The sequence below is a fragment of the Coptis chinensis genome, chromosome 6 (genome assembly GCF_015680905.1).
Source record: "Coptis chinensis isolate HL-2020 chromosome 6, ASM1568090v1, whole genome shotgun sequence".
Taxonomy (NCBI): Eukaryota; Viridiplantae; Streptophyta; class Magnoliopsida; order Ranunculales; family Ranunculaceae; genus Coptis; species Coptis chinensis.
The window spans coordinates 74760499-74832587 of record NC_141461.1 but is presented as its reverse complement, the minus strand read 5'-3'; the positions used below and the strand labels follow the sequence as shown (position 1 = coordinate 74832587).

General features: G+C 39.4%; 1 protein-coding gene and 3 pseudogenes across 3 annotated transcripts; all 4 read right to left on the bottom strand.

Moving 5' to 3' along the window:
- Positions 1-13187: 13187 nt before the first annotated feature.
- On the bottom strand, positions 13188-15986 carry LOC147494444 (uncharacterized; annotated as a pseudogene). Its single transcript, XR_015199993.1, has 3 exons — positions 15492-15986; positions 14900-15089; positions 13188-13645 (listed from the first exon to the last, which is right to left on the bottom strand). The product of XR_015199993.1 is annotated as an uncharacterized LOC147494444 (transcript).
- A 329-nt stretch (positions 15987-16315) lies between these two features.
- On the bottom strand, positions 16316-17396 carry LOC147494443 (uncharacterized; annotated as a pseudogene).
- A 1439-nt stretch (positions 17397-18835) lies between these two features.
- On the bottom strand, positions 18836-62377 carry LOC147494442 (uncharacterized; annotated as a pseudogene). The gene is made up of 9 exons (XR_015199527.1): positions 61893-62377; positions 61712-61772; positions 52148-52202; positions 51934-52051; positions 51648-51828; positions 20395-20475; positions 20195-20302; positions 19802-19867; positions 18836-19241 (listed from the first exon to the last, which is right to left on the bottom strand). The product of XR_015199527.1 is annotated as an uncharacterized LOC147494442 (transcript).
- Positions 62378-65117: 2740 nt separating this feature from the next.
- On the bottom strand, positions 65118-65777 carry LOC147494441 (uncharacterized). The gene has a single exon (XM_086568139.1). It carries the CDS (start codon positions 65775-65777, stop codon positions 65118-65120), a length of 660 nt encoding a protein of 219 aa, XP_086424265.1.
- Between the last annotated feature and the right edge of the window lie 6312 nt (positions 65778-72089).

The following is a 72089-nucleotide window of genomic DNA, read 5'->3' as shown; positions in this document are numbered from 1 at the left end:
TACGGAAAATCAGTTCTTCATTTCTTGCATTCTTCTTTTGGATCCCATTTTTCTTGTTGGCTTGATACGATCTCATATGTCAAGTTAACCCTCAATTGTTTCGCGGCTTCTAGCGTTATATCTTGGATATCTTTTCCACATATTATAGCCTTCACAAACAAAATGATGAAAAAACCACAATCTGAACTGAAAATGCAAAAAAAGAAGTTTAAGATAAGAGATAAGAGATTAAAAAGACATTTAAGTTTGGGAAGTTAAGTTCTTACGATTCTCCTTGTTGTGTGCATGCTCCAACTGTGATCTCTTTCATCAAATCCACATCTGGCAACCTTAGCTCCTGACGCCTACATCTAATAGCTTCCACCACCCTCTCTTGCTGCATTAAATTGAACAAAAAAATTACCAAAACTATGTAAATATATATACAAATCTATATTTACATAGTAACTGACCTATGTAAACTTAAATTATCCATTGAACATTTGACGTAAAGATAGACCAATATTTTCTCTCAAGCTTAGATTTTCTAAAATGAGTATCTACAGTTAAGGTACGAAATATGCCAGACAAGTAAAGTGTCTTTTTTGACATTTTTGTATTATTTCAGTACTATAGAAAAATTGACATTGTGATTTCTGAGGGGTCGATTTCCCCCTTGTCGTGTTAAATATGTAAACAACTCCGCTTTTCAAAGGTGCCCTCCGGTGATTAGAGGCTCTTAAACTCGATCTTAATACTAGAAACTAGAAAGAGTCAACAACAACAACTTGCGGCATGCACCTTAGTCAAACATCATGCATGTATGCAGTGACTTTATATATGGAACGTACAGAGCACTCTGTCTGAAACAAACGAGACCAACACTATGTAAATATAGATTTACATAGTAACTTAAAATAAAATTTCACTTACCAACATTTCAGCATCTTCTAATGGAATGTATTTCTTCTTCTCGTAGTTCCTTGGCCTTAAAGAGTCATAGTGCGTCCATTCCCAATTCAAAGTATCAACATGAAGCAAAGTCCAGTGATAACCAATTTTGAATTTTCTTAACTTGGGACTATTTATGATGAAAAATAGATGAGCGACCTTGTTGTCGAACTGTTTTAGGACATCTATGACATAGACTTTCATGCCTTGTTTCTGGTTATCTCTTAACGTCAGCTACAACAAATAAGAACAACAACATCTTCATGCCTTGTATGCATATTGGTTGAATTTACATATTCAACTTCATGAATTAAATTACATGGAAGATGCTTACCCATGCAAATGATGAGAATGGAGACACTTTGGTGGAGAAGATCTAATTAGCTTTTTCACTTCCTTAGAAAGTTGGAAGTGCACGTACCAATCAATGATCTACCATAAACAAGATGATCACGAAAAATTACTAAATTGCAAGTTTTTCATTTCAAAAGATTTGAGTAATCAAAAGATTTACCTTGTCACCGATAAAGAAGTTCAACATCAGGTGGTTCACGTGTGTCCCCCCTGTATTTTCAAGTGAATTTGAATGTCCATCCACGCGAATTGTCTTCGCAATATGCATACACGATCAAAACAATTTGTGCAATTACATAGACGATAAGAAAAACTTACAAATATTTATGAAAAGTAAATTTTACTTCTGGTTTGCTTTTCTGAAAAAACTTTTCACCAACGGCAACTTCTTTTTATCAAGTAGACTCCACAGCTTGGTTGAATGTGGTTTTGACATAGGCTTTCCTACGGGTGGGGGTGGTGGAGTCTCGAAATCATCTGCATCAATCACTGGTTCATCATCCAATTCAGCAACTTTAGTATTCCTTTTTTGCTTCTTAACCATCGAGTTAGGTTTTCCCTCACCTTTTTCCTCCTCCTCCTCATCTGACTTTGTCTCGCTGCTTTCCTCTTCTCCATCCAACTCGGATTCTTTCTTTTCAGCCAACTCTCCACATGTCTCTTTCTCAGACAACTCTTCCTTTTCAGCCAACTCTTTTTCGGACAACTCGGATTCTTCCTTTTCAGCCAACTCTCCACATGTCTCTTTCTCAGACAACTCTTCCTTTTCAGCCAACTCTTTCTCGAATAACTCGGACTCTCTTTTGCCCTCCTCTTTTTCGGATTCTTCCTTTTCAGCCAAATCCACATCTCTGTTATCTACCCCTTCAACCATATCTACATCTCTATGTTCGTGATTTTCAAACATATCTTCTAGACTCTCTTCACAAACTATTCTCGTCAGTCTACTAATTTCACCCCTTAAATCTTTACTAAGTTTCCTCAACTCTTCATTCTCCCTCTTCAACTCAGCATTTTCCCTCCTCAAGCTTTTCGGCTTCACTTTGGTGGTGTTGGGGTATAATGCCTTTTTTCTCTTCCTCGGCCAATTCCAATTTTACTTTGATGTTGCAATTAGGAACATTTTCTAGCTTGAAAGTTTTTGGTACTTCATCCGTTAGTCGTTCCATCGACCACTTTGCAATCCGTGGGAAGCAAGTCTCGCGGACTGGCTCACAAAGTTTCACATGCTCACACAAAAAGTATTGCACATAACATGTGAATTTGTATTAGCAACATTTTCATATAATTCTTTTTCCAACATATGACATATGACATCTGCATTGGATATGTAAATTTCAATTTTCATATGCAAATATAGATTTTCATATGTAAATTTCTATTTTCATATGTAAAATTGTATTTTCATATCTAATTTTCCGACTAACATGAATTCTGGCAAAAATAATGTTATGCTAAAAGTAAAACTAGATCTCCACCAAAAACAATGATTGACTGATCAATGATAAGTTTATAATTGGCGTTGTACAAACTAGATTTTCAGGAATATAGACCCAGTTAGGTGACAAAATTTTTAGATTTCATCTACAAATTTGAAGGACCAATCCAGAAAACATCCCTCTTAGTTTATATCAAAAATTACATAAACATGAAAACATGACTATGAAAACATCTTAGTTTAATTTCATCTAGATTTAGTTTAATTTCATCTAGATTTGTCGTGTCAAAAAGATTATCGGCTAAGGAGCTTTTGCAAGCTAGATCCATTTGTCGCATTCGATGAAGGAGAGTTGAAGCATGTTCCTAAGACTGGAATACAAAGACCAATGCTCAATGATAATGCACTCAAAAGTCTGATTCATGCCATCATTGCAAGTTGATGTAACAGGAAGTACATACATGAAAATTGCAGGAAAGATGAACCAAGAGGATGACACTATCTTTCTCAAAGTACAAATTGCTGATAAAGATGGTATGCTACTCTCTAATTTCTTGTTCTTCATTTGTATTTGTAAGCACTTTTTCAATTGTTTGTGGAGAACATAGAAAATCGTAACAGGTTCCAAAGTCTATAAATATATATGTACGATATAGCTTCTAAGAGTGCACTGTGCTTATATTACAGGCTCTGTCAGGAACATATATTTTCCATTTGACTATGAAAACATGACTATGCATATGTGAAAACAAAATTACATACGAAAACAGACATGTTATTATATTACCAACATATGACATATGACATCTGACACATGCATATGCAAATGCATATTCTCTTTTATCATGTGAGGTGATATATGCTATGAAAATATAACTACGCATATGTCAGAAAACAAACTAAACTTACCAAAAGTTGAATAATGCATCCTGAAATTTTAAATGGACTACTGCTATCCCACTTTTGAATTTTTTCAATCAGTTCTGAGTGAACTGAGGTAGCCCATGACACACTCCACATAGCTTCCAAAGTCTCAACATGCTTTGGGAAGGACCAAGCTATTCCACTCGCACCACTACTTACAAATACTGTCATCACCAGAAAAATGACGAGTAGTCTCACCACATCTTCAATGTCCGTAGGGTCTGTTGAATCTATAATCTGGTTCAAGATTTCTTTTACAACCGTTGTTGTTATCTTGTTAACTCCAGAGAAACGTCTCAACAGGAATGGTGATCCAAAAATAGCTTCGTCTATTCTCGTTCCTGACTGGAAAACAACAACTTTCCCTATCACCGGAAGCCCAAAAGTTACAGCCACATCAGATGGACATAAAGACACAAACTTACTTCCTATCTTAAACTTTTTCCTCTCCTTGCACCAAGTCGCTAACAACTTTATAATGATGTGGCTTGGTTTCTCTAACATTCTACTATCGACCTTTCCATCGACAAAAACCATAAACAGATGACCAAAAGGAGTTTCTTTCATCTTGGTTATATGAATATCCCTAATTCTTCCCTTCAAATCTTGTACAAGCTTTAGCATTAGCAATGCAGAAGAACAAAATACCTTGTTAGAACCAGTAAATTTTACGTCCTGCTGCAATACAAATTTCGAATATGTAAATACAAATTTCGTATATGTAAATACAAATTCAAATATGTAAATACAAATTTCAAAAGATGACCAAAATACAAATTTCAAAAGATGACCAAATACAAATTTCAAATATGCAAATACAAATTCACTTGTGAAAATATGAATTCATACACATATATATGAAAATGCATATTTATATCATAAATTAAGCATTTTCACCTTAGATTTCGTTTATTTACAAACAAAATTGAAAAAAAAAAAATATGATTTTTACCTTCGATTTGGTCTTTTTTTTTATTAGTAGTTGATTTCGATTTGGAAACTTTCGATTTTTTTGTTTTAGTGGGTGTTTCTCTTTTATTTTTTGGTTGTTTTTTCATTTTTGCAGGATAATTAGGGTTTACAGGAATAGAGAAAGCGGCGAGAAGAAAGAGATAAGGTAAGTTTGAGATCTAGGGTTTTATGTGTGGGGGTTTTATTTTGGTCTGTTTGGGTATTTTACATAGGGGGGTTTTTATGGGTTTGTACGAAATGAGGGGGTTTTTATGCTGGTCATGTATCAACCAGGGAGATTAAACCCAAAATCTGTTTTTTCAATTGGTAGGTATGAACATTAAATGTTCATAGTCCTTTGGGTATAAACATTGATTGGGTATGAACATTCAATGTTCATAGTCCTTTGGGTATGAACATTGATTGGGTATAAACATTCGATGTTCATAGTCCTTGGGTATGAACAATCAATGTTCATAGTCTTTTGGGTATGAACATTGATTGGGTATGAACATTTAATGTTCATAGTCCTTTAGGTATGAACATCCTTTGGGTATGAACATTCAATGTACATAGTCTTTTGGGTATGAACATTCAATGCTCATACATCAATATATTGTATAAGGTACATTCACCTATTTAGATATGAACAATCATTGTTCATACACCAGCAGAAGGTATGAACACTCATTGTTCATAGTAAAATAACAAAAAGGCTAAAATCATAAAATATTTATTTTAAATCCGAGCTATTTGTCCTTGAGGGTTATTTTCACAGAAGGGTATAACTGGCATTTAAAAAAATGTAAAAAGGTCGAGCCAACTTATTTTGTCCTTGAGGGTTCCTAATTTTGAAATAGTGGGTTCGTGAGTTACTTTTTCCCAAAATTTGTCTTTGTGAGTTACTTACAAAAATAGTGTCCTCTAGACTTCCTTTTCCCCGAAATTGGTCCTTTAATTAACTAGGTTGTGGCAACATCATGGTTCGAATCCATGCACCTCCATTTATTTATTATTATTATTTTTTTTAATAAGCTAGAGGTTATGGCTGACCTCAACCTGTATTAGAAGAAAAACGGGGATACATAGTGCCTATTCTATCTTTCTCTATTATATGATGTAACTTTTCATCTAGAGGAAGCAAAAATAAAACAACACCTTCTTCTGGCGATCTATACATTTTTGAAAGATAGTCGGCTGCCCGATTTCCTTCTCGAAAGATATGACTAAAAGAGCATTTAACAAATGAGCGAGTAATACTTCTAATATAGGCAGCCATATTAGAACAGTACCATGGACAACGCTCACTACCATTTAAAATGTTTATGGCTCCCAGAGAGTCAGGATTGACTTCCAGATTTCTGATACCCGACTCTTGGGACTGCTTAAGCCCAACTGCAATGGCTTGAATTTCTTGATATATGACAGAGTTCTTTGGCGAGCAACCTGCATAAGCGCGAACAGCATACCCCAAGCCATCTCGTATAGTCCCTCCATACCCACTTCCATTTTGTTGGACCGATCCATCAGTATTGAGCATGAAAGCTTCCGGTTCCGCTGACTTCCACCTACACCAAAGAACTTCCTGAGGTTTGAAGTTCATATGCTGCCCCAGCCTAGTAGCAAGAGCTCGAAGGGAGTAAGAGTCTTTGACATCTGACAGATTTTTCTGAATGTAAAGCTTCATTGTGGCCATAATCCTTGAGCTTAGCTGTTGGGTCGTCAACAAGATGTTCTTCTTCTTCCGTCTATTTCTTTCGCACCAAAGTTCGTGAACAGTGGCTCCAACAAAAGCTTTAAAGATATCGACACAGGTGGTGTTTTGTCGATATAACCTGAAAATACTATACCATTCCGAAGTAGAATCTTCAACCAGCTCCCCTAGTCCAAGATTGTCTTTCACAGAGGCCCAAACCTATTTATAGTAGTGACAATTGAAGAATAAATGCTTTGAGTGCTCAGAAGATATACCGCAGAGACTGCATTCAGAGAATTGCAAGGTCTTCTTCTATATCAAATCTTGGGTGGGAAGACAATTTGAGAACAATTTCCACAATGTAAATGAGAATTTTGGGATAGACAGTTTTCCCCAGACCACTTGGTACGATTTTACCTTTGGTCTCTCTTTTCACATAACTACATACGCTGATTTTACTGAGAATTCACCCGAGCTACTCGGTGACCAAATAACCTCGTCTTTGTCTAGATAACAATTCACTTCAGTACCCAAGATGAGATTTTTCAAGGAACTGTCCGAAATAGATGTCACCAGAGAGGACCAGTTACCTTGATTCAAAATATCACTCACCTTTGCTTCATTTGGTAGCGCGAATGAGTTCCTCGCAACTATTGATTCCCAAAGTGGCTGACTTGAACACCATGGGTCGTGCTAGAAGAGGGTGTTAGTCCCATCAGCTATAACATATCGGACATATTTTCGAGCAATGTTCCAATGCTTCAATATCCCCCTCCATACCCAAGAGCAGCTTGCCGGTGTTTTCATAGTCCAAAAGAAGGACTGCTTTATCTGTTGGCTCCATGTCCAGTTTGACCACAGTGATCTATCCTTCTCAGCTAATCTGAAAATCAGGCCGCAGTAAGCCGCCTTGTTCCAAGTTCTAGCATCTATCATACCCAGTCCACCTTGCTTTTTAGCATACCTCAATACTTCATGGCTGGCATGATGCATCTTCATTGTCATATTGGGACCAGACCATAAAAAGCGATCACAAATCTTAGATACATTGTCCAGGACTTTCTTTGGTAATACAAAGGTTTTTGACCAGTAGACTTGAAAGAATGAGAGAATTGACTGGATAAGTTCAAGTCTACCGGCCCTTGACAAGGATATATTCTTCCAATTTGAGATTCGTGAAGTCAATATCTCTACCATAGGTAGGCAATCTCGTATACCTAGCCTTGAAGAAGTAAGAGGTAGACCAAGATATATAAGAGGCGGAGATATAAGGGGTATACCCAAAGTATTAGCCAAGTCCAATCCTGCTTCATGAGACATACAACCAACCAACAGAGATGATTTTGTTGAATTGATATTCAAACTTGTGAAGAGCAAAAACTGTAGAAGAATTTCCTTTATTGCAAGAATAGAAGCCATATATATCTCCTTTGCAAAAAAGGATAGCATCATCTGCAAAAAATAAGTGAGAGATACTCAGCTTCTGGCATTTAGAATGCGGATGAATATGTCCAGCATAGAGAGCTTGATTTAGAAGGACAAAGAGCACCTCCATCACCAAGACAAATAGATACGGTGAAATAGGGTTGCCCTGCCGAAGTCCTTGTTCACCTTCAAAGAATCCTTTAGATGTTCCATTGATGATAATGGAATAAGAAAGGGTGGTGAAGCACATCGATAGCCATTCTATAAAGAGAGGAGGGAAACCAAATCTCTGCAAAATCATACCCATAGCTTCCCAATTGACTGAATCAAAAGCCTTCTTTATGTCTATCTTGATTGCACAATTCCTGGTGCCATATTTCCTGGTGTAACCTCAAATAAGCTCATGCGCAAGTATAATGTTATCTTGGATGTTCCTGCCTGGTACAAAGGCAGACTGAGCCGAAGAGATTAAGAGTGGCATATATTCCTTCATCCTACTTGTTAGAAGCATGGCCACACATTTGTAAATAGTGTAACAACAAGCAATGGGCCTGAATTCATCAACCTTTGAAGGTGCAAGATTTTTGGAATCAAGCAAAGGAGAGTGGAGTTTATACCTCTTGATATGAACTTTTGATTGAACATATGCTGAATTGCAAGAGAGAAGTCTTCACCAACAATATCCCAGGCTTTCTTAAAGAAGAAGGAATAAAAACCATCAGGCCCAGGCATTTTGTTATCATCCATAGAGAAGAGTGCTTCCTTGATTTCCAAGATATCTATATCCTTGATCAATCTAGCTGCACTCTCAGGGGGCAACACCTGAAGATTAAGCTGCTCCAGAATCCGAGGGTTACATGAGGATGAAGAAGAAGTACCCAACAAATTTCTATAGAAGGATATGAAAGCCTGAGCAACATTAGCCTGGCCCTCCTGCTGGTTTCCTTGAGTATCCAATATAAACCAAATGTTGTTCCTAGTCTTCTTTTCCTTTACAGCATTGTGGAAGAAAGCGTTACCTTTGTCACCAAAGGATAACCAGTCAGTGTTGGTCCTCTGCATGAGGTCATACTCCTCCATAAGCATAAGATCGCAAAGCTCAGTCTACGGATCCTTTCTAGATTAGAAAGATGAGAATCAAAAGGTCGCTTCTGCATATGCATTTGGATGTCGTCTAGATTGGCCCTGGCAGCTACCACTTGATTTTGAAGATCCGTGGAACTAAATCTAGGCCAGCCTTTGAGAGCTTCCTTGAACATCTTTAATTTCTTACAAAGCATGAAAGATGGATTTCCTTGTCTAGGGATAGACCAGCACTTTATAAAAGTGTCCTTGAAAGAAGGATTTACAACCCAATAATTACAGAACCTGAACGGTGCCTTGCATGTATAAGAGTTGGAGATCGAGATAACTATAGGCGTATGGTCAGAAAAACCTTGCGGTAAAAATTCCACTCCATAAGATGAAAAATGGGTAACCCACAAGGAATTGATAAGACACCTGTCTATCTTAGACCATCTCCGCATGGAACCAGAACCATTGTTAGTCCAAGTAAAGAACTCGCCACTGGATTTATGATCATAGAGACTTACAATGTTGAGACAATTGGCAAAGGGAGTAGTTTCCCTAAGATGCACCAAGTCAGTACCAATCCTCTCATGAGAATAGAGGACATTGTTAAAATCACCAACCACACACCAAAGACCCGAGAAGGATGTGTTAAGACTAATGAGATCTTTCCAGAGTATTAACCTTTCCGATCTATTATTACTTGCATAGATTGTTGTAAAATGAAACATTTGTGCTGAAGCAAGGATGGTGACCTGAGCATGTATAAATTGATCGCTCTCCAAAATCTTTTGAACCCCAAAAACTGAAGGTTCCCATGAGAACCAAATGCGTCCAACAACTGCACTGGAATAATTATGTTCAAACTTCCAAGAAGGGCAGCAGACATTGCTAATACTAAAAAATTTTGCTTGCCGAACTTTAGTTTCCAAAAGGCAAAAACAAGCTAATTTATTCTTGACTCTGAAAGCATTTAGAGCCTTCGCTTTATTCACATCATTTAAACCCCTAACATTATAAGTGCATATCTTCATGGGATCATCTTTTGTTTTTTCCTTTGTTACCCGAGCCTTTGGCCCTGCCTCTACCTCTTTTTCCTGAGTTTTGCAGTTGTTATTGCTGTAACTGGGCTCTAGTAACAACTTGAGACGGCATTTGCAATCTTGTGACTTGCGGAGAGTCCACAATATGATCGTCAAAAGGTTCATCATGCGTCTATGAGATGTCGTCATCTATACCATCCTCTTCAATGACTAAGGTTGCATATCCATTATTGTCAACATTAAACTAGAAAAGTTCTTCTACCGTTAAGATACCTTCCTCCTGTTGAAGGACTGATTGTGTTTGTTCATGAGTTGTATAGACCACAACTTCTTTTCCTCGGGAGTTTCCACTGGACAGTGTTGATACTCGAGAGAAGGTAAGGCTACCTGAATTTCTCAAAGAAAAGGGAGAATTTCCAGGCAGGCAGTTCAACGAAGAGCCATCAGAGGTTGTTCTAAGAAGTCGAGGAATATTAGGAGTGGCCAATAAAGGGCCTAGCGAACTAGCATTATCCTCGTTATAACGTGTAAGAGACTGGCTTGGCCGAGTTAGAGGTGGGGAGGAAGGAGATCCCACTGTCGTCATAGCAGTACTAGGAGATTCCCTAGAGACTACTGCTTCCATGAGAGAGGTAGGAGATCATGCTGATGTCCTTGCAGTACTAAGAGATTCCCTAGTGGCTACTACGCCATTGATAGTAGATATTACTTCAGAACCAACTGGGGCAGTATAATTCAGATTTGTGGTATCTTGCGTGCTTGGACAAGCGACTAGAGCTGCAGCAGGGAGATTAGCAGTACTAGGAGATTCCCTAGAGACTACTGCATCCATGAGAGATAGGAGATCGTGCTGGCGTCCTTGCAGTACTAGGAGATTCCCTAGTGACTACTGCATTATTGATTGTAGATATTACGTCAGAACCAACTGGGGCAGTATAGTTCAGATTTGTGGCATCTTGTGTGCTTGGACAAGCGGCTGGAGCTACAGCAGAGGGATTTTGTTCTCGGACAAGACTTGTTCTGGGAACCCACACTTGAGAAGGAGTTGCTGGGCATCTAGCTGTTGGGTGACCAAACCTAAAACATCTAGAACATGATGGGGGTTTCCAAAGGTACTACACGTCGACAAAAACATGTTTGCCATGTATCTTCAATTTAATCAATGTTGGAAAATCAAAGTCCAAATGTATTGTAACACAGACTTTCACAAAATCGAGCCTTTTCTTCATAGATGTTGCTCCATCCATACAGAGAGGACCCCCAATAAGATTAGCTAGGAAAGATAGTCCTTTCTTAGTCCATAGCTCTTTCGGAACTTTTTAAAGTTTTGCCCAGATTGGCACAGTTGAAACGTTGTTCCTTTGGCTTTCCGCTTCCAGCAACCATGGCATAACGACAAAGATCTTTCCAGCAATAAATATAGGACCACCTTCAAGGACAGCTTGCTTGTCTTCAGAAGCAGAGAAACTTATATAAAACAAGTCCCTGTATGTAGTAATATCCATAGACCCTTTTAACTTCCAGGCTTTCTCTAAAGCATTCTTAACAATGGGAAAACTCATCCTTTTATCCAGGAAGTATCTGATTAACACTTCTTCCCATTCAGCAATACCCTCATCAATAATATCCTGGGGTACTACTGCTGCCCCCTCATCAAAGGATGGAGTACAAGGTTCTAAAACAGAGTTAGAAGATGCCAAAGTTGATTTGCCATTTTGAAAAAGAGAGCTCCAGGGGAATGGTTGAGGAGGAGTGGATGCTGATGCCATTGACAGGAAAAACTTGAGAAAAGAGAGGGTGCGAATCAAGCCTTATGATCCAGTCCTAAAGAACTCACACAGACTGGAAGGAAAGAGACGCTCCAATTCAGAACATTCACTGTGACCAGTGATGGATTTTACCGATGTGGAAAGAAAAAAGAAGAAGAGGGGATAAGCTTATACACCAAACTAAATTTTTGACTAAAAGCGGCAAAAAGTGGGCACAAGATCATTTGAATGACTTAAATGACTTAAGTTATGTCACTCCCTATCGCCCATAAAAAGGTCCCCATTTTTCTAACTTCCTAAAGGTTAACTAAAATTAATTTTTTTCCTTTGGCAGTATTTTATTTTCTTTGCCTTTTCCTTTTTGGTCTCGACACTAGACGGTGTGCGGAAATCTCTTAAAAGCCCATAATATATGACTGAGTTACAACTTACACCATCTCTAATGAGCTTTGCTAATTGTATCAATATGTACAGGTGTTGGCATCGAGCACAGAATAACAGGTTTTGTTGAATGAATGAAGTTGACATGCAATGTTACAAATATGCAATTACCCATCAACATCTGGGATAGGTATTATATACTTGTTATACGCTAAAACTCTACAACAAGCTTCACACCGTGAAATGGTTGAGAGAGATTTTGACTTTTGTTTGAATCTGGAAGAAGGAGGGCACAAAAGGAGTCCGAATTTGTTCACCAGCATACTTATCTGGTGAAATCTACCAGTGCTACAAAGAGCCAACGTGTATACTAAAACTTTTTTTTTTAAACAATATATTAAAAAAAAACCGAAAAAGGAAATAATGATTCCTCTACTCCTTTATCTCTTTTTTTTTTTATATAATTTTTTTTAGTAAATCCTACTTAGGTATGATACCAAAAAAATACTATAACCAAAATTAAATGGGGGATTTCTTCCTGTATTATCAAATTATAGTAGTTATAATTAGTTTTATTTCCATTTTTTTTATTTGGTTTAATTGGAAACACTTGAATGACTTGGAAACGAGATACGATAAACATTTATATCCGTGTGGCATGTTGAAAATTTTAGAGTACTATTGCCATAACACAGTCACTTCAAAACTTCAATGAATGTCTTTTCTTCTTTGTATTTTTTTTTTTATTATTTTTGAAGTCTTGTTATAATGACACTTTGAAGTTGTTGACGACATCTCTCTAGTCTAATAAGTATTTTCCACTCAAAATATGCGTACTCTATGCTCTATTTAGATTATAATTTTTTTTTTGGATATTTTGTTTATATGAGGAAGGATAGAACGAGTTGCGAAGTACGAGGGACAGAGGAAGAAGAAACTCTCATTGGAGGGATGTGGAGAGAGTAGTACGCATGTTTTGGGGAGAAAATCTTGGTATCCTTTTTATTTTTATGGATATATTCTTTATTTAGTTTCTCTAAAAAAGAAAAAAGAAATGGGGAGAAAATCTTGGTATCCTTTTTATTTTTATGGATATATTCTTTATTTAGTTGGGGAAAAAAAAAAAGAAAAAGAGGAGAGTTGTAGTAATGCCGTCCCCTCCTCTCTTTAAGTTCAAATGTAGATTTCACAAAGGTTAATACTTCAAGATCAGCATTTATATATACATAGCAGTCAATGATTACAGTGTGTACAGAGGTTGTATATGCAGATTCTATCAGGTACATACCCTTCAGTCTTGATGCTACTTCTCTGCTATAAGATATGCCTATGTTACAAAAAATTTAAATTTGCAAGATAATCAAATGTTGTCTCAAAGCCTACTGAAGCAACCACCAGCATATGAGCTTGAAGAAATCCATATCTAACGTTGAATACTTGAATGGGCTTAGTTGACAGTTTACCAATATACAAACACAGGCAATATCATCTCATTGAGCAGAATATGTCAGGTATTGTGGAATGAATTTGTCGTGCATTTACTCATCAACAGCAGGGCCTGGATAAGCAGGTAGACTCATTATACGTTTGTCTACAACTGGGCTTCCCACCGTGAAATGGTAAAGACTTTGGAACTCTGATCCCTTCAACCCAAGTACCTCATGTACTGCGAGAGATTGCGAAAAGAAACCCTTTAGCACACATAACTCATCTTTAAATTGCTAAAATAATGGGGATCAAACAGGAAGAGTAAGTAAGATAGAAACTTTATAAGAGCATTTGGAGTTGGGCAGGTTCAAAGACTTATAAAAGTATTGTTCAAGTGAATCTATCTTTTGTTGATGAAGTATACCAAAAGTGAGAGACTAACACCATTATGCAAGCCGACCCTCCCAAGAAAAGTATCCAACAATAGGCTGAGGTGAACATTCATCCGTTTTTTATCACCCAATTGTAACTTGGTAGCCTCAGCCAAAAATCTCATATGCGTAAGCTGCCCTTGCTATTAAATCTAATAAAGTAAATCATCAGAGCCCTTTAAGGAGACCGAAGTCAATGTATGATATAGGATACCATGAGTATAGTTGAGCATAAAGAGAACTCGTCTGATGCTGGAGTCATCTTCCAAAAAGATATGTCTTAAAACTGTTATGAGCATCATAGGGTGCTAGAGTCATCTTCCAATAAATTTTGTATTAAACTGTTTGCTCCGTGCAGCTTAAGACTTCCTAGATTGGACACAACTCAACAATAATTTTTCTTCTCTTATTTCCTCCCATTAGGACACTTCAGCTAGATATTCTCACAAATTTAAAAAAATATAGAGGGAGAAGCAATGAACGACTATCTCAGAACACCATGAGCTCAATAGGTGTAAAGTTACTTTGCATTTGAGGGTGGGGTTGGTTAGCAAACGGAATTACTCATTACTCATGCTCGGCTTGTTTTTTGTTTGCTCAAGCACATTCATGTTGCCCTATGAGCCAGAGCCTTTCAGAGCTTGTCTAGAAAATGAGTCGAGCTTTAACATACTAACGCTTGACTGCCTCGGTCATATACCATCCCTTAGCTATAAACGAACCGGACTACTCGGGCTTAGCTCGTTTTTTGGTCCACTCGAGCTCATTCATGTTGCAACATGAGCCACTCCTAAACAACGTTTATGGCTCATTTAGAAAAATAAGCAGAGCTTGGACACGCTGAAGCTCAACTAGCTCGTTTCAGTTACCAGCCCTAGTAAGGGTATTGTCAGTGAACAAATTCAAAAGACTGTGCCACAAATAGAAGTCTCCCTTTCGTGGTTGGACAAACCCAACCGGCGATTTCCAACAAGTCTCTCTTAATATATCTATGAGGATAATTTTCATTGCATTCTAGAGGAAAAAGATGACAGACCACGTTACAATACAGAAAGACTTACCAGCATCATCGAAGTAGCAACCTATTCCGGTAGCAGAGATGCCAACTGCATGAGCTTCGAGGTATAACACTTGACCAAGAATTCCAGTCTCCCAGAACAACTACAGGTACATCCAAACATTCTTATCACGCAATGATTGCTCAAAACGAGCCACCATTCCCAAACTGAAGCAGCCATCCGCAGCAATGTCCTAAATTTATTGAATAGGGATTTAAATATTTAATAAGTAAATGAAATGCCCAACAATATTATCCATAGGCACCGCACTACACAAACTAATAACACACATTTGGCTCTAGGATGAACATCAGTAACCAAGGTATGTGTAAAATTTGCACTAAGGTTCGAATTTAATATCTTAGTCTAAAATATAGTATAAACTTCAATGCTTTTCAACAGTAAAGTTCATCACTTCTTCAAAAAAACGAAAGTGATACTACTGCCGAATCTTCTTCGTGAAAGAAGCATATAATGTCATATTACTGCTAAAAGAAAAATTATGAATTAAGTTCTTCAGTACACAAACTTGATACTACTAAAGAACCAGAATAGTAAAATATCATATAACTATATAAGTAACCTAATCATATACCTGATGACAAGAAAGTCGCTTCGCAATCTGCTGACAATCACCGCTAATAAGCATATAAAATGGGAGCTCAGCAGGACAACCTTCAGGTTTCACCCACTCAAATTCAAACCTTGTCGCCTGCTGAAGATCATGAAAATGGGAGCTCAGCAGGACAACCTTCATTCCTCACCAAGAAATACACACCCTTAGGCAATCCCACCACCCTGTGAACAAAAACGACAGCATGAATTTCTGAATCCCAGGGAAGTGCCCAGAACGGCAATGCAAGCTGTTTCCCTTGCTTCTCTCCACCACCTCGAGAACTCGAAGGAAGACAATGTAACAGAATTTGATAAAAAGTTTCTCTCTTCATTACATGAACTCCATCCATATCTACTACACACCTTCTCTTTCTAATAACTTCCCTCGCTGTAAACCCTTTATACAAATCTTCTGAATTTAATCCACTACTTTTCAATGGCTCAATTTCAAAACCATCCCCATGTGTCAATGTCCTATATATTATATCCCAACAAATATGTTCTTTACTAAGTAAATTTGGTCTACCTAGTCCTATATATTATATCCCAACAAATATGTTCCTATATATTATATCCCAACAAATATGTTCTTTACTAAGTAAATTTGGTCCAATTCGGATAACAAATTTTTTTTTTTTTTGATTGGTAAGCCTGTTTTAAATGAGATCAGTAACTCTTTGATGCTGGCGGGGTTCGAGCCCCAGACCTCTGATATCATCATCCAAAGGTTTTACCGACTTTGCTAGTCAGCACCTGCTTCGGATAACAACTCCATCCATTATCAAATAACTCAAACTCTTATAATCCACAGAAAATTCATTACTATCATTAGGAAAAAAACAATAACACAGTCTGAATGTTAAAATTTGATCTCGGGCAATTTCCCCTTAACGGGGCGAGACAGAATTTGTAAAGTAGGAAAACAGTCTAATCCCATTCACTTTTCTAAATCAGAATAACCCAAACCATCAAGTACCTTAACATCCCACCCAAGTTCAGCAGCAGCAATAGCAACAGCACCAATAGCATGTCCAACATCATGATTACAATACCGAAACGCGCGTTCTCCATACTTTCAAGCTTCTCCCCAGAAAATCAACGATAGCCCAACAAGAAAAGAACCTTTAGGGAAAAACTCCAACACCCCAAGTGGTATTTTAGCCTGAAGCTCAAGGGAATGCTCTTTCAGAGCGTAATGCTCAACGAAAGGGGAGTCGGAAAGAGAGTTTATAGGAGGAGAAATTATGAAAGTTTCAGTTGGGTGAAGGTTTCCACTACTTGGGTTAACACGAAGTGACCAAGTAGACAAACCAGTTAACTTCCAAGCGGAAAGTGAAAGAGAGTGGTAAAGAAAGTGTGAGAGGGTTGCAAGAGAAAGGAGTTGTGGAGAAGGAGGAGAAAGAAAGAGTGAAGAATATGAAATTGAGGACGGGTCTTGGTTGTCAAGGGGAAAGTGTTGAAGAGGGAGAAGTGGGGAGGAAATGTAACGACGAAATGGGTTGGGTTGATTTGCCCAGTCAAGACCATGTGGACCTCTTGCGTAGTTGTTGAATGAGTGTTTGGTTTGGCTGTGGTATTTCAAGACTTGGGCTAATAATAACTCTTGTTGTTGTTGTTGTTGTTGTTCATATGATTCTTGTTTTGAAAAAGTGGGAGAAGTACACATTGAAGCGGTTGTTGGTGTAAATATTCTTTTGTTGACGGGTATCATGTTTTTTGAGAGAGTGAAGGTGGTGGAAGGAGAAAATATGAGGAGAGTGAAGGGAGGAAAGAGAGAATCTAGGAGGAATGAGTAACATCTTCTTTGTGGTGGTTTTGTTCCTGTTTGTTGGTGTTGCACTTTGTTCTGGACATCATTTGAATGGAGTGTGATTTTTTGCTCCATCGGGATTTGCTCCAAGAGCTCCAAGGGAAACAGGAACCAACCAAGAGTCCATTGAAAAGGAGTCAACAGTTATCAAATTTCCACCTTAATATATATTTTCTGATTTATCCCCAACCTTAAAAAAATAAAAAATAAATAAAAAAACTTAACCAGTTACAAAATCTAGTTTTTGGTCTTAATTGTTGGAAAAAAAAAAAAAAAAACTTGAAGTACTGAACTAGTGACACTTCTTTCAAACTAAAAAAGATAAAAAAAATCTTTAGCTAATAATGGGAAGAACTCCTATATATTTTGAGCATGTCTTCAGTGCGCAGGTCGTATGGTGCGCAGGTAATATGGGCCTTTGGATCAGTACTTTTGCCATTAAATACACACGCACCCTTGGTATGAGTGGCCGAGATGTAATGGCACACCATACATCTCGCGCACCATAGATTTAGCCATATATTTTACAATGAGATTTTTTTAATTCTTTTTTTTTTATTTATTTCTATTTTTAGTGGGGGCAAATCAGGAAGTTTGTTCTAAAGGTGTTTGATAACTGTCAGTCTCTTTTTAGTGGACACGGGGCTGGTTCCTGTTTCGCTTGGAGCTCTTAGAGCATATCCCGCTGGGAGCAAAAAATCACTCCATTTGAATGTTCCAGATTTCCAGATGTTATGGGGTTCGTTTGACTTCTTCAGTTCTTCGTGATTGTAGTCTGGAGCATTGGATCAAGAATGGATAACAAGCCCAAAGCCCATTTGGTCTGCGAACTTTGGCGCAAGATGCACGTAAGAGATTGAGAGGCTACTCAAAATCATGACTTGTGTGAGTTCTGGCCCAATGCCACGATCTTTGCCCCCCAAACTTTAAAGACTACAAGATAATAGTGGTTCTCAACTTCTAAGTAGTAACTACTAGGAGATCTCTATGCAGAGATTTCCAGAGATTGTTTTTCTCCAGTGGGTTGAAACATAGGACGTAAGCATTCCTCTTACGCATATACGTTATTCCAAATCGATCCTTAGAACCTTAGTTCCCATGGTTTGAAGTAAATTATTAAGCTGGTTGATGAATGATAAAACAAATTAACCCTATTAAAGTTGTTTTTGACGAAAATAATAGCAACCCGACCCTCTCTCAGTCAGAAAACTAATAGCAAAAGTTTTGATGATACCTGTTGATTCCAATTAACCAGTGGAGCTGTGTGCATTCCCTTAATGCAGTGAGTTCCACTGCATTCTTAGTGACCGTTTGATCACACAGTTTTCCGGCCAACTAAAACCCATGGAATAACAAAAAGTACACTTCTCTACTAACCTATATAACAAGTAACAGATGCTTATGAGTTAAGGCTATAATCCACGAAATAGCAGTCCCCTGTTAAAAGAGCTCACTAATAACTATTAGAGAGAGTTTACGGTATAACAAACTCCTCAGGTAAACAATGAAGAATGTAATGAAAGATGATATAATAATAGCTCGATCCCAAAACTCCCCACATGCACTAGTAAGGATTATTACATTTACACTTGCTCATCAGCCAAAAGTTGATTTTATATGAACTGGAGACATTACATTATAAGCTGAAAGGGGTTGCTACATGTCTTGCAAGAACAGATGTTGCAGGTTTAAACCTGCATAACCTAGCTTTATCCAAAATTTGAGGTGTAGTTACTGTAGTATTAGTGTAAGAGAACAAAATTTAGCGAGTTCAGGATAGCCATTAGCGCACTGTGCACCTCCATCATCTTTAAATGATGAATTATTGATGATGTTCGAAAACTTCAAAAGGATAATAGAAGCAGTTGTGTTCTCTTGCTGCTTGTCGTTCGCACATCTTATGTTTCATATGATGGCCTTCTGCACAACAATATGGACAGAGTCATCAAACTTTGCCTGAAGAAGCCAATATGTTAATCTAATAATAAAAATACAGTTCCTACCCAAAGAGCATGTCTACCAGCTAAAATTTTTGGCAGCATCTACAGGTAAGAACTTTTCGGTCTCAACAGGAAATGCCTCTAGAGATTTGTTCCGAGGGACAAGTGATTTGTTGCCTCTATATCAACTTGCAAGTAATAGTTCTTACTTTGCCATACATGATCGGTAAGTATGATAATCAGGACAAACTTGTTATTATGTAACCTCATACATCAGTTTTGCCGTCTTAATTCTCCAAGAAATTTCAGCATATACTCCTCAAAAGTACAGTAACCATAAAGGTAAAGGCACATACCAGTGCCCTAAGATAATCATTATATTAAATGAGAGTTGTGGTTCTGAATACTACCGAAACTAAAGTATAGATTGCGCCCAGACAGGAAGATAAGACACTAGCCATTTATTCAATTGAACCATATCTCACTCTCAACTGTTGTAGAGTTTCATTAGTTAAAAATAAAAATAAGCATTATTCATACCTCATATGCAGCAAAAACTGCGCGAACTTGATCAAATATCTCATCAGTTGTTCCAACCGCATTGATCTGCACATATTACCATCTGTCACTACTCTCCTATAGTACCATATATAAAAATGACCATGAGTCTTTATGGATCTACATTATCTGAATAATTAATAGCCGCACGCGGGCACAGATAGTTAGACATGTAAGTTGTAACTGACCAAACTAAATACACAAAATAAAGACATACATTTTGAATTGTTGATAAGTTAAAAGGATACGTATATTTGCTGAATTAAACAATCTTCAGCCCTAAAGTGTATAGCCATATACTAATACAGACCCACAAAACATCCATTCTATCTCCAACAGTTCCCATATAAATTTTCAGTAATGGGCCAATGTTACCTTTTGAACTTTTCCCAATTCAGAATAGTGCTTGATAATAGGAAGATTTAGTGCGGCAAAAACTTCTAGGCGTTTCTTTACTGTATCTATATTATCATCAATTCTTCCCTGCAGTGATGAGAGAAACAAAAAGCGGTAATTAGATTCATGAAACCTATTTGACCGGATGGAAAAAGGAAAATTTGATAATACGCTACAACCTGATTACGACTTAGCACCCGCTTGACCATCTTATCTTCAGGAACGTCAAAGAAAAGGACAACATCTGGTTCAGCTCCAATCTACATTGGAGTTAAAATGTTAAGAATTGAAGTCTATACGCACTTACAGTCTAAGAGCATCTTGTGTTAACGTGCACACGTTAATGTCTCAAGTAAGATGGTTGGCAAGTTTGGATGGATTGTGAAACGGAAATGAACAATGTGACAAACTAGAGTAGTACGCAGGGAATTTAAATGGTGTATACATCTGTCTCCTATGATTACCTATTTACAGGGGGGTGGGTTAACTTTTAAATGTGCTTTCCTTAAACAAGAAACCCTATATCAGTTTCAATTCTTTGCAGGCTGTTTCCTTCAGGGTTGCACTTAGATGCCATCATCATGAGGATATTTATCTTGAGATTTAAGGATGAGATTCCCATTAATAAAACATCGGTTAAGTGTTGTTTGTTTGGATTCTTCAAGTATCAAGTTTGTTAATTCAGGTTACCAAAAAAAAAAAAGGTCATGTTAATTTAGTCATACTTTTCCTCACGCAATTGACTTCCGCCCTCCCCTACCCTGTTTACTCTTGTCTTGTGTTGTTGTTATTGTACTCAAATTGTACTTTTGGCTTTTGCTTACGCCTGAAAAAGCTTTTCATGCAAACGAAGGGAACAATGAGTTCCTATGGATAGTGTTTCATATAGATCCAAGTACATCTGAAAATGCCTTGGTAAAATCTTCTAAAAGCAACCCAGCTGTGCTTTGCCTGAATGCGAATATAATATATATACATGATGTGGAAGACCTTCTCCATCTCCAACGATAAGTTTCAGATGGTGCAGGTATATTTGAAAAATAGAGTGAAAACACAGATTTCAATGAACTATTTGTTGGAGTTATCCCTCACATAAGGAAGAGAGAGAATCTGGTGATGTTTGCCTAAAGAAGTTTGAGCGAGCGAATGCTCGAAACTAGTCTTACCTAAGGAGCCTTGGGGAAAAAAAAAAGTTTTTTTTCAACTTTTTCAGAAACATCGGTAGTGGACTTTTTCCTCCAGGATTCGAATAGGGCACGCACGCACTATTTTTGGCCTATCTGAGGGCGCACACGCGCTCAGGGCTAAATTCGTCAGAATTTCTGTTTTGTAGAACCGCGAGTTTAGGGTATAAGTTTTGGGTTTTTGGCAAAACCTAAACACACAAGAAACACAGAGAAGTCACGAAACAAAAACCCAATTTTTAGAGAGATCAAAATTGAGAGATAACCTTTATAGAAAGAAAAACTTGTAAAGAGAGAGGAGTGATCTAGTAAGGTGAGAGACTGAAAGGAGTGATTGTAATTGTATCTACTATTATTACAACTTATGAGATTACTTGTATTAATTCCTTACTCTTCTCTCTTTTCTCTACTCTCAAGTTTCTTTTCTTCTTTTTCCTTCCCTCCTCTCCACTTTCTCTTTCTTTATATCTCTTTCTCTTTCTCTAACCGCTTCTTGTGGTTCGTTGATCTCTCTTTCATCTAGCTTCCCCTGACTCCCCACGTGTCACGGCGGTTTCCCTGCAGTTAGGGTTCCGTGGATCTGATCCACTACTACATGTTTTCTCTTTCCTATATCGCATCCGCCCACTTACCCCACTAACCTCTCATGTCATGAATATTCCCTATACAAATGCCCCTCTCGGTCCCGGTGACATTCAGCGGCCCATTTTATGGTCAGCGGACAGACAACGGGATCGAGAACTACCTCTTCCCACCCAATTCTTCTTCATTCTTGGCACGTGCTCTGTCATTATTTCCACGTGCCCAAAGCGCACGAGTATCGATCCTATCTTTTTGATTTTCGAGGCCCCACACGTCACCTTCCCCATGGTCCTTTTTTTCCGGTGATTACTTTTTTTCCCCTGTCTCTTAGAATCCCGCTCAAACCCCTCTCTTCCCTCAAAACCCCCACTCTAACATTTCATTTCTCACTTCATTTTCTAGCCTCTTCCACTTCCTCTTACTATTCTCCATTTTCGTGGGATCCTCCAGCTCCGTTCAAGTCTCCCTTCCACCTTGGTTTGTTGCCCTTTGCTACCTTGCATCTCAGGTTTGTCTCCATCCTTTCTCTTCCCGTCATTTGTTGTTTGGTTAAAATCAATTGCGTTACTGCTCCCCTTCTTTTTCCCTTCGTATCTTATTCTCACCATTGTTACTTCAGTTGGTTTCTCCCTTTATTTTATTCTGACATGTCGGAGTCTGAATCGGTGAGCACCTCAGCCACTAGATCCAATGGGTCGGAGTCCTCTACTCCTAGATCTAGTGGTCATACTGCGGCTAGATCTTAATCCCCGGCTTAGGGCTCTGCCAGCCCTGCCGCTGAACCGTCTACTTTAGGAAGGAAAGCTGCTCTTCCTCCCCCACCGTCATACTACTGTAGACCTAACTTAAATGCAATTAAAGCTGCTTATGGTATCCCGGCCGACGTGGTCTTTGAGCACGTGTCTGGCGTCACCCATTTCCCTTATCTGGTAAAACCGCGGCCAGGTTGTCTTATCGCTATCATAGGTCAGATAGCGGCTGGCTTGCGTTTTCCCTTAATCCTTCTGGATGTCGAGGTATGTAACCACTTCAACATTCCGCCATGCCAAGGCATAGGTAACTTTTGGCGGGTCCTATATGCCGCAAATTATTACAATGAAACCCATTCACCTAAAATCCAACTCTGTGATATAAAGAAAAGCACTATTATATAGAAAAGCACTATTATTACAATGAAACCCATTCACCTAAAATCCAACTCAGTCACCGTATGCTCACTATTATATAAAGAAAAGCACCAAATTTGGTAGTGTAGGGTATCAATCTTTCTGTACGCGTCCGCTAAAGAAGTCTTTTGTCCTCCACATCACAACTTCTGATAAAGTCTGGCATTACTATCCTTTGTATGTGTCTAGTAGTTTTATCTCCGCGGACCTTCCATCTGAAGTTTCTATGAGGAATCTCAGTTTCCTTAAAAGTGGTACGTAAAATCTTTGGATTCGTAGTGCTACTTTCTAACTTTGATTTTAACTTATCTTTCTTTTCTGACTCAGGTTGGAGACCTGACTCGCGATCTCAAATTTACGTCGACATCTCATTCGAAATTTTTCAAAGACTCCGTGATTTGGGAAGTGCCCAGTGTGAAGTTCTCGGTATCGATCCAGAAAAAGGCAACCCTCTTCTACTTGATCCCTCGTTGAAAAACATTGGTAAATACCAAGGCCCCCTTCTATCGCCCACCACCTCCCAAAGAAAGACAACCCAAATTCTCACCCCTCCCTAAAAGGAAGGCCCACAAGTCCTTCAAGTACACCACCAAGATCTACCACTCCCAAGCCGTTGCCCGAAGATCTGCCCGCCCCTCTTCATATTTTGCTTTAGCAGATTGGGAAGATGATTTTGCTCATCCCCCCTCTACAGTTTCTACCGCTGCCATGGCCCCCAACAAGCTCAAATTGTGGGAAGGCGACTCCGAAAGTGATGAGGCCACCGAAGTTGTGGGCAAGAACCCCCCCCCCCCCCACCCCCACTGAACCCATATGTGCACACCAAAGACGCCCTTTGGCTCCCCGAATTTGTCATGGGAAAGACCCACATCCTTTGGTGCAACTGACATATGGCAAACCCAATTCAAGGCTAGAGACCACAATATAACTATTCGCGACTCGGCCTTGGAGAACCCTACCGTCGCAGCATCCCTCTTTTTCAGCTTTTATCTTCCCAAGGATCAAGCATACGGTGACTCTGGCTCACTGGCATCTCATAGAGCATCTATCTACCATGGCTGGGAAAAGGTTTGTCTCTTTCCCTTTTCTCCTATCTTTTTCTTTATATACCTTGTTAACAAGTTATATTTTCAGCTGAGTCTGGACATCGGTCGCGAAGCAGGAGATTCAGAAGCCTGACGGTTGGAAAGCCAAGTATGCCAAGTTGAGAAGGACCGGGACGATCTTCGAATCGTAGTTGTGAAGGCCCAAAAAGCACTCTAGCTAGTTGAAGACAAGCATCGCGATTATGTAGCGGGGGTCGCTTCCAAAATGGAGAGCCAGAAGGAGACAAATAAGCTCGCCATTCAGGCCGCTGTGGACAAGGCCGTGAAGGATGCCGCGGACCACTTCCGAAGCTTAGCTGAGAAGAAGATTGCCCGCGAACTTAAACAACAGCTTAAAGAGCTTACTGCGGGACTGGCCTTTGCTTCCAGCTCCGCCTCTCATACCTGACACTCAAATTTCAGCTCCAACTCCGGTCACCTCCCCAATTGAGGCTGCTACACCAGTGCTACCACTACCCACTCCTAGTGCGGTCACCTCCCCTATTTCGGTGGATGATGATCCTACCGCCGTTGTGGATGTGGATGAAGTTTCCTCTCAGCAGGACACGACCGAAGGACAACAGTGATGCAGCGAAATTGTGTTTTTGTATTTCTACCTTAGTACTTTTGTTCTTTTACAGTTCACATACTCTGTTTGGTTATTGATAAGAGCCCAAAACTATAGTTTTAACCCTATAACAGTCATACTTTTAGACCAATTATGTGAGTAATAATTAAGAGTTAACACTGATTACGTGTTTTTATGCATTTCAGGTTTCAAAGTCCATTATGTGTAGAAATGTGTCACTTTAGCGAGATAAAGGAGCTAAGGTCGGTTACTAAGGAGTTCCGTGATTAAAGGCCAAGATTCAAGAAGACAAAGCCTTTCTAAAGCCCGGTCAAAAGCTGAAAAGTCAATGCGAGCTGAAACAGCACACAAGTCAGCAGAACTTCCGAAAGCCGTATCTTTGGACTCAGACCTCGGAATTGGGCCTACCTTATGTCAAAACGACCGGCTCGGAAAGATCTTTCCAATGGTCTAAGCCTTGACCAAATCAGAGGAGCAAAAGTGGATGAAAAATCTGTTGAACCCAACTGCAGCTGAAGAGGCCTTTTTGGACTGAAAGAATTGGGTTTTGGGCTTGATTCTCTGGCCCAAAACATGGCTCCAAGCCCATGCACGATTTTTGGATCTGGACATATAAAAACCAAAGCTTAGCTCTTTGTTAATGGTAGCTAGTTAGACCTAAAACAATATAGATAATTCTAGATCTAGTTTTATTAATTAAATTAAGTTTAGTTCCATTTTCAATTCTTGTTTTAGATTAAGTCTTTGAATCATTATTCTTGATTGATTAGATAAATAAAATAATTATTTTATCAATTTCGAATTGTGTTATTTCAATCTATTAGATCTAGTTTTAATTATTGTTGGTTACCATTACTTAGTTGTTAATTAGAATTTTATTATCGTTAGTTTAGATTAGTAAATTTCGAATCTTGATAATATGTTTAGTTTAGATTCATATGGGATGTTTGCGGAATGATTCAAGGCTAAAACCTCCATTAGAGGGGTTGATGAAGCCTTGATGAAAACTTACTGGTATAGTGTAGAAGCATTGTAGAATCTATTCCAATCTAGAAGGTCGTGATTCGCCATGAGAATGGGTGGATGACCTCACATGCTAGTTAGTACTCGGTAGAAATGCCATGGACACTAGGGATTAGAACTCGAATTTCTTGCTGTAAGAACATAAGAATCGAGATACAAGAATCTATGCTAGGCTATTAAGTTGGATTCGAGGTGGATTCAATTTCCCTCTAATCCTTTATCTAGATTCAAAACAATCATATTCCATAGCATTCGTAGTTAGATTCAACATAATCAATTTCATATAGGTATCGTAGTATAACACACCTTCGTAAAGCTCTCATTGACTTAAAGACCGATTAATTAGATTAGAAAACAATTCCATGCTAGAGCACTAGAGGTGGACGAACTTCCTACTCCACTATATCTCATAGGATTGAGAGTAGAAATCTTTGATAAGCATATAGGATCATAAATAGTTTTAGTTTACTTACGTTTTGAGTTGCATCGTTCATTTCGTAGGTAGACTATCAAATTTTACGTTTATCAAATGGCCGCACTGCCATCTTAGTTGCACTTTAGCATTGTTTTCATAGTAGAATTAGTCATTTTTAAGTCCCATTAAACCCACCCACCCTTGTTTAATTCATACTGTGGTTATCCGTTTCAGCGTTGAAAAATACCGCGACAAATTTACACTTGGCGCGACCCGGCGCTGTAAAGGAGCGACTTGCGCTCTATAGTCCTATGTTCAGCGACCCAGCCCCTCGGACCGAGGGTGACCAGCCCTCGACCGGCGGGACCCGCCCTATTTTCTTGGACCCGAAGCGCGACCGCCCTCACACCGGAGCTGACCAGCGTAAGTCATTGAACAAGGGAGACCGCCCTATCCGGCGCCTATCCGCCCTCGCGCCCTCAATAAAATTTTTCGGATTTCTACGGGTTTTGTTTGAACTTTGATTTTTTTAAGTTTTTCGGTGTTCTAACTTGTTATTGCGAACACGCGTAAACAAGACACTATTCATAAAGCGAAGCAAGGGCGCTATCGGTATTCCTTTCTTCCATACCTCGCATCTCGGTTAGAGGTTCATACTAATATATCAAGATTGTTTGGATTGTTTTCGTGTTTAGACTTAGACTTGCATGAGATTTAAGGTCGGTGGGAGAAAAACACGAGCGTAATTAACCATCAACAAACAAACATATCGAGTATACAATCACTACACCTCTAACTACTATCCCACCAACCATACGACATAATGGGTGAAGAAAGAGACTCCTCTCTCCGACTTCTACAAAGCTTTGGCGATGGCCCAAAATCTTGCATTGTTCTAGGAGACCGATTGGGGATTTTTGAATTCCCCAAACATATTTAATTTGTTACCCGCTTTTTTCCATGGATTAGACCATGAAAAAACCTCGACACGTCGTAGGATTGAACAAGTCCTAACAACATTCCACCATCCTACGGTTGGTGCGGAACAAATTAAACTCGAGGTATATTCCCTTTCACCTTAGCCGATAAAGGCGTCTTGGTTAGCGCCCAAAGCCTAATTACGTGGACTCGTGGGCTAAACTTGTTCATTTTGTTTATGGAACATTTTACCCTAAAGGCGGATGAGATGCTTTCCAAGATTCATTTTTCCGACATAATCCTCACGAATCATTTTACGAGGCTTGGAATCGTTTCACCGATCTGCTTATAAAAGTGTCCACACCATAACCTAGCAAAAGACCGTTAGTTCGTGCCTTTTTTCAAAGGACTTCAACATCACCATAAAGAAGTCCTTGACATAATGAATGGGGGTAGTTTCTAAGTAAAGGAGCCTCGAGGCTTACAAATTTTTAGAAGAACAAACTAAGCCTTAATAACAATTGGGGGAGTGATGATATCCCCGCTCTGCTAGTTCTTCTTCAGCCATTTAAAGGCGCCCGGTATGTTTGAGATGAAACCCGATCGAACTTAAAAATTTAATCGAATCTCTAACTAAAAAGGTAGAGGCTATTTCTATTCAATAAAAGCCTATCCCGTCATGAATGTTAACTCCAACCCATGTAATGATAATGTCTGTTTGAGTCACGAGCACCACGACTCCTATTGTCCTCTGCTATGAACAACAACAATTAGAGCAAGATAATGTTTACTCCATTAATAACTATCATATTCCTAATGCCCCATGGAGACAACATCCCAACTTTAGTTGTGAGGAAACAATCAACAAGTTTCACCTCCGAGGTACAATAACCAAAATGTTAGGCAAGCAAACAACTATAATCAAGCTCCACCTAGGCAAGGCCGGGGACTAAGTCGGGGAAATTATAATAATTATAACAGCAAAAGCCTAAACCACGACAAGGTTTAGCACAAGGTCGGGGTAATTATAATAGTTATAATACCAATAGAGGTATCGTTCGGTTAACCATAGTAACTATCACAACCCACCCATAAATAATCAAGCGTGAGATAGTTCAGTCCACCACCACTGTGACTACTACACCTACACAACCCGGACCGTATCGGCCTTTATATAGGTTACCCAACAACTTTTCCAATCAATGACTCAATCAAATCAATAGATCTTACAATCCATAAATCGGGGCATACAACAATTAGCCCAAGAGAAAGCCCAACCAAAAGGCGTGTTTCGGGACAAGTGATACCAAACCTAAAACAACCAACCACGGCCTTTGAGGTAAGCGGTAATACTAGTACGGAAAAACGACAATAGTAGGCGACCTAAATGTCATCACCACTCTCCGCTCACGGAAGAGTGGTTGATAACAAAGTAACTATGCATATAGTTACCCCGTGATACTCCTACACCGGATATCGAATTAGATGCGAAATAGAAACTGAAGAGCCTACCACGGTAGAGGTACCCGGTTAAACCACAACCTAAGAAGCGAGAAAGCCAAGGTAACACATCAAGTCGAGCCCATCGTTAAATATAGAGCAAAACCACCATTCCCCAAGAAGTTAGCCATGCTAACCCGGGGATACAAACTTTGAGGAGATTAGGAGCGTTTTCAAGAATCTAACGATAAACCTTCCTTTTCTCGAAGCTATTAAAAAGCTCCCTAACCACGCTAAGTTTATTAAAGAGTTGTGCACTACTAGGCGTAAGACTAACATACCTAAAGACGCCTTTTTAACTGAACAGTTCCCAACTTTATCCGAAAATAATGGAATCGTTAAGTATACAAGGACCCTGGTAGATCCCTCATGTAAAATGCACCTTAGGAGATTCCTACACGACGACCGCTTTATTAGACCTGGGGGCGAGTGTTAGCTTACTCCCATATTATTTTTATAAGCAAATAGGTCTACAGGAAATGCAACTTACAAAAATAACGTTGCAATTAGCGGACATGTCAATTAAGTATCCTAAGGGTGTAGTGGAAAGCGTGCTTGTTAAGGTTCGGGATTTTTTACTATCCTGCTGATTTTGTTATCCTCGATCTGAGTCGGCGACTCTGTACCCGATCATCTTAGAAAGCCCCTTCTTAGCAACCGCCAGCGCCTTTATAAATTGCCGCGATGGTAAGATGTCCTTATCTTTTGGCCATCTTACGGTTGAGGTAAATGTTTTAAAATGATGAAACAATTACCAGATCCGTCTATAGATGGGGAGGTTAGCATGATCGAGAGCTTAGCTCAAGATTATTTTAACAACACGTTTCACGAAAACAATATGTACAAATTCCTTTCTTTTGGAACTTTAGATTTTGTAAATGACTCTTTACTTAGAGGAAGTCAACACCATCCTTGAGTCCACACCAATTGTAGACGCCCGGTTGCTCCACATATTGAGTATGAAAACTTGCTACCTAAGCAAGTATTCATTATGCAAAATGAGGACCCGGCCGAAACATCTATTGATTTTCCTTCCACCCCGGTCTTAAACCCCTTCCCCGAGTTAAAATATATTCAACTTTCGATTGGGATGGTAGTCATCCGTAATTATATCTTCTCTCTGTTATCTAAGAATGAAGAGATAAGTTTAATCCGGTGATTAAGGAACATCGGTCTGCGATCGGTTGGTCCCTAGCCGACATTAAGGGAATTGACCCTAATATTTGCACTCATCATTATCCATTTGGAGGATATAGCGAAGACTTTCGCGAACCTCGGTAATCGCTTGAACCCGACCATGAAAGAGGTGGTTAGGGGAAGAAGTCTTACGATTACTTTCGATCTTGCGGGTATCATATACCCAATCTCGATGGCGAATGGGTAAGCCCCATTCATGTAGTTCCTAAGAAATCGGGGAGTTACCATGGTGCGAAATGGGAAGGGTGACTATGTTGTCACACAAGGTCCTATGAAATGGAGGATCTGTGTATTGATTCTGAGCGGTTAAATGCTATGACACAAAAGGATCACTTTCCCTTACCTTTTATAGATCAAATGCTTTCGAGCGCCTAGGCTGGTCATGCTTTTTATTGTTTTCGGATGGCTACTCGGGCTATTTTCAGATTATTATTAATATTGATGACCAAGAAAAGACTACCTTCACATGACCCTTTGGAACATATGCCTATAAGCGAATGCCTTTTGGCCTTTGTAATGCTCCCGGAACCTTCGATTGCGGTGTATGCTTCATATATTTAGTGACATGGTAGAAGCTTTATGGAAGTTTTCATGGATGATTTTTCTATCTATGGAGACTCCTTCCACAGATTTGTTTGTCTAACCTGTCTAAGGTTTTGACACACGGTGTGAAGAAAAGAGCCTCGTTTTAAAGCTGGGAAAAGTGTCATTTTATGGTGAAAAGGGCATAGTACTAGGTCACATTGTATCTAGTGATGGCATCGAAGTAGATAAGGCCAAACTAGATAAGATAGCGAATTCTACCTAAACCACGGACGGTCCGTGATATTAGAGCCTTTCTAGGCCATTCGAGGTTTTATAGGCGGTTTATTAAAGACTTCGAAAATAGCTAGGCCTTTAACTAATGCGCTTTTGAAAGATGCAATCTTTGATTTTAATTTTAGCGTAAGCAGGCTTTTGAAACTTTAAAAGCGCCCTGCTAATCTCTGCACCAATTATATAGCCTCGATTGGTCTAAACCTTTCGAACTCATGTGTGATGATGCTAGTGACTATGCAGGTTGGTCCAGTCTTGGGACAAAAACTAGATAATAAGTCCACTGTTATTTATTATGCTAGTAAAACATTAAACGATGCTCAACGGAATTATTCAACTAGAAAAAGAAAAAGAATTCTTAGCCGTCATTTATGCTTTAGATAAGTTTCGGTCCTTATTTGGTTGGTTCTAAAACCTTAGTTTACGGACCATGCGACCACTTAAGTACCTTCTTGCGAAGAAGGATGCTAAGCAGAGATTAATCCGATGGATCCTTCTCCGCAAGAGTTCACATTAGAAATAAAAGGACAAAGAGGGGTCAAAAAGCGTAGTTGCCGACCACCTATCTAGAACAATGTCGGCGATCGGTGATTCGAGTCCATACGGGACTCTTTTCACGATGAGCATCGTATGCCATTTTTTCAGCACCATGGTATGTCGACATTGTAAATTATTTAGCGGCTGATGTTATGCCTTATAATTGGTCAAGAAATGAGCGTAAGAAGTTCTTGGCGAGTTAAGTTATACTACTGGGATGAGCCCTATTTTTTAAGTATTGTGCGGATCAGATTATTATTGGTTGTATTTAGTGGGAATACAATGAAGTTCTATCGTTACGCCATGGCAGAGTGTGGTGGCCATTTTAGTGGGATGAAAACAGGCGCTAAAGTTCTTCAATGTGGATTTTATTGGCCTACCCTTTTTAAGGATGCCCAAGTGCATTGCAAGACGTGTATTCGTTGCCAACAACTTGGACGAATCACGAAGCGTAATATGATGGCATTAAATCCAATCTTGATAGTAGAAATTTTCGACGTTTGCATTGGGGCATTGATTTCATGGGTCCTTTCCCAGTTTCCCACGGTTTCATTTATATTCTAGTTGTCGTGGACTACGTGTCTAAATGGATAGAGGTCCTAGCTTGCCGTAGCAATGACCATAAGACCGTTGTATTTTTATTAAAGAATATATTTTTGTGGGTTTGGCATTCGAAAGCCATCATTAGTGATGGTGGAACACATTTTGCAACAGAGTTGTTGCATCCCTAGTGAAAAAGTATGGAGTTACACACAAAGTAGCAACTCCTTATCATCCACAAACTAGCGGACAAGTAGAAGTTTCTAATAGGAAATCAAAAGATTTTAGAAACAACTGTAAACCCCGATAGGAAAGACTGGTCAAAGCGTCTATCGGATGCCTTATCGGCGTATAGAACTGCATTCAAAACTCCTATAGATATGTCTCCCTTTAGACTTGTATTTGGGAAACCATGTCATTTGCCTGTTGAATTAGAGCACCGTGCTCTGTGGGCTATAAAAAGCCTTAACTTCAATATTGATGAGGCAGGTGTCAAACGCAAGTTGCAATTGAATGAGCTTGAAGAAATCCGTAGCGATTATTACGATCTCGCGAAATATTATAAAGCTAACATGAAACGTGTTCATGATAAGCAAATCTTGCGCAAAGAGTTTGTGGTCGGTCAAAAGGTCTTGCTTTACAACTCCCGTCTACATATTTTCCCAGGAAAACTAAAAACCCGTTGGTCTGGCCCCTTTCTAGTTACTGAAGTCACCCCTTACGGGGCAATCACCTTGGTAAATCCAAATGACAACAGTACCTTTCAAGTTAATGGTCAACGGTTAAAACATTTTCACTACTTCGTCCCCCACGATGTAGAGGGAAGTCCTTTTACGGGGACCTGTCTATGAGGAGTGACCTTGTCATTTGGTGTACTTCCTTTCACTCCCATATAGTGGTAAGTGCACCATTCAGTAAACGGGGGCCCTATGGAGTGTGTGGTTGTAAGTACGGATCCTAAGTCCACGGTTAACATAATTCCACGTTTCCACCTTTGCATGTTTTTTCCGGTTTTGAGTCATGTTCCTCTATGGGGTGAATTATGTATTTATTGTTTTTCGTGTTTCTTATAATAAACTAATAAAAAATAAAAAAATAAAAATAAAAATAAAATAAAATAAAAATTCTAAAATCATAGAAATAGCAATCCAACAAGTCTTGGGAATCGACTTTTAAGCGACCACGTTTTTTAAACAAATTTTTTGGGCAAAAATAAAAATTTGGGGGGGATGAAGCGATCGATCTTTCTATCTGGATTGCTCAAACTTTCCATTTGTGTTGCTTAGGCCCATTACTTGTAGTTCAATTGGGTTGACGTAATCTAAACTTAGATTTCCTTCGTTCACATAACTTACGTCACACACGCACTTCGAGGCGTTCTTCCACCCTCTTATACATCACCCATGGTTGGAATTGAATATTTTATGGATCATTGGATTGGAAATTCTCTATTGATCATTTCCATAACTCATTCGCCAAAATTGGGCCAGTAACGAAGCGGCAAATTGAATTTGAAGTTGCGCGAAAAATCGGAAAATTTCAGAATTCACATTGGGCTTGGGCCCAAACCGACGACGCAAGGCTCCTTCCTTCCCAAACCACCACATACACGTGTTTTCCTTTTGAATCCGCCAGTTACCAATTTTAAAGCAAACCTTGAACACCAAAATAAAAATAGAGATAGAGAAGAAAATCAAATCCACCTAAAATCTTCTCTAAACCATCATCCAAACCAACCTAACTCAAAAAAAACAGCCACCAATTAAAGTCTCCACCACCGCCATCACCGCCACCAACGTTGTTTTAGTTGTTTTTTCAAAACTCGCCTCCCCACAGTCTACAAAACCATTAGTTGTCTAACAAAACTTCAATGGCGCTACGACGTAGAATTTTGCCGGAACACGCGTTTGCTTACGACAGTTTCGCGCCATTTTACGACGCGGAGATGATTAAGAGGCATTGGAACGGACTGTGGTACTCGACTGAGGAGTTCTATCACTATGATTTGGTAGAACAGTTTTATAAAAAGCGAGAATTGGAAGGGATAGGATTTTCATAAAGTTAGGAGGAACGAGGAGGGAAGGAAGTAACGGTTGTTGTTGGCGAACTGTTAGGAATTACGCTTTGAAAGCAACACGGTAGCGACAATTCGGGAATCGATTATCTTTGGAGTTCACGCTTTGATGAAGGACAACATCACGGAGGGTGAATACAATCCGACATCTCATTCGTCCGCCGATCCACCACGAGAACAAATCAACCGGCCGTTTCGATTGGATTGGTAGGAATGTCCTCGGGAAAGACAAAGTCGGTGATATCGGCCTGCAATTTGCGCGACGTTCTCTAGATTTTGCAAACAAATAAGTATAATTTCTGCATCCTTGATTTAATGTTTAATGTGATTCGAGGAGTGGGGAAGAGCTTGCGCCTCTTCCCAGTATTGATCACTAAGATCATGCTCTCTTTAGAAACGTCGCCAAGATCTGCTCCTATTAAGATCAAATTGCATTCTAATGCAAGTATCTATCTGGAGTGCATCCAAGAGACTTGGCGTTGTGCGAAGAAAAATGGTTAAGACAGAGGATGAAAGGGAAGATATGACATGTCCGGATGAAAATGCATTAGATAATTGTAATTCTAATTTAGAACACATGCAAGTGTTGCAAACTGCCTTCATGCGTTTATGGTATTTGTGGAAATATCGAGAGATAGGCAGATTGTAGTTCAAAAGAAGCAAGGAACCTTCAGAGGAGATTTGAAATGCTTTCGAAGGGGGTTTGGGCGATATCTTGTCTAACATGGAGACTATCCACCGGCATCAACAAACCCGATTATGCGATTACTTTCGATGCTTGAGATGGAATCCCCGCTTGTTCGAATAAAGATGCTCTGACGCATACCCACCCGTGGAGGACTCCGTTTCGGCCCGAGTCCGACAGGCATGGCGTCGTCGCCAAAGGACGATGGTTCAAGCCAATCTCCATCTCAGGGTCTATCATCATCACAGAACTAGGTGTTCACCATCAGTTGTGTTCGCTGTTATTTCATGATTGTTTTATTAGTTGAATTTTAATTCAGTAGTTAAATTTAAATAGTAATGTGTTTATTTAAGGTTGTTTGGATTTAAATTTTATGTTTAATATAATTGGTTATTTTCGAGTACTGCTTGTTTTATCATAAATCCCACCTTCCCAACTTGTTTGGGGGTGGAAATATTTATACCGAGCATAAGTCGTTATATGATCATCTGCTGTAAAGTTGTATTGGAGGAAAGGTTGATAATTTGGCCGATATCGGCATATCTATGATTTTTGTGGTGGTAGCATGAAATCTAGGAGAGTTTAGAAGTTACTATTCTAAATCAAGTATGAAAGATACCAGGATTTATAGAAAATCATGGAAATGGTTTGTTTCCGTTTTCGGGTTTGAAATTTTTCTATTTCTGGAAATTGCCTTCAAACAATGGGGGAACTTCCCGATTCGTTTTGGTAGCTCAGAACCTATTTAAACTCCTTTCTTTCTACACTAACAAACCACACTACATCCCACCATCATCCCGCACCTTCCACTCCAAGTTTTTCTTTCTTTTTGCTCTAAACTCCGGTTTCAAAGACTTGAGGCGCCGTGCCTCATCGAGCTGCGCTTTACATTTTCGAAAAATTTAGTCGAGGCTAAACCAGCCCTCCTTGGCCGACCATGCAAAAAATTGTAAAAGCATTAACACACGAAGCTACCATCACGGCTCTATATGAGCGCATGCCGCCTTCGCATTAACGCGGAAAATTCCAATTTTCAGACGGTCATTCCAGGATTTTTGTGGAGCTATTCAAAGAGTTATTGTGATAACATCTCCTATAGTCATACCTGAATAGTCCTTCAAAGATGTGTTGGGCACCGAGACCTATGGACATTGGTTCCGACAAAAAATCCTGCAGTTAGGATGGCGTCATCTACTAGTAAGTGATGACGATTCATATTCACCACAGCTTACTGCTTATTTCTACGACCATGTTAAATTCTATTGTAATCAGGATGGAGAACAAGAATTCTCTGTCGTAGTCGAAGACACGACACATCAATTCGATAAAAATGTGGTCGCTCTAGTTTCAGAATTACCAATACCTGATCCTGTTCACACATGGGCATATATGACCGATAATGCATATCTTTATGATTATACATATTTCCATGAGTATTATGGGGAGGGTATTTCGGAAGTAATGGACCGTGGGCGATATAGCATTGCCCTTGGTAGCCTTTCCTAAAGCGTAGGCACCACCATGTTATTCATCCCGATGAATATTTTGGGGAATGGCGGTTCATTTCGCAAACAAGATCTCTTTGGTGACATTTTCCTCGCTTTAGCTGAGGGACATCGCCAATATGACATTCCCCGAGTATTAGTCGCTAGTCTTAAGAGAGCCCAAACCATGAAGCGTAAGTATCTTCTTATGCCTGTGTTAGTAAGCCGCATCATGCGTAGTTGTTTACCTGTATTCTGTGCACAATTCACAAATTGGAAAAGGGTTGAAGTCATGAGACCCACCAATCGGGTGGTTCGCTCGTTGCGAATAATGACTTGGCTGGGATGGCAGGTGCAGCCTCATTTGGTTGCCCCGTACATTCCATCAGACATGTTAACACTTAACAGGTTAGCATTAGTAGATGATAACTGTCGGCAAGCTTGGCAAATTACAATGGACTGGCAGGATGCAAAGGAACCTCGTCTCACTAACGAGGAAGAGGATGCTTAAGCGGGAGATAAGGTTAGTTTTTAGTTTTGTTAGTGTCTGCTTATGTCCCAAGCAATTTAATTCGGTTAACCCCATAATGGGTGGAACTCTTATAGAGTTCAAGCGTCGGTTTTATTTCATATATTAGCACGCGTTCTAACTTTGTTTTGCAGATGTTCCCGAATTTCACACGCGTTTCAATGGTATTTTTCCTACCCTCTTTATTTACAATACTTTGAGGACAAAGCATGATTCTTGTTGGGGTGGGGGCATAGAAACACGTGTAATTAAAAGGCATCTGTTAGGATATAGATATGTATAATATGCATTTGTTTTCTAGTTAAAGTTTCAAAAATTTCAAAAATATAAATAAATAAGTTTATGCTATACACTTAGGAATATTGGTATTGTTTTCTTTCTCTATGCTCTTAACAATCTAGAAGTCTCACGTAGCTTTTGCATCATAATAATTGTTAGAAACTTAGGTTAATATGTAGGTAATAATTTTTGCATCTATCTATATATATATTACATGAGTATCTATGATTGTTAGCAGTAAGTTTCTGAAATCTAGGCTAGAGTACTTATTCTACAAATCCTGTGAGAATATAGCCTAAAGCCTTATATGAGCGAAACATTTGAGAAATGACACAAGGGAGAAGTAAAATCCGGATAGAGAAATCACACGTCCACTTGTTTGATCACTATGCCATATCCTAAGCGAGAATTTAGGCCCTCTTTGGATCGATATAGCTAGATATTCAAACCTATAAATTATTTTCCGCTAGTCGCCCCTCTGAGCCTTTCTTTAGCCTTCCATAAACCACAAATCCTTTACCCTGTAAAAAAAAAAAAAAAAAAAAAAAAAAACCAAATCTAGAATAAGTCTGAGAATAGAATGAGGAAGAAAGAAGAAGAGAAAACGGTGTAAACAAAAGTTAGTTAATTGCTTCAGAAAATAAAGAAAAGAAGTTTCCATCCAAAGAAAAGAAAAATAAAAATAGAAATAACATAAAAACTCCAAAAAAATAGAATAAAAGGAGTCAAAAGCCAAAGAAAAAGAAAAAAAATATATGGCTAAGGATGGAAACAAAGTGTAGAAGCAAAAGTAAATAATAAGGTTTTCTCTAAGTTACATAATATGAAGACTCTACTATCTCAGACTTGTCCTTTTTGAATATCCATTTCCTTCCTTCTTAAACCATCTCCTAATCCCCGCAACACCTACTAAAGACCTCTAGCTCAATTAGGAATAGGTTAGTGTGATAGTAAGTGGCAGATGTGTTTGATCGACTCCAACTTCCTTGTTTGTCAATGAGATTGTAAGGTAAAGTGTGCCCATCGCCAATTGGAGTAGCTTAAACTGAGCGGAAAAATCGAGTGGTTTTCGTCTTGACAATTATGTGAGGACCTACTTGGGGACGCTATTCGAGTTTTTAAAACGAAACCGCTAGGCATTTCATAGTATTACTCGTAGTATTTATATTTGTATCATAAATGATTGATTATTATGCATGTATTAGCTTAGGATTTTGACTTAGTTATTCTTATTCAATTGCTAGTGAGATGTATAGATAGTTGGGACATAAATGAGGAAACAATAGTTTTATTTCTTAGTCGTTGTAGTATAGTTGAAGTTTGTGAGTACCTTCACTAGAAAACTCTCACGAGGCTATAACTCATCCACTAGGGAATTCCTAGTGGTTTAAGGCCTTGTTGCATATGGTCAATGCAATCGCAGCTCAAATAAACGAGACTAGATAGAACTCCATTTTTGGTCACTTATTCTAATTTCTCATCTTTGCTTGAGGACAAGCAAAATGCTGTTTGGGGTGGTTTGATAAGAGCCCAAAACTGTAGTTTTAACCCTACTTGATCATACTTTTAGACCAATTATGTGAGTAATAATTAAGAGTTAACACGACACGTGTTTTTATGCATTTTAGGTTTCAAAGTCCATTATGTGCAGAAATGTGCCACTTTAGTGAGATAAAGGAGCTAAGGTCGGTTACTAAGGAGTTCCATGATTAAAGGCCAAGATTCAAGAAGACAAAGCCTTTCTAAAGCCCGGTCAAAAGCTGAAAAGTCGACGGGGCTGAAAAACCAAAGAAGTTAAGCGAGAACTTCCGAAAGCCGTATCTTTGGACTCAGACCTCATAATTGGGCCTACCTTATGTCAAAACGACCGGCTCGGAAAGAGCTTTCCAATGGTCTAAGCCTTGACCCAATCAGAGGAGCAAAAGTGGACGAAAAGTCTGTTGAACCCAACTGCAGCTGAAGAGGCCTTTTTGGACTGAAAGAATTGGGTTTTGGGCCTGATTCTCTGGCCCAAAACATGGCTCCAAGCCCATGCACGATTTTTGGATCTGGACATATAAAAACCAAAGCTTAGCTCTTTGTTAATGGTAGCTAGTTAGACCTAAAACAATATAGATAATTCTAGATCTAGTTTTATTAATTAAATTAAGTTTAGTTCAATTTCAATTCTTGTTTTAGATTAAGTCTTTGAATCATTGTTCTTGATTGATTAGATAAATAAAATAATTATTTTATCAATTTCGAATTATGTTATTTCAATCTATTAGATCTAGTTTTAATTATTGTTGGTTACCATTACTTAGTTGTTAATTAGAATTTTATTATCGTTAGTTTAGATTAGTAAATTTCGAATCTTGATAATATGTTTAGTTTAGATTCATATGGGAATGTTTGCGGAATGATTCAAGGCTAAAACTTCGATTAGAGGGGTTGATGAAGCCTTGATGAAAACTTAGTGGTATAGTGTAGAAGCATTGTAGAATCTATTCCAATCTAGAAAGTCGTGATTCTCCATGAGAATGGGTGGGACGACCTCACATGCTAGTTAGTACTCGGTAGAAATGTCATGGACACTAGGGATTAGAACTCGAATTTCTTGCCGTAAGAACGTAAGAATCGAGATACAAGAATCTATGCTAGGCTATTAAGTTGGATTTAAGGTGGATTCAATTCCCTTCTAATCCTTTATCTAGATTCAAAACAATCATATTCCATAGCATTCGTAGTTAGATTCAACATAATCAATTTCATATAGGTATCGTAGTATAACACACCTTCGTAAAGCTCTCATTAACTTAAAGACCGATTAATTAGATTAGAAAACAATTCCATGCTAGAGCAGTAGGAGTGGAACGAACTTCCTACTCCACTATATCTCATAGGATTGAGAGTAGAGAAATCTTTGATAAGCATATAGGATCATAAATAGTTTTAGTTTACTTACGTTTTGAGTTGCATCGTTCATTTCGTAGGTAGACTATCAAATTTTATGTTTATCAGTTATACTTTTTGTATTTGTGTACATGTCTCTTTGTCTGGATTTCTGGGTAAGCCCAGCAGGTCATCAATCAAACTTGTTTCTCCATCTTCCCCTTTCTCATGATATGAGATCCCAAATTTCTTAGTCTGTCTAATTTCAATTGCATTACTTCTGAGGTTTATGTTGGCTTTGAAGCCCTTTGGGGGCCGTTTAATTTGCCCCATTTTTAGATTCGGACTCGTGGTCCATGAAGGGCTCATCCCCCCCCCCTGGCTGTCTTTGGGCAGCTGTGAAGCCTGGTGGGGTAACTCAATTTTCCCCAAAGTTTGATTCGGACTCGTGGTCCGCGAAGGGCTCATCCCCCCCGCTGTCTTTGGGAGGCTGTGTAGCCAGGTGGGAGCTTTTATCTGCCCCAAGTTTGATTCGGGCTCGAGGTCCCCGAAGGGCTCATCCCCCTCACTGTCTTTGTGCGGCTGTGTAGCCTGGTGGGGCATTTCTATGCCCCCAAGTTTGATTCGGACTCGTGGTCCGCGAAGGGCTCATCCCGGCTATTTTTTGGCGGCTGTGAAGCCTGGTGGGGCAACTCAATTTGCCCCAAGTTTGATTTGGACTCATGGTTTGCGAAGGGCTCATCCCCCCCCCTGCTGTCTTTGTGCGGCTATGTAGCCTGGTGGGGGCTTTTCTCTGCCCCAAGTTTGATTCGGACTCGAGGTCCGCGAAGGGCTCATCCCCTCTACTGTCTTTGGATGGCTGTGAAGCCTGGTGGGGTAACTCAATTTGCCCCCAAGTTTGATTTGGACTCGTGGTCCATGAAGGCTCATTTGTCTTTGGACTGTGAGCCTGGTCCAATTTGCCCCCAAGTTTGATTCGGACTCGTGGTCCGCGAAGGGCTAAACTCCCCCGCTATCTTTGGGTGGTTGTGAAGCCTGGTGGGCCAACTCGATTTGCCCCTAAGTTTGATTTTCTCAAATTTATATTTCGACAAATTTGAAGGAAGTGCATTCTTTATTCATCGACATAATAATCTTTAACATAAAACATCATTTCCCTGTTCACATAGCTTTAACTACGGTACTCCGTATTTAAAAGACTAGATAAAAAACTCTACTCATGGAACTTTTTCAACAGTCTAATGTTCCACGACTTCTCTATCTTGTCCCCTGTCGCAGTCTGCAATCCATACATTCCAGAATTACCCTTCTCCCTGATGACATAAGGTCCCTCCCAGTTTGGACCTAACTTTCCTTCATTTTCCTTCTTGAATTGGTAGTCGGGGTAACTCGTCTCAGCATGTAGTCTCCCACCTTGAAAGATCGTGGTTTCACCCGTTTATTATACTGTCTCTGTAAGGTTCTATGGTATTCTTCCAACCGAATGCGGGCTATTTCTCTTCTTTATTCAATGAGATGCAAATCAGTAGCTAATATTCTCTCATTCACTCCGGTTTCCATAGCCTGGGTCCTAGTCATGGACACTATCATCTCTACTGGTATGACGACCTCTACTCCATATGCCATTGCGAATGGTGATTCCTTAGTGGATATCCACGGTGTGGTACGATAAGCCCATAACACGTGATTCAACTCGTCCGCCCACGCGCCTTTTCACTCCTCCAATTTTCTCTTTAAATTATCCATTATGATTTTGTTCGATGCCTCAGCTTGTCCATTCCCCTCAGGATTGTAGGGGGCTGAGAACCCCTGCTTCACCCTAAACGCCTAAAAAAACTCTCGCACTTTTCCCCCAGTAAATTGAGTTCTATTATCCGCGATGATCGTATGTGGCAGCCCGAACCTACAGATGATATTGTCCCATAAGAACTTCTTCACATTCTCTTCCTTAACCTATTGCAAAGCCACACCCTCCACCCATTTGGTAAAATAATCAGTAGCGGCTAACATAAATCTCCTTTTTCCGCTCGACATGGGTAGAGGCCCTACAATATCCAGTCCCCACATGGCGAACGGCCAAGGGCTAAACACATTATGCAAGGGCTCAGCTGGTGAATGTATGAACAATGCAAACCTTTGGCATTTCTCACATTTCTTGGCGTACTCTGTGGCATCTCTCTTCATATGGGGCCAAAAATACCCCTGTGATATCAACATGTGGGTAGTCTAACCTCTTCTTCAGATTCCATTACCATTTCCTCTCCCCGAAATTCGGCCAAAAACTTCGCCATGGCTTGTGCCTTTTCTGCCATCCTGATTTGGTATGTAATCTTATAAGAACTGAGTAATACCGCCCATTTCAGCATCACACCTGACTTCTCGGCCTTCAACGCTTGCTTGAGAGGCAAATTTGTTACTATCACCACAGAATGAGCTACGAAGTAAGGCTTCAACTTAAGAGCTGAGAATATCAAAGCCAAAGCATACTTTTCAATCCTACTGTACCGGGTCTCCCCATCCAGTAGGGTTTTGCTTTGAAAGTAAACTGGCTTTTCTATCTTGTCGATCACCATCACCAGAACTGAACTTATCGTGTAATCGCTAACACCCAGATACAAATGCAACTTTTCTCCTTGCTCCGGACGTGATAGCAAGGGTGCCTTCCCTAGATAATCCTTCAACTCTTGAAAGGCTCCTTCACATTCCACGGTCCAATGGAAATCAAGTGTTTTTCTCAGCAAGCGATATAGAGGTCGGCATTTGTCCGACGACTTGTAAATGAATCTATTAAGTGTCGCGACTCTCCCAGCCAGACTTTGTACTTCCTTCACATTCTATGGTGACACCATTTCAATCAACGATCGAATCTGCTCTGGATTCGCTTCTATTCCGCGGTGGGTGACTATGTAACCCAGAAACTTTCCGGAAGTTACCCCAAATATGTATTTCTCGGGATTAAGTTTCAGCTTATGCTTGCGCAGTATGCCAAAAGTCTCACGGAGGCCTTCTAAGTGTTCCTTTTCTGACATGTTTTTTTCCACCATGTCGTCAATATATATTTCAATTCCCTTTCAAATCTTGCCTTCGAACATCTTTTCTCCCAACCGCTGAAAGGTAGCCCCTGCATTTTTTAAGCCGAAGGGCATCCTGGTCTAACAATAGGTACTACCCTCTACCACAAAGGTGGTTTTCTCCTGATCTGGCCCGAACATCGTGACCTGATTGTATCCCATCGATGCATCCATGAAGGAAAAAAACTTTGAATCCTACCATTCTATCTACTAACTCATCCACCTGGGGCATTGGGTAACAATCTTTTGGGCATTCCTTGTTGACATCTGTAAAGTCAACACACATTCTAACCTTGACGTTCTTTTTTGGTACCGCGACCACATTCGACAACCATTCTGTAAACTCTACTTCCCTTATTATTCCCGCCCCCTTCATTCGTATAACCTCTTTGCGAATCCCCTCAGTGTATTTGGGCCTTATGCTTCTCATTTTTTGTCTTACTGGCTTAGCATCTTCATTCATATGTAAGTGATGACAGGTATACTCTGGGTATAAACCCGTGATATCCTCAATTACCCATGCAAATATATAGGTATTTTCTGTCAAAAACTGCACCAACTTACACTTCCATTCCTCCGGCAAGTCAGCTCCAACCGATGTAAACTTTTCCTCATCTCCCCCTCCAAGGTTCACTACCTCCAACTCATCCAAAGTTTTCAGCCCCAGCGGAGGCTCGTACACTTCTACTTCCGCTCCCTCCTATAATTGTTATGCTGATCCTGGTTCGTGTGGCAACCCTTCCCCTTTCGTTCTGCAGACCATACCCTTTATAGTAACCTGATGGATGTTCTGCGTTGCCACTTGATCCCCCCTTATCTCATATGTCCCCCCATTAGTAGGGAAGCGGATCACTTGGTAAAATGTTGACGGAATGGCCTTCATTTTGTGGATCCATTTTCTCCCTAGAATGCCATTATATTGGGAACTAAAGTCCACCACCATAAACCTGGTGAATACCGTTGTCGGACCTACTGTAACTGGTAGCATCAATTCCCCCATGGGCTTTGGCATACTGCCGTTGAACCCATACAGATTGGTTTGAGGAGCTTTTAACTGATTTCTACCGATATTCATCTCCTCCATGGCCCCCTTAAATAACAAGTCCACTGAACTTCCGCAGTCTATCAACACCCTCTTTACCATATAATTGCCCATCGCTATAGTAATCACCAATACATCCTCATGCGGGGAAATTACTGACTCTAAGTCTTTTGGGGTGAACATTATGCTTTCCTCACCCATCGCGGTTCCGCGAACTAACCGCGGTATGATCACCACCTCATTCACTTGTTGTAAACTCGCTGTCTTTCTTATCTTTTCTCTGTGTGCATTTCTTCCCAGGGTTTCTCCACTAAAGATGACATTGATGGTACCTAAAATTCTAGTCGGAGCTGGCACTCTCTCGGCTTGACGAACGACAAACTCCATAAGCATACCCTTTTCAATCATTCTCTCCACTAACCACTTCAAGGCATAACATTCATTAGTGGCATGATTCCTTATTTGAAGATATGCGCAGAATGGTTTCCTCTCTACTTCCACGGGTGTACTCCATGGACCTTCAAAATATTGTTGCCCCTTAATTAGAGGCAAGATTTCCTCTAAGGGCCTGTTGAGTGGAGTCTGTTCGATTTTGCGGTATGGCTTCCTCTCTCGGATATCCTTTCTGCCTCGGTCCCCCGTCCTCTCTGGACCTCGGCTCTCCCCTCTATACGATCCTCTCTCTCTTTCTTCTATCATACTTTTTCCCTTTCGGTCATCTCTGTCGACAGCCTGCACTGTCTTCCCTGATCTTTTCTGTTCCTTCGCATTCCTCTGCATTATATCCTCGTATCATATGTATTTTTCTACCTTTGGATACAGAGCATGCAAAGAAGTGATTTCGATTTTGGAAACCGACTCATGAACTCTAGTGCCCGACCTCAAGCCGTGCTGGAAGGCTATGACCGCTATATGTTCATCCAAATTTTCCACTCTCAGTGTCTCCTCCTTTAACCTACACAGAAACTCTCTTAATGATTCCGTGGACCTTTGTTTTATGTTAAACAAAGCCGTGATATCAACCACCCTTCTTTTATGGTGTATGAAGTGGTCAAAAAATGTGCGCTCCAGTTCTTCAAACCTTATGATGCTTCGTGAAGCCAACCTGTAATACCAATCTAAGGCTCCCCCCTTAAGACTGGCGGGGAACATCATGTAGCGAAGCCCATCATACTTATTCTCCTGCCATAACGACATCTGTTGCTGAAAGTGGTGCAAGTGATCAGTCGGGTCTCCTTTCCCATCATACCTCTCAAATCTGGGTTGGGAGAACCTCTTAGGCACTTCCGAATTCCATATCGAATCTGCAAGCGGATTTTTGTTGAGGCTTGCAACCTCCTTCTGCATAACGCTCTGATTCGCTTTTTCTGCTACGCAGTTCATTTCCCTATCTTTCTCAATCATAGCCTATACTACCTCTAATGTGATACCCGCCGTTTGTTCTACGTTCGGTGGCGGGTACTCCTCATTCTCCCCCTCCACTTCACTACTCCGATGATCCCCCTACTCCGTTTTGCCATGTGTAGTCTCTCTCCTTTCTCAACTCGTCATTCTCATTCCGTAGCCTAACTATCTCCTCCTGGGGAAGTCTGGTAGTGTCTGCCACCACATCAGATATCTCTTCCTCTCCTACCCTTTCCATCTCAGCGCTCTATGTTTCCTCAACCGCCTCTCTAACTGTTGCTTTCTTAGGTCTCCCTACTCCTCTTTTCGCTACAGTGGCCATTTTCTTTCGGTCCTCACAGACAGTGCCAAATGTATCTACTGTTATTATAACCTATGGGATTACTTGTATTAATTCCTTACTCTTCTTTCTTTTTTCTACTCTCATGTCTTTTTCTTCTTTTTCCTTCCCTCCTCTCCACTTTCTTTTTCTTTATATCTCTTTCTCTTTCTCTTTCTCTAACCACTTCTTGTGGTTCGTTGATCTCTCTTTCATCTAGTGTCCCCTGACTCCTCACGTGTTGCGGCGGTTTCCCTGCAGTTAGGGTTCCGCGAATCTGATCCACTACTGCATGTTTTCTCTTTTCTATATTGCATCCGCCCACTTGCCCCACTAACCTCTCTTGTCATGAATATGCCATATACAGTAATCTTCCTTCCCACTTTATAAAAGGATTAGTTCTTGTGGAAGTAGGCACCATTGGCCGAACCATGGTATATCTTTGTGTTGTGGTATGCTTTATCTTCTTTACATTATTATTTGTTGTTGATAGTTATTTAAAGAGTTGGGTATGCTATGTTGTTTGTAGTGAATATTTAGAATTGTCTGGAGATGGTTCAGTACAAACCGGAAGCAAGTATGATTGCTTTCAATTCTGATGGTTCAGTACAAAATGGAAAGGCTTCTTATGGGGGTGCGCTAAGGGACTGGAAAGGTGATGTGTTGATGGCGTATTGTGGCAGTTCTCTTAAAAAATGCGCGTGTTGTATCAGGAGCTCTTGGGAATTCAAAAGGGGCTAGCAGGTCGATAAAAATGAACATAAGAAAGGTCCAAGTGCAAACGGATTCTCTACAGGGAGTCCAAATTTTAAATAGGAAGGAGAAACCACCGTGGCATTGCAGGAACATAGTAGCTCACATTCATGATGAGATGTTGAAGTTTAAGGTAGTAACAGTCAAACATGTGTTAAGGGAGAGTAATGTAGTGGCAGATTATCTGTCAAAAGAGTGAGTAGTGAACTATGTAATGGTATTTTGTACTTTATTCCCCCATTGGATCACAAACTTAATGATATGATCAAGGGGGATAAATAAGGAAAAATGTACCTTAGAACTTGCTTTAAATAAAAGGTTGGGGCAGCCTGAACCCCTAGTTATTACAAAAAAAAAAGAATTTGTCTGGAGATTGTTGTTGGTTCAAATACAAGTTATCTGTGTAGTGGGGATTGATTGGTATCGTTATTCCCTAACAAGTGGTATCATAGACCAGGTTAGATTAATTTAGGTTGTTATCCAAACCTTGCCCGGAAGGCATTTGATAAAATTCCCGAGAGAAGGTTTGAGTTAAAATAGCTTGTAGAGATGGACCATTCCGTAAACACTTACATGACTAGTCTGAATAGAGCGAACTACACCATTTGGAAAGCCAAGATGGAAGACTTGATATACTGCAAGGACTTGGCACAACCCATTGAGAAAACCGAATAAAACCGGATAAGGCTGATGTGGCTGAGTGGAATAAGCTTGACAGAAAAGCAATTGGGGTACATTCAACAGTGGATAAATGATAGTGTCTTCTACCATGTATCCCAAGAGACGACCACTTTTGGCTTAACGGAAGAAACTCCAAGACTTCTATGAGAGGAAGTCGGCCTAAAACAAAGTGTTGCTCGTTAAGTAGTTTGCTAACACGAAGTACAAAGAAGGTTCTTCAATGTTTGAACATCTTAATGAAGTACAGAATACCATCAATCAGTTGCATTTGATGAAGATTGATATGGGTGACGAAGTTGAGGCTTTGTTCCTATTAAACTCTCTACCCGACAGTTGGGAAACTTTAGCATTTTCTCTTAATGGAGCCGCTAAGGATGGAGTTATTTCCATAGAGATGGCTACTGGGGCATTGTTGAATGAGGAGACAAGAAGGGGTTCAAGAAGCAGCTCCTCTCACTCAGAGATCTTTGTCACAGAGAAGCGGGGGAGAAGTAAGAGCAGAACACCATCTCATTCTAGAGGTGATGGTAGAAGCAAATCTAGGGGTGAAGCTAGAACTTCTAAGGCAGAGAGACAGTGTTACTATTGTGCCACCAAGGGTCACTTCAGGTATGAGTGCAGAACACTGAAGAGGGATGAGAAGAATAACTGTGTACATGAAGACATGGTACAGAGGAACGGAAACACAGGCAGAGATACTGCCGCACTAATCGACGATGGTCTAGTGGGAATTGTGTCGAATGTGGTGTGTGCTGTCTTAGTACCTCATGCCAAGATACAAAGTGGGTGATAGATACATGAGTATCCTATCATGTCACACCGCACAGGGGATTCTTCACTACCTACAACTGCTGTGAATTTGGTGAGGTAAAGATTGGTAACAGCGGCGTCTCAAAGATTGTAGGCATTGGTGATGTTCATGTAGAAACCAATGTCGGCTACACCTTGACACTCAAGGATGTAAGACATGTCCCTGACATTCGGCTAAGCCTAATTTCCACTGGTAAGTTAGATGATGATGGCTTTCTAAACTCGATTTGGTAACGGGGTATGAAAACTGAGCAGAGGTTCCATTGTAGCAGCCAAAGGGAAGAAAACTTGCTCTCTTTACAAGACACATGCTAGTTTGTATAAAGTAGAAGTAAATGCGGCAGAAGAAGAAGTTTCCTCCGAACTATGACATAAGAGACTGTGTCATATGGGAGAAAAAAGCATGGAAGTTCTTGCCAAACATTAAAGGTACGCATTTAAATAGATGTACTTATTGTTTGGTAGGAAAGCAACACAGGGTGTCTTTCCAAAGATTCCCGTCTCATAGAAATGATAATGTCCTTGAGCTTGTACACACTGATTTATGTGGTCCTATGAGAGTAAAGTCCCATAGGGGAGCTTTGTACTTCTTGACTTTCATTGATGATGCATCAAGAAAGATATGGGCATATAGTCTGAAGACTAAGGATGAAGTACTTGGCATGTTCAAGACATTCCACAACATGGTGGAAAGAGAGACAGGGAAGTCTTTGAATTGTATTCGCTCAGATAATGGGAGTGAGTACATAAGGCCGTTTAAAGAGTATTGTCATAGTCATGGGATTCGTCATAAGCAGACCGTTCCTAGGACATTACAACAAAATGGTATAGCCGAGAGGATGAATCGTACCATTGTAGAGAGGATGAGATGCATGTTGTCTCACTCTAAGTTATCGAGAAGTTACTGGGTAGAAGCAATGTGCACAGTCATACATGTGATCAACCTATACTGTCAAAACCTCTGAATAGTGATTATCCAGAGAGAGTATGGTCAGGCAGAGATATTGATTATGGATTCTTGAAGGTATTTGGGTGTAGGGCATTTCTTCATATTCCCAAGGATGAGAGATCCAAGCTTGACGATAAAGCCAAGCAGTGCATTTTTCTGGGTTATGGGGATGAAAAGTTTGGCTACAAACTCTATGATCCGATTAACAAGAAGGTAATCCAAAGTTGAGATGTTTGTTCTTGGAAGACCAAACCATAGAAGACTTTGAGGAAGGTGGGAAGCTAGAAGCTTTCACTAATGATCTTGTTGATTCAGAACCAGAAATTCCTACTATGGAACGTGCAGAAGGCATTGAGAATGTAAAGAACCATGAGTTTGAAGCTCATGATGATGATCCTATTGCTCATGATGGGATATAACCTATTGATATAGAAGATGTAGATGAGTGCATGAACCACCACCTAAGCAAGCAGAAGTGCATCCTCCTGAGCCACAAGAAAATGGGGCAAGGAGGTCTAACAAAGAGAGACAAGTTTCAACCAGGTATCCACCACATATGTATGTTTTACTATCTGATGGTGGGGAACCTATGTACTATCAAGAGGCTCTTGAAGGTACAGACAAAGAGAAGTGGTTGAAGACCATCCATGATGAGATGTATTCTTTACATAAGAATCACACTTATGACTTAGTTGAGAAACCGAAAGGAAGAAAAGTTCTCAAGGATAAGTGGATCTACAAAGTCAAGCATGAGGAGAACAATCCACACCCCAAGGCACAAAACTTGCCTTGTAGTGAAGGGATTCGGTAAATGGACAGGTATTAACTTTGATGAAATTTTCTCTCCTGTAATTAAAATGACTTCTGTCAGGGTGGTTTTGGGTATGACCGCAAGTATGAACCTAGAGGTTGAGCAACTAGATGTCAAGATAACTTTTATTCATGGAGACCTTGAAGAAGATGTCTACATGGACTAGCCAGAGGGGTTTAAGGTCAAAGGCAAGGAGCACCTAGTATGCAAACTGATAAAGAGTTTGTTTGGGTTGAAGCAAGCACTAAGACAGTGGTACATAAAGTTTGATTCCTTTATGGTGAAGCATGGATACAAAAAATCTGCTTCCGATTATTGTGTGTTTGTTCAAAAATTTCCAGATGGGGATTTTATAGTGCTCTTGTTGTATGTGGATGATATGTTGATAGTTTGCCAAAACATTGACAAGTTATCCAAGCTGAAGAAAGAATTGAGTAAGTCTTTTGAGATGAAGGATTTGGGTCAAGTAAAGCAGATATTTGGGATGCGGATCACTCTCGATAGAAATAGTGGGAAGTTGTGACTTTCTCAAGAAAGCTACATTGAGAAAGTGTTGAAGAGATTCAACATGGATCATGCGAAGCCAGTCAGTTGTCCGCTTGGTGGCCAATTCCATATGACCAAATGTATGTGTCCAAAAGGTGAGTATGAGCAGAATGAAATGGAAAAGATTCCTTATGCATCCACAGTGGGCAGCTTGATGTATGCAATGGTGTGTACAATACCGGATATTGCTTTCGCCATTGGTGTTATAAGCCGATTTCTGTCAAATCCGGGTAAAGAGCATTGAGAAGGTGTTAAGTGGATATTGAGATATCTCAAGGGCACTTCCAAAGCTTGTTTGTGTTTCGGCGGGAATAAGCCCTTGCTTGAAGGCTACACTGATGCAGACATGGCAGGTGATGTTGACTCGATGAAGTCCACCTCCGGTTATCTGGTTACTTTTACAGGGGGAGCAGTTTCTTGGCAATCTAAGTTGAAAAGGTGTGTTGCCCTCTCCACTACTAAAGCCGAGTATATTGTAGCCACATAGTGTTGCAAAGAGATGCTATGGATGAAGAGGTTCTTTGATGAACTAGTTTTATGTGACAGTCAGAGCGCCATCCATTTGAGTAAGAATCTGAGTTTTCATTCTAGATCCAAGCACATACATATGCGTTATCATTGGATTAGAGAAGTTCTCGAAGACAAGTATTTGTGCATTGAGAAGATCCATACTGACAAGAACGGGTCGGATATGATGACCAAAGTCTTACCGAAAGGTAAGTTTGATGTTTGTTGTGCTACCCCTGGAATGGTAGCAAACTCCTCCTGTTGATTTGGAAATTGCATGGAGGTATCCCCCTCACTGTTCGGGAGGGGGAGATTGTTGGAGTTATCCCTCACATGAGGAAGAGAGAGAGAATCCGGTGATGTTTGCATAAAGAAGTTTGAGCGAGCGAATGCTCGAAACTAGTATTACCCAAGGAGCATTGGAGAAAAAGAAGATAGTTTTTTTTCTCAACTTTTTCATAGACATCAATACTGGATTTTTTTCTGCATGATTTGAAGACGGCGCACGCGCACTATTTTTGGCCTGTCTGAGGGTGCACATGTGCTTAGGGCTAAATTCGTCGAAATTTCTGTTTTGCAAAACCGCAAGTTTAAGGTATAAGTTTTGGAGTTTTTGGCAAAACCTAAACACACAAGAAACAAAGAGAAGTCACGAAACAGAAACCCAATTTTGAGAGAGATCAAAATTGAGAGATAATCTTTACAGAGAGAAAAGCATGTAAAGAGAAAAGAGTGATCTAGTAAGGTGAGAGACTGAAATGAGTGATTGTAATCTTTCTTCCCACTTTATAAAAGGATTAGCTCTTGTGGAAGTAGGCACCATTGGCCGAACCATGGTATATCTTTGTATTGTGGTATGCTTTATCTTTTTTACATTATTATTTGTTGTTGATAGTTATTTAGAGAGTTGGGCAAGCTAGATTGGTTGTAGTGAATATTTAGAATTGTCTGGAGATTGTTGTTGGTTCAAATACAAGTTATATGTGTAGTGGGGATCGATTGGTATCGTTATTCCCTAACACTCTTCAACTAAGGTTTTCTTTTGCTAGGCTCTTCATAAAGAACTCAGAGAGATAGGAAGAGACTTATTATTTTTTTAAAAGCAACGTGGTCCTCTTCACTTCTTGGGAAACCATCAGGGAGAAACTTATAGTTGTTACTTGACTCAATTGCTCTTTGAATCAATTTGACTGTTACTTATGGTGGAACAATCTTTCCTTCCTTAATCGTGTTAAAAATCATCGCACTGAAAACAGAATTACAAAATCTCTTAAATTGCGTTTTTTGTAGTTAGAAATGCTATATAATTTGAAGAACAACATAACAGAGATTATTCATTTTCTGTAAATACCTATCCTCATAATTAGAAGAGATAGCCTGCCTTACCAGATCACCAGCAATGAGATGTGTGAATCCAAAAGTTTCTACAATCTTTTCACATTGTGTACCTTTTCCACTCTCAGGGCCACCTGACGGCATTGACATGAGCTTATTAACTATTAAGCAGATGGAATCATAGAGTATTCCTCCAATCCAAACAAACTACTTAAATGTTGAGAACATACCCAGGACAAATGTTACAAATGGGGTTCTTACAGTTGGTGATGCTCCATCTTTAGCCTACATGAAACGGAGGATTCTGTCATTCTATCATAGCACGTTTTTAGAATGACTTGACTATACAAGTAGAAAGCTTAGCATTATAGATACACAATTACATATAGAATGACAAATATTGTAGAGGTGTGGTTTTCTTTCTTCGACCTGATGTTGAGGTCGATAGGGAATGGTTGCGCTCTTGTTTGAGATAAGAGTTGCCTACGTATTAAGTTTCTTGGGTGAACTTGAATCAAGCCTAACGTAGTTCATCTCTCTCTACTTATAGATGTTTGAGCTAACCTTCCTTATTTGCTCCAAGCCGTTATCATGTGTAGATCCATATTTTGTGCTCTCTTGATGAACCCATCCTACAAACGGTGCCTTACAAACAATGTATTTATTTTGACGAATAGAAAATTTTCTCTAATAATGCAGAGAGTGTAAGTATAGAACTACATAAAATAACTTAGCATAAAAAATACAATTATATAGGGTTTTAATTATGTGGAATCAAGAAATAGCTTATAATGTCTGGCCTTGAAATGACATGTGATAATTTTTGTGGAATGCTTGAAATAAAACCATGCTATTTGTATGCTCGTATCATTACATTAGATGTGAACTGATTTGGAATTTACTTTTGTGACAAATGGATTAGATACGTGGAACTTACAATAAATTATATTTCCTTTGAGTAATGGGAAAGCAACAATCATATCTCACATACATTTTTCTTTCCTTTTTCCTTTTTCCTTTTTTTTTTGGATCAAATGCAGTACATTATTCTATAGACCACTGCCAAAATTTTATAAAAAATTTGACTATCATATGAAACCCCACCCCAGTAAATGGTGTGGAGCTTATTGAGTTATGACAATTTGAATTCCAGCCTGTTGATGGGCAATCAAATAGTTGAAAACATATCATATATATTTGATTTATTTTTGGAGAAAATTAAGTACCAATCACCAACTGGTATGAATCATTGGAAAATTCCGACTTAAATCAATAACCAAATCAACAATAGAATCGAAGACATTAATATGAAGTGCACCAATTGTAATGTTCTAATTAATTCTCTTATGCAATCAAATAGTGCTCGTAACTCTGCATCAAATAGTAGCGTTTGAAAGTGAGTGCATGATCATCCATTTCTTCATTTTAAGACAAGCCTCCAAGCTACTGTAAATCTTGTAACCATGCAAAATATGTAAAAGAACTTCAGTCACATCGAAGAAGACAGCATATAGATTTAACGACATTCCTGCAATCTACTTTGAGGATTATTTCTGACATACTTAGCCCATGACAGCAACCTAAACTCCTAAAACAACAAAAACAAATAAGATTAATTGGACATCATATCCAAAATGTTCATCATCAATCATTACAACACAAATGTAACAATGAAGCTTGTGCACACAATTTATTGATCAATCTGATTTAAGCTTCTATGTAACCATAAAACAAAACAATGTAGGAGGGTATATATAGTAAGTGAAACGAATAAGTAAACTATGAAAATCATATGTAGGATATAGGTTATGTGAGAGCAATTGTTACAACTCACTAAATATGAATCAAGTGCCGACTTTTAACTTAAAAAGGAGATTGAGGAAGATCTAACCATCAAGAGTAGTATAGTCATACCATAAGTGCTTACTTGTAATGAAAACCAAAATAAATATATTCAATCCATCCAGTCCAACCAATGATACCATAAGTGTCAATTAGTGATCTGTATATATGATGTCTAGTTCAAGGGATCCTGAGGCTTTAAGAATGTACAAATGATGGGATGAGAGAGAGTATCAATTATTTTTTGAATCAAGTGGAAGGCCATGATAAATGTTGTAGCCTGTATGTGTAGAAATTGGGAGGAGAGAAATTAGTGATGCTTTGTTATATGTAAAGGGTAGCCCATTCTATGTTCTAGTTGATGAGCCAAGGCTAAAAGGTATAATATGGCCTTAAGTCGTGATCGACGGAATCAGTAAAAATTACATGTATATACAAAATTTCTCTCGTTGGATAATATAGATAAAATATGAGTACCTCTCCCCAGCTATGTTGTCAAAGGCATTATGAAGGTGATATACAAACTTTTTCATTAGATATAGTTCCCAAAACTATAGTTTTAACCCCTTAATAATATTACATTTAGACCAATTATGTTTATAATAAATAAGAGTTAGTACTGTTTTCGTACTTTTCTGTATTCCAAGTCTTGGAGTCAACTATGTAAAGAAATATGTCACTTTAGCATAAGAAATGAGTAAAGGTTGGTTGATAAGAAGTTCTATGGTTAAAGCCCAAGTTTCAAGGAGAAAAAGCCTTTTTAAAGCCCAGTCAAAGCTGAAAAGTCAAAGTCAACGCGGGCAGAAATAGAGCATAAAAGTTAACATAACTTCCGCATGCCTTATCTTTGGACTCAGAACTTGGAATTAGGCCTACTATATGTCAAAACGACCATCTCAGAAATATCTTTCTAATGGTCTAGGCCTTGATCCAATCAAAAGAGTAAAAGTGGACAAAAAAGCTGTTACAGAAATTTCCAACAGAGAAACCTTTTTGGACTTAAGTGATTAGGTTTTGGGCTTGATTTAATGGCCCAAAAGATAGCTCCAAAGCCCATTCACAAAATTGTAAATTTAGCCCTCTCCTATATAAAGAGGACTAAGGAAAAACTCTAACTCTCTCCCATTAGTTATTTAATTTAGCTTTTTCTTAGTTTTAAAAACCTAGTTTATGTTTTATTAGCCTAGCCACCATTAATACAATTCAAGTTATTTTTCAATACAAGTATTCCTTAAATTATGTTTTCTTATTCTTATTATTATTTTCATGATAGTCTAATGAACCATAGCTAAACCTACATTAGAGGGGTTTGCTTAAAGCTTTGATGAAAACTTGATGTGTTAGTATAGAATAGTTGTACTAAAGAGCTTCAATTCTAGATGGTAGTTCAGTCACCATGAGAATGGGTTTCAACTTTCTCTCAAGCTAATTATTAGTTGGTTAGAGATGACATGAATAATTAGGGATAAAAATAGTTAAATTTATGTTAAACCTTATATGAAAACATAAAGATTAAGGTTGCAACAACTCCATACTAGCATATTAAGGATTAATCAAGGTGGATTTCAAATCTCCCTAATTCCTTCTTTATATTCACATCATATTATTTTATTGTCATAGTTTAAATTAGAATATATTAAATCATAGTTTTCACCATATTAGTTATATTCACAATAATTACTCTCATAATGTTTAATTGTTAACACTAGTATAATTTATTGGGTTCTAAGCAACTAGGAGTGGAACAAATTCTGACTCCAGTATTATTACATGATAATCGAGAGTAGAACTTTGATAACAAAAGTCTAAAAAGTAGTATTTACTTATGCCGAGTTTAATTAGCTAAGTAGGAGTAAACAATTGTTTTTAGTATTATCAAAGGGTGTCACTGCCGTCTTAGTTGTCTTTAGATTTACATTTTATTAGCTTTTTCAATTCTACAAATAGCCTAATTCACCCACCCACCCACCCTATTGTTCGGAAGTGTTTGTGTTTCTAACTCTATTTTCTGTTTCTTGAAAACAAAATTTTGCTCCTGGAAGTCTACTGGAAATTTTTGAAGTTGGACTCGGAGCGCGCACGCATCCTTCCATCCAGTAAGCTAATTTCGTGTTTTCTTTCCAATTTTAAGGCCCAGCCCATTAAGAAACCACGCGAAAGCCTATTTCTAAAAAAATCATAGAGTTCGCATGCGCCCCTATTACCTTATAATTGAGCGTGCCTGTAACGCCCGTATTTTTAAAATACGTTTTTATCTATTTATTAATTAATTAAATTATTTTATTTTCAAAAAAGGCCGGATTGGACTCGGGATACGTGGGCCCGGTTTTTGGGCCGAAGTCCGTGTTGGGCTAGGGTTTGGACCCAAGTATATAAACACATTTTTCTAGAAAATAGGGTTTGAGAATAATAGAATATTAAAAAATGGAGGCGAGATGAAAATTTGGAGGTGAGCGACGGCTCGGACTCGGAGAAATTAAGTAGGAGCCGTTCATACAGTGAGTAGCTATTTTGCTATATCACGGATTTGATTTTTATGATATGTCGGTGTATAGGTTTTGTTTTTATATATTGGTTAATCTTCGAAACTCGTTGAGGCTAGGAAAAACGACTTTGAACTGTCCAAGCTTTATGGCCGGTTAAGGGCAGTTTAAGCCCAAGGCTATAGATCGTTTTTTGTTTGTTTCTCTGTTTCTCTATTTGAACTCAGTTGTTTTCTTTACTGTGGCTTGGAATGTGGCTTGGAATTTGTTGAATTATGTCGGGGGTTATAGGTTTGAGGTTGGTTGTTATGGTTTGGATGAGCTGTTCAAGCTCTGAAGAACCATTTGTGGCGGCACCAAGAAATCGCCGATACAAGTTTATGTAACTGTGATGGTTGGTTTTTCGTTTTTGATTGTGGATGATTGGGTTGATGTTTGGGTGTGAGGGGGGTGTGTTTGAGGTTGGAAATGGTGCTGTCGAAGCTCCTAAATGGCGTTAATGGCGGCCAGAAATCGCTTGAGGGCCTTTAAATCGTTGATAAAAAGGATGGGGACTGTGAGTGTTGTGTTTTGTATTGATTGATTGATGGGGTAGGGTCGTGTGGGTGTGGAGGATGCTAATGGTGCTGTTGGAAGCTTGGGGGAAGCCATTAATGGAGGCCGAAATTAGTTCCAGATCTAGTTCTGGCGATGTTGGATTTAAGGATTTGTGATTTTCGGTTTCTTTAAAGTTGTATGGGTTGTTATGGGGAGTAAAAATTTGGTTAGATTGGTGGTTGTGTGAGAGGTGGTGGCGGTCCTTTGTTGACGGCCGGGCTTGGATTTGGGCGAAATGTTTTAAGTTCTTGGGCCCTAGCTTGTTTTTTGTTTGGGCTGGATTCTATTATTTTGTTTGGGCCGGATTCTATTATTTTGTTTGGGCGGTTTGTTTTAGTTGATGGGGCCAGCTCACTTTAGTTTTCTTTGGGCGGTCGGTTCAAATTTTAGCCGAACCCATTTGTATTTGTGGACCCAGTTCTCTTTGTTTTTTGGACCGAACCACTTAACCTGTTTTGGGCCAGTTTCTAACCTTTGCTTGGGACCAGTCCATTGGACTTAAAATAGATCTATGTGGGTTTTCCAATGTTTAGACTTTCGGGTTCTAAGGTTTGGGCTTGGCGGATTGGGTCGAACCATGACTTGGCCATGCAAAACGAGCCATGCATTGACCTTAGCCATGATCCATGGCTATGACCCTGAACCTGTCGAACACGGAAACGACAGTTTGACTTTGACCATGACATGTTGAGTTTGACCTTGACCATGAGGTGTTGACCTTTGACCGTTGACCGTTGACTTTGACTGTTGACCGTTGACTTTGACCTTTGACTGGGAATGTTGACTTTTCCAGTTTTTCACATATTTGATTATATGGATAAATATAGTAATAAAATATTGTCGATATTATATGACTTGGTTGGTCATTATTAAATTTAGATTTGACGTGAGTAGTGTGTAAAGCATATTTATATTGGGCTTTGATTGTGGACTGTTTATTTGTGCTACGTTTTATGTGTATATTATATGGACACATATAATAATAAAATGTTGTGGAAGCTAGTATATATTTGGTTGTCATTATCTAAGAAAGATTTGACATTGATGTTTGTGTATTTTGACACGTGACGATATTGAGATGTTAGGAGACATTATATTCCTAATAATGCGTTATAATAAAGATGTCGATCGTTGAGGCAATTGTGACATGATATAATATCTTTGGGATAGTTATATTAATGCAATATCTTGGAGAAATGTATATACACTCCATTATTTTATATGTGAGATGCTAATATAGTATCGGTGAATATTTGCCCACTGAATGTGGTGTAGTGCAATAATATATTGCACGTGAAAGAATGAAAGTGGTTATGAGATATAATTGAGATGTTTCCAAATATTATGGCTTAGTGCAATAATAAGGTAATTGACACACTTGCGTGATATAGTGGAATGTTTATGAGTCATTAACATTATGACACCTGAATAAATTACATAACGAAAATCCTAGAAACGACTACCCAACTCATGTGATTGGCCCCTTCCGGCGTTTTGAGTTAATCTGAATGGCCTTCAGGGCCCTTCCGGCATTTCAAATGAATGGCCCTCCCCTGGCGTAGCCGAATAATAGTGCTGGATTATTCCTTTCGCCAAAATAGAACGATGATCGCATAATATTTTATGCGAATAGTGGCATTACTTATATAATTGCTTCGTGTGAGGATTTACGGTGTCGCGGCATCCCCTTTCGTGGTGGTTACGCACGAGTGGTTCATTATAAGGGGAGGCATGTGGATGTACATGTTCGGCGTTAGTAGCGATTTGGTAGCAGGGGAAACTAGGTAAGACATAGATCTGGCGTGATTTTAGGGACACACAAAGAAAACCTAAACTAATATAATTATGGTAATATGTTGGTAAATGATATATCTCTAGATAGATGATTTGTATATGGTTGGTCGGGTTATAGTTTAGTTAGAACCTAAAAAGCCTCGATGGAGGAACTACATGCCTTATTTATTATGAGTATAGTTTGTTGTGTGGTTAGTGGGAAGTTAAAGGCCTCGATTGGAGGAACTACACGCCTAGATTATTGTACTTAAGAATGTTGTATTAGTCGTTGAAAGTTAAGGCCTCGGTGGAGGAACTAAACTGCCATTATGGATTGTATATATATGTATATTATATGTTGTATTTTAGGACTACTCACACCAAAGATTGTTTATAATCTTGACCGATTTGCATGTTTGCTTATCGGTGTGTTCATTCAATGAACATAGTTGATAAGTTTTTGAGGTTTAGTGTTGAAGAAGGTTAGGTGCTTGCTTGTGGTTTTGCGTTATCGTTGCATCTCGAATTTGTTTTGTTTTCCTTGAGGTGATATAGAATTTCAGTCTAAACAATGTTTTGTATTTTCATTTGTAAATTTTATTAAAGAGTTATTGAAAGGAGAGTTGTAACCTAATCTTATTTGTGAATCTTTGTCATGAAGAAGACTTTTGTTTAAGTTAAAAAATTTTATTGGTTTTATTATTATTTTAAACTGTTTATGGGTTTTGGGAGTTGAGAGTCGTCACACCTCGGAGATCAAAGGGGACAAATAATGTTTTTAATTGCAGCCGAAATTGAGGTGTAATGCGCCCCCTAAAGAAAGCTCAATATACACAGGTTAGTTACATGTCATCTTTTTGTTGGAAATTATTGATTATTCAGTGTTCCAAGCTTCCACAGGACAAGTAGGTTCGTATTAAAGACGTTATTCATAAGCGTAGCAAGGAGGCACTCAGGTTCTCCTTCTTTCACTCCTCATTTCTTCTATTAAAGGATTTTAATTCTAGCATATCAGGTTTTGTTTGACTGTTGTTAGTTTTCTTTCATATTAGACTTAGCCTTACATGAGATTAAGGTCTGGTAAGAAAAAACCATCTAGCGTTATCTATCGTAAACGTCAATGCACACGCCTATCTAGAATATCACACACTACACCTACACCTATGGTTGAAGAAGCAAAGACTCCTATCATTGATTTTTACAAAGCCCTAAATGATGGCCCTAAGTCATGCATCGTTCTTGCAGACCCAGTGGGGGATTTTTGAATTCCCCTTAATATTTTTGATTTGTTACCCATTTTTCATGGTTTAGACCACGAAAAGCCTTATCAGCATATGTGTAAGATAGAACAAGTTCTCACGACATTCCATCTTCCTAACGTAGGTTCTGAACAAATTAAACTGAGGGTGTTTTCTTTCACCATTAAGCGTCTTGGTAAGCGCTTCAAGCGCCTAATTGTGGACTCATGGGCCAAACTTTTTCAATTGTTTATGGAACAATTTTACCCACCACTAAAGATAGATGAAATGATTCAATGGATTCATTTTTTCCACCAGAACCCTCATGAATCCTTTTTAGAGGCCTGGAACCGGTACACTGATCTTCTTATAGAGTGTCCACATCATAACCTTGCGAAAGACATGCTTGTTCGTGCCTTTTTCAAGGGGCTTTCACATCATCATAAGGAGGTTCTTGATATAAAAAATGGGGGTAGTTTCCTTAGTAAAGGAGCCACAGAGGTTTATAGGTTTTTAGAAGATCAATCAAAGTGTAATAATAACTGGGGAGGTAACGACATCCCCCGCTTTGCTACTTCTTCTTCCACAGCCAAGGCTGCCAGTATGTTTGAGGTTAAAACTGATCCTGAGTTTCAAACTCTAATCAAATCCCTCACAAAAAAGGTAGAAGCCATTTCTATTTAACATAAGCCTACTCCTGTCATGAACATCAACTCTGTTCCATGTAATTTCTGCTTTAGTCTTGAGCATACCGACTCCTTTTGTCCTCTTGTCTATGAACAACTATCACAACCACTCGCACAGCCAGATAATGTTTGCTCTGTAAATAGCCTTCCTAACGTAATTTGGAGACAAAACCCCAACTTCAGTTGGCATAATAATTAACCAATTACACCTCTGGGGTTTGATAATCAAAATGTTAGGCCAGTAAACAACTACAACTCAGCTCCACCAAGACAAGTACAAGGACTAGATAATTATAATAATAATAATAATAATAATAATAATAATAATAATAGAGATATTGTCCCGGTTAATAATAACTATCACAACCCACCCGTTAATAATCAACGTGAGATAGTTCCTGTCACACCACCTGTGGCCACTACACCTTCACAACTAGATCATTTCGATGCCTACATGCAAGCTCAACAACATATTCTACAATCCATTCAACAATCCATACAACAGTTAACCCAAGATAAATCCAAACCAAAAGGTGTGTTTCTAGGTCAAGTTATACCTAATCCTAAAACGCCAAACACAGCCTTTGATATAACAGGTAATACTAGTAATGAACATTTAAACGTAGGTGAGTTAAATGTCATCACTACTCTCCGTTCTGGCAAAGTGGTTGATAACGCAGTAACTATGCCCGTTGTTACACCACCAGTGGTCATTACAAATGAAAATTTACTAGATACCGAAATAGAAACTGAAGATCCTACCCCTGTAGAGGTACTAGTTAAACCACAACCTAAAAAGAAAGCGACCAAGGATAAAATTCATATTTACCCATATGCTAAATATAGAGAGAAACCACCGATTCCCCAGAGACTAGCCATGTTAAAAAAGGATACAAATTTTGATGAGATTAGGGAAGTTTTTAAAAATCTAACAATAAATCTACCTTTTCTTGAAGCTATTAAAAAATTACCACAACATGCTAAGTTTCTAAAAGAATTGTGCATTACTAGGCGGAAAACAAACATTCCAAAAGACACTTTTTTTTTTTTTTTTGAAATAACTAGGGGTCAGCCCCCAAACTTTATTAACTTCAACTTCTCAAGTACATAGTGCCTTCCTTATCCCTCATGATCAGTACATGCATTTTTTGATCCATCGGGGGAATAAAGAGTACCAATCCATTACATTCGTCTCTATTTAATTTCGATAAGTAGTCAGCTACTTGATTACCTTCCCTGAAGACATGGACAAAGGATACTATGTCAAACTTTGAGATCACTGTTTGAATATGTGCTACCAGGTTCCTACAGTACCACGGTGGCTTACCTTGCTTTGTTAAAATTTGTACCCCCTACATAGAGTCTGATTGCACTTTAACTCGTGTTATCCTCAGCTGCTCCGCACATTCTAGCCCCTTTAGAACAGCTAGCAGTTCCTGATAGATCACCGATTTCTTCTTAGAACTGCCACTGTATGCCTGTAGCACTTCCCCATCTCTATCCCTCAATACACCTCCATAACCTGCCATCCCCTCTTGTACCGACCCATCTGTGTTTAGAGCCACTGTCTCACTCCCTGGTTTCTCCCATTTGACCCATCTTTCCTCCTTTTGTATTACTTTGACCCTAATGCCCAACCTCTCCAACATCACTTTAGATCCCACGTCCTCCTGTATAGCTTCTAGCGTCTTCCCCAAGTATATCTTCATGCTATTTATGACCTTTTGGCTTACCTCATCAGCTGCCTTGGATCGATTCCTCTTTAGCCTCCAATTTTGCTTTCGATCCATATAGCTTGCCTTCTTTGCACAAGTAAAGGCTCGAATCACTTCCGACACCATGTTATTCTTCCCGCTTAGTCTCATTAGGTGGTACCAATTCTTCATGTGATGCTCTTATCGCACTGGTAAACCCATCGCCTTCTTGAACTCTTCCCAGACTATCTTCGAATATGAGCAATAAAAAAAAAGCTGAACTCTCTCCCTGGTTACCACACAAACAGTACTTTGTATTTCTTATTACCTTCTTCGCCACCAGTCGATTCTGTGTTGGGAGAGTTTCGGAGAACAGTTGCCAAACAAGTGAAGGAATGCTTTGGTACTTGAGTACTTCCCCGGACTATCTTGAACCATTTGACTTTACTCCTCACATTCTTTAGTAATCGAAATGCCGATCATTGAAAATACTCCCCGAAATTGTTAGGGCGTCCATATGACACTGGTCCTCCATGATGTAGGAGTTAATCTCCGTGATCAAGATCCATTTCTTAAATTCGCGACTCTTGTAGATCGTTGATTACTCGCCGTCCAACCACCATCAGCTATCACCGACACCATTCGTCTTACGGGATTTCATTTGCTAGCAATGCTTTGGCCCGACTATTTAGGAACGGTGGGCTGAACACCATGGGTCATGCCGTAGGCGGTACTCTTACCATTCGCACATCAGATCGATGTACTTCCATGAGATCTCTCTATGTTTCAAGATGCCCCTCCATACCCATGAGCAGGTCCCTCGGTGCTTTCATGGTCCGTATGTCTACGCTTGATGTGGTGTTGCCAAGACCATTTTACCCATAGACAATCTGATTTACGTGCGGTTTAAAACCAAACCACGGTATGCGGCTTTATTCCACACTCTAGGATCAACCCGGACCTATCCTCCTTGTTCTTTATCTAGTCGAGAGCACGCACTACTGCGTGATGCATCTTCTTTTCCATGCTTGGCCCAGCCCATATAAACTGTTACATATCTTTGCCACCTTTTTTTCTATCACCGTCTTCGGAAGCACAAAAATTTGAGACCAATATGTTTGAAAGGAGGATAGCACTGATTTCACCAATTGCACTCGTCCCGCTCGGTTGAGTTCCTTATTCTTCTAGTTTGATATTCTAGCCGTAATCTTCTCTATTAGCGGCAAGCATTCTCTTACACCGAGTCTCGTTGCGGTGAGGGGGAGGCCTAGGTAGGTAACAGGTGGTGCACCCATTGAAATGTGCAGAACTGCTGCTAACTCAAGCCCTTCTGCTTCATTCATGCTACCTGGGAGTAGTGTAGTCTTTTCTTTGCTGAAATGGAGCCCTGTTGCAGCAGAGAAGATTTCCAGAGTATCCCTTATTGCCTTCAGAGATTCAATGTTACCTTTGCATAATATTAGAACGTCGTCCGCAAAACAGAGGTGTGATATTTTCAGCTTCCTACACTTTGAATGAGCACTGAGTCTGTTCATCTGCAAGTCTTGTTGAAGAAGGGTACTCAGAATTTCCATAACCAATACAAACAAATATGGCGAGACTGGGTCATCCTGCCGCAAACCTCTTCTTCCTTCAAAATAACCTTCCGACATCCCATTCACCATAACTGAAAATGTAGGGGTGGTATAGCACATTTTAGCCCATTCTATGAACAACCCAGGAAACTTGAATCGTCCCAAGATGGCTTCAAGGGCCTGCCATGAGACAGAGTCATATGCCTTTTTGATATCAAGTTTGATTGCACACCTCTTCTGCCCCTGTTTTCTCAAATATCCCCTTAGGAACTCATGAGCTAGCAGCAGATTGTCTTGTATCGACCTCCCCGGTATGAAGGCTGATTGGGAATTAGAGATAATCCCCGATATACATTTCTTCATCCTATTGGTTATGACTTTCAACACACATTTATACAACGTATTACAGCAAGCTATTGGACGAAACGAGCCAACAGAGTCTGCATATTTCATCTTCGGTATGAGACAGAGAAAGGTGGCATTAATGCCTCCAGGAATTTTCCTGTGTTTGAATATATATTGGATAGATTTGATAAACTCTACTCCAATCACATCCCAGCTCTTTTTGAAAAAACAGGCATTAAATCCGTCCGGTCCTGGGGATTTATTGTCCTCCATACCAAACAAAGCTTCCTTTATCTCGTCTTCCGAAATAGGGCCAATAAGAACATCACTTGTGGCCTGATCGATCTCTTTTACTGTTAGGGTATTGAGAAACCCAAGGTCACAGTAAGCTTCCGAGGGCACTCCCAGCAGCTCCATATAGTACTGTAGAAACGCCTTTGCTACATGGTCCCTCCCTTCTCTTTTTATACCTTGTGCATCTATAATTACCCCCACTGAATTTCGAGTTTTTTTTTCCTTTATCGCATTGAAAAAGTATGCACTGCACCTGTCCCCGAAGCACAACCAGTCAATATCCGTTTTGTGATATATATCCGCTTCCTCCATTTTTATCAAGCTACATAGCTTATCTCTTAGCTCGTACTCATAAGCACTCAGGGCACAGTCCACCGGATTCTTATGTAGCAAGTCTTGCACTTCCTGTAGTTGGATTCTTGCTTCTTCGACCCTCCTTTGAATATCGCTGCTTAAGGTTCTTGCCCACCCTTTCAAACTAGCCTTTAAGCATTTCAATTTACTAGTCAACATGAAAGGTGGGCTACCATGATCTGGTATTTCCCAACACTCCTTTAGCGACGCCTGGAAATCATTGTGTAGCAGCCAAAAGTTGCAAAACCTGAATGGGGGATGGTTTCTTTCTGGGCTGTAGAACGACATAACCAACGGGCAGTGATCTGATAACCACTGGGTTAAAACTTCCACTCTTGTGGCCACTGTTTGGCTGCCCAGGCAGCATTGACTACACATCTATCCACCTTCGACCATTTTCTCATGCTCGCACCTCCACTATTCCAAGTGTAGAAACACCCTGACACATTATGCTCAAAAAGCCCTGCTACATTCAAACAACTTGCGAACGGCTGCGTTTCCCTCGGATATACAGCTCTATCCCTGATTCTTTCTTGGGAGAATAACACATTATTGAAGTCTCCCATGACACACCAAGGCCCATGAATACCTACACTTAAGGCCTTTATCTCCTCCCACAAAATCAGCCTATCTTTCTGCTTATTACTCGCATATACGAAAGTTACCAAAAAGCTGACGCCTTGCTGCAAAATTGTAACCTTACAGTGCACAAATTGACCCCCTTCCACCTCCTTTTGAACAGTCAATATACTTGGGTCCCAACAGATCCAGATGCGCCCATATTCGTCACTTGTATAGTTATGGTCCAACTGCCATTGCGGACACACTACACTTCTAATTCTCTCCAATTTCTCCATTCGAACCTTGGTTTCCAACACTCCCATACAACTTATATTATTCTCTTTTATAAACTTCCTCAACTGCTTCGCTTTCGTGCAGTCGTTTATTCCCTTAACATTCCAGCTACAAAGTCTAATCATTTACGGCCTTTTTTTTTACCACTCCCTTTGTTCTTCCCCCTTCCTCTCTTCCCTGACTCAGGCTGCTTTTTCTGCTCTTCTCTTTGCTTATGAGCTCTTGTTTGCACTGCAGTCCTCTCCACTTCTTCTATTTCTGGTCCAGTCGGTACCACCTTGTCCCCGAACAACTATGGCTCTGCATCAGATATATCATCATCTTCCAGGTCTGCCAGTTCCTCGAAAATATTTCTCTCTGCACAGTATACATTAACTTCCGGGTGAATGCCTCTCATGTCTTCAGATAGGCGTAAGGTACGACTCCTCGGCTCGAGCCTCGGAAGATTGGTCTCCAAAACAGCTCTCAACACATCCTGGAGTCACTACATTTATGGTACTGAGTGATACAATCTTATTCTGGGCCTACTGGCCAGTGTCCTCCATGCTACCCAGTGCTATCTCACCACTGTACACATTCCCAGTCCCCACCCCTTGTTCTGTATCTATACTCACAACTGCTCGCTCCTCTGTTCCTTCACTATCATCACCTTGTACATTTTCAGATTCATTCCCCGTTTGGCTCACATTTCCTCCCCCTATGATGTCTGTTGTTATTGTTTCAGCCCCATTTCGCTGTATTGCCCTTTTACACCATACCCTAGTCGTTTTACATTACACCGCTATGCCGCATGTCCAAACTTATTACGGTTTTGTGCAAGACTTCGGCTTCCATGGGTATTCCAATGGTATCTCTACCTCCCCTCGTTCCCAAATTTTAACGGTTATTACATCTTTGTATTCATAGTTCATGGGAACTTCGATATGTAATCATGAAAGGATAATCTTTTCCTCTTCGCTGTTGCATCATCCATAAACATTGGCGTGCCTCCTACTAAGCTCGCTAGGTATGATAGTCCATCAAATGTCCACATTTCTTTTGGGACATCCATCAGCTTAACCTACAGAGGAATGGACGCTACCTTGTTTTTGTAGTTATCAACCTCAACTGTCCATGGCTTAACTACAAACACTCTACCCGCAATAAAAATCGGTCCTTCATCCAGCACCATTTGACGATCTTCCGAGCTCGTAAAACTCATATAAAAGAGTTCCTTGTCTGTGGTAATATCAAAAGACCCCTTCAATTTCCACTTTTTCTCCAGTATTTCCTTCACAGTCATAAAGGACATTCTCTTATCCAGGAAATACCCCACTAGATAATCATCCCATTCCTTTATGCCTTGTTCCAGTAAATCTGTTGGGAACTGAGCAACTCCATCAACAAAAATGGGAGAAAACGACTTAAAAGCCACATTTGACTCTGCAGATCCAGCTCTACCAAACAACGATCTCCAAGAGGTGCTATGAGTATTCCCATCCCTGTTTGGGTTACTAGGAGAAGCCATACTCTAGTTCCAACCAGTGAAAACTACCCGCATAAACCAAACAATCCCCAATTACTCCTTTGAACCTCTGCGAACTCAATCTATACTTAGATGAGGATTTTACCAGCAGATAGGAGGAAGAAGAGGGACGTTACTATAACCAGCCACTTAAAACCACTCTCTGTCGACAGAGGGGGATTTTACTATAAGTGGGAAAGAACTAAGAGAACAACACGAAACAGCCTAAAGAGATTTATGTTTTTTTTCTACTTTAGGCAAAAAAAGCAGGCACCCGATCACAACCGCATCCTAAGTTATGTTACTACCGGTCTCCTTTAAAACGGTCTCCATTTTTCAACTTGAAGTTTGCTCAATAGTTTCCTTTTTAACTGAATAGTTTCCCACTCTATCTGAATATAATGGAATCGTTAAGTACAAGGACCCAGGTCGTCCTACTGTACAATACACCTTAGGGGATACCCACACGATAACTACTCTATTAGACCTGGGGGTAAGTGTTAACTTACTCCCTTATTATCTATATAAACAAATAGGTATACAAGAGATGCAACCAACTAAAATTACATTGCAATTAGCTGACCGTTCTATTAAGTATCTTAAGGGTGTTATTGAAAACGTGATTGTTAAAGTTCAAGATTTTTACTACCCAGTCGACTTCATTATCCTCAACACAGAAGTCGCTAATGACTCTGTTCCTATCATCTTAGGGCGTCCCTTCTTGGCAACCGCCAACGCGCTCATAAACTACCACGATGGTTTGATGTACATGTCCTTTGGACACCTTTCTGTTAAGGTGAATGTTTTTAAAATGATGCAACAGTTACCCGATACGACTATCAATGGAGAAGTTAGCATGATCGCTTAGCTTAAGATTATTTCAACAACACATTTCCAAAGAATCAGATGAATCAATTCTTTTCCTTCGGAAGTTCTGACTTCTACGATAACTCCTACGTAGAGGAAGTCAATGCCCTTTTCGAGTCTACTTCTATCTTAGATCCTTCTGTTGCTCCATCTTCTGAGTTTGAAGACCTCTTACCTAAACAAGTCTTTACTACTCAAGACAAGGACCCTCCGGAAGCCTTTCTACCCATTCGTCCCACCCCTGTGCTTAAACCTCTTCCTGCTGAGTTGAAATATATCCAGCTTGATCCGGATGGTAGTCATCCGGTGATCATATCTTCTCAGTTGTCTGCTTATGAAGAGGCACGTTTGATTAGGGTGATTAGGGAACATCGTTCTGCGGTCGGTTGGTCCCTAGACGACATTAAAGGGATTGACCCTAGTTTATGCACACATCACATACATTTGGAGGATCATGCAAAAATTTCACACGAACCTCAGCGTCGCTTGAAACCTGCCATGAAAAAGGTGGTCAGGGGAGAAGTCTTACGTTTACTCAATACGGGTATCATATACCCCATCTCCGATAGCGAATGGGTAAGCCCCATTCACGTAGTTCCTAAGAAATCAGGTGTTACCACTGTGTGTAATGTTGTTGGTGAATATGTTTCCACATGAGTTCCTATGAAATGGAGGATCTGTATTGACTAGAGACGCTTAAACGCCATGATACGAAAGGATAACTTTCCTTGACCTTTTATAGATCAGATGCTCGAACGTCTAGTTAGTCATGTTTATTACTATTTTTTAGAAGGCTACTCTGGCTATTTTCAGATCATTATCGATCCTGACGACCAAGACAAGACTACCTTCACATGTCTTTTTAGAACATATGCTTATAAACGAATGTCTTTCAGCCTTTGTAATGCTCCTAGTAGCTTCTAGCGGTGTATGCTTCATATCTTTAGTGACATGGTGGAACGCTTTATGGAAGTTTTCATGGATGATTTTTCTATCTATGGAGACTCTTTCAGTGACTGCCTATCTAACCTTTCCAAGGTGTTGACACGGTGTGAGGAAAAGAATCTGGTTTTAAATTGGGAAAAATGTCATTTTATGGGTAAAAGAGGAATAATGCTAGGTCATATTGTATCTAGCAACGACATAGAAGTAGATAAGGCCAAATTAGATAAAATAGCATCTCTACCTATACCACGGACTATCAGTGACATTAGAGCCTTTTTAGGCCATGCAGGTTTCTATAAGCGTTTTATCAAGGATTTTTCAAAATTAGCTAGGCCTTTAGCTAATCTTGTTTTAAAAGATGTCATATTTTATTTCAATTATGACTGAAAATAGGCTTTTGAAACATTAAAATCCGCTTTAACATCTGCACCGATTATACAGCCTCCCGATTGGTCTAAACCTTTCGAACTTATGTGTGACGTTGTCGATTATGCTGTTTGTGCTGTGTTAGGCCAGAAACTAGATGATAAGTCCACCGTTATTTATTATGCTAGTAAAACTTTAAATGATGCTTAACGAAATTATACTACTACGAAAAAGAAATTTTTAGCTGTGGTCTATGCTTTAGATAAGTTATGTCCTTATTTGGTTGGTTCAAATACCTTAGTCTACACTGACCATGCAGCTCTTAGGTACCTTCTCTCCAAGAAGGATGCTAAATAGAGATTGATCCGATGGATGCTTCTCTTGCATGAGTTTACCTTAGAAATTAAGGATAAACGAGGGGTCGAAAATGTAGTTTTTGATTACTTATCTAAACTAACCAATGACAGTGACAGTGATTCTGAGTCCATACCTGATTCTTTTCTTGATGAACATCTTTATTCTTTTTTTTCTGCACCTTGGTATGCCGACATTGTGAATTTTTTAGCTTCTGATATTATTCTTGATGTTTGGTCAAAAAATGAATGTAAGAAATTTTTGGCTAGAGTTAAGCTATACTACTCGGATGAGCCCTACCTTTTTAAGTATTGTGCGGATCAGATTATTCATTGTTGTATTCCCCAATGGGAATATAACGAGGTTTTATCCTTCTGCCATGACAAAGAGTGTGATGGCCATTTTAGTGGTATGAAAATGGCTGCTAATGTTCTTCAATGTGGTTTTTATTGGCCTACCCTTTTTAAAGATGCTCAAGTTCATTGCAAGACGTGTGTTCATTGCCAACAACTTGGGCGTATCCCTAAACGTAATATGATGCCTTTAAATCCCATTATGGTAGTTGAAATTTTTGATGTATGGGGCATTGATTTCATGGGTCCTTTTCTTGTTTCCCACGGTTTTATTTATATTCTTGTTGCCGTGGACTATGTTTCCAAATGGATAGAGGCCATGGATTGCCATAGCAATGACCATACGACAGTTGTGTTTTTTGTTAAGGAATACATTTTCTATCGCTTTGGCGTCCCTGAAGTCATCATCAGTGATGGCGAAACACATTTTAGCAATAGAGTTGTTGCTTCTTTAGTTAAGAAATACGGAGTTACCCATAAGGTGGCAACTCCTTATCATCCACAAACTAGTGGCCAAGTAAAAGTCTCTAATAGGGAAATTAAAAAAATATTAGAAACAACAGTCAATCCTGATCGGAAAGATTTGTCTAAGCGTCTAACAGATGCCTTATAGGTGTATCAAACAGCTTTTAAAACTCCTATAGGAATGTCTCCCTTTAGACTTATGTTTGGAAAACCTTGTCACTTGCCCGTTAAATTGGAGCATTGTGCTATGTGGGCTATAAAAAGCCTAAATTTCAATATTGATAAGGCGAGTGTCAAGCGCAAATTGCAATTAAATGAGCTTGGAGAAATCCGTAGCGATTCTTATGATCTCGCGAAGGATTATAAAGCTAACATGAAACGTGTTCATGATAAACTGATTTTGTGTAAAGAGTTTGTAGTTGGTCAAACGGTTTTGCTTTACAACTCACGTTTGCATATTTTCCAAGGGAAATTAAAAACTCGTTGGTCTGGTCCTTTTCTGGTTACTGAAATCACCCCTTACGGGGCAATCACCATGATAAATCCCAAGGACAATAGTACCTTTCAAGTCAATGGCCAACATTTAAAATATTTTCATGAGTTAAAGTCCCCAGATGTGGAGGATGTCCTTTTACAGGACCCTGTCTATGAGGACTGACTTTTGATGTTTGGTGTACTTCCTTTTATTTCCATATATTAGTAAGTGCAGCATTAAGGTAACCGGGACCTCCCTTTGGAGTGTGTGGCTATAAATATTGGATCCTAAGTCCATGTTTAATGTAAGTCACGTTTTTCACTCTTGCATGTTTTCTCATTTTTTAGTCATATTTCTCTATGGAGTGATTTAAGTCTTTATTGCTTTATTGTTTTTCTTTTATATTAAACCTATTCATAAAAAGTAAAAAATATTAAAACCTTATAAACAGTAATCTAGTAAGTCTCGGGAATCTGACTTTAAAAGACCCATGTTTTAAAACAAATTTTGTAAACTCTGTTTACAAAAATTTGTTTGGGGGTGGGGTGCTTGGTTTTTCCATTCTTGATCGCTCAACTTCTTATTCTTGTTGTTTATGTCGTTTAGTCGTACTTTGATTCAGGTTGGCACTATCTATGAATTTAGATTTCTTTTGATCACATAACTTATGTCATTCACACGTTCTGAGGCCTTTTCCATCTCCTTATATGTCAACCACGGTTAGATTTGAGCTTTTTTGTTTATAGATGATTGAATTGTACTTTCTCTGCTGATCGTTTTCATAGCTCATTCAAGAAAAATCATACCGCTCACTTAATCGAGAATTTTAGTTTTAAGTTATACGAGGCATAGGACAAGATGGGTATTATAGATTTGTTTTGGGCTTGGGCCCAAAATTCTTAAACCCTACGCGATCACGTGCCCCGCACATGACTCCCTTTTAAAAACCCCACGTGTTTTTCTTCCTTCTCTCCCTCGCCTCCATACTCAAAAAAAACCACCCGACCAAAGAAAAACTTTGAGCGCCGCGACGCCCTTTTGCTCGGACTAACTAGAGCAAGACACAGCGCCGTTACCTCCACACACTTCCAGTTCTAGTTTCAACCGA

Coding starts and splice junctions, on each gene's coding strand:
- LOC147494441 (XM_086568139.1), bottom strand. CDS start 65,777: ATGATTAGACTTTGTAGCTGGAATGTTAAGGGAATAAACGACTGCACG.